Source organism: Citrus clementina, unplaced genomic scaffold (assembly GCF_000493195.1).
Source record: "Citrus clementina cultivar Clemenules unplaced genomic scaffold, Citrus_clementina_v1.0 scaffold_9, whole genome shotgun sequence".
In the NCBI taxonomy this organism is placed as follows: Eukaryota; Viridiplantae; Streptophyta; class Magnoliopsida; order Sapindales; family Rutaceae; genus Citrus; species Citrus x clementina.
This window is the reverse complement of record NW_006261964.1, coordinates 22324757-22396845: the sequence shown is the minus strand read 5'-3', so window position 1 is coordinate 22396845 and position 72089 is coordinate 22324757. Positions and strand designations below refer to the sequence as shown.

At 33.6% G+C, this 72089-nt stretch overlaps 5 protein-coding genes, 1 long non-coding RNA gene, 2 other non-coding genes and 1 pseudogene across 8 annotated transcripts in view; 4 read left to right on the top strand and 5 right to left on the bottom strand.

Annotated features, from left to right (window-relative positions):
* Positions 1–1265: 1265 nt before the first annotated feature.
* Positions 1266–2634, bottom strand: LOC18031987 (probable calcium-binding protein CML36). The gene has a single exon (XM_006421198.2). It carries the CDS (start codon positions 2106–2108, stop codon positions 1443–1445), a length of 666 nt encoding a protein of 221 aa, XP_006421261.1. The 5' UTR covers positions 2109–2634; the 3' UTR covers positions 1266–1442.
* A 12512-nt stretch (positions 2635–15146) lies between these two features.
* On the bottom strand, positions 15147–19547 carry LOC18031375 (triacylglycerol lipase SDP1). The gene is made up of 3 exons (XM_006421197.2): positions 17591–19547; positions 16805–16948; positions 15147–16496 (listed from the first exon to the last, which is right to left on the bottom strand). Exons 1-3 carry the CDS (start codon positions 19007–19009, stop codon positions 15516–15518), a joined length of 2544 nt encoding a protein of 847 aa, XP_006421260.1. The 5' UTR covers positions 19010–19547; the 3' UTR covers positions 15147–15515.
* Positions 19548–22347: 2800 nt separating this feature from the next.
* Positions 22348–23990, top strand: LOC18033451 (annotated as a pseudogene).
* LOC18033459 (phosphopantothenate--cysteine ligase 2) lies at positions 23911–28174 on the bottom strand. Its single transcript, XM_006421190.2, has 10 exons — positions 27754–28174; positions 27534–27665; positions 27039–27153; positions 26889–26933; positions 26719–26804; positions 26441–26493; positions 26240–26299; positions 25549–25650; positions 24715–24834; positions 23911–24411 (listed from the first exon to the last, which is right to left on the bottom strand). The coding sequence occupies exons 2-10, from the start codon at positions 27652–27654 to the stop codon at positions 24172–24174; spliced, it is 942 nt and encodes a 313-aa protein (XP_006421253.1). The 5' UTR covers positions 27655–27665; positions 27754–28174; the 3' UTR covers positions 23911–24171.
* Positions 28175–47775: 19601 nt separating this feature from the next.
* Positions 47776–47879, top strand: LOC112095472. The gene has a single exon (XR_002903842.1). It is a non-coding gene; the product is annotated as a small nucleolar RNA R71 (small nucleolar RNA).
* A 9701-nt stretch (positions 47880–57580) lies between these two features.
* Positions 57581–57652, bottom strand: TRNAW-CCA. Its single transcript has one exon. It is a non-coding gene; the product is annotated as a tRNA-Trp (tRNA).
* A 6719-nt stretch (positions 57653–64371) lies between these two features.
* LOC18033457 (calmodulin binding protein PICBP) lies at positions 64372–66450 on the top strand. The gene is made up of 2 exons (XM_024187442.1): positions 64372–64960; positions 65101–66450. The coding sequence occupies exons 1-2, from the start codon at positions 64673–64675 to the stop codon at positions 66448–66450; spliced, it is 1638 nt and encodes a 545-aa protein (XP_024043210.1). The 5' UTR covers positions 64372–64672.
* Positions 66451–66465: 15 nt separating this feature from the next.
* Positions 66466–69727, top strand: LOC112097233 (calmodulin binding protein PICBP-like). The gene is made up of 2 exons (XM_024182030.1): positions 66466–68978; positions 69396–69727. The coding sequence occupies exon 1, from the start codon at positions 66470–66472 to the stop codon at positions 68963–68965; it is 2496 nt and encodes an 831-aa protein (XP_024037798.1). The 5' UTR covers positions 66466–66469; the 3' UTR covers positions 68966–68978; positions 69396–69727.
* A 2050-nt stretch (positions 69728–71777) lies between these two features.
* The window catches only part of LOC112097279, a 2751-nt gene continuing 2439 nt past the window's right edge, over positions 71778–72089 (bottom strand). The window contains exons 2-3 of the long non-coding RNA XR_002904945.1: positions 72070–72089; positions 71778–71982 (exon numbers count right to left, since the gene is read on the bottom strand). The exon at positions 72070–72089 is cut by the window's right edge and continues 2068 nt beyond it. This is a non-coding gene — a long non-coding RNA (uncharacterized LOC112097279). The remainder of the gene's footprint in view (positions 71983–72069) is intronic.

Here is a 72089-nt window from a genome sequence, read left to right as displayed (position 1 = left end):
TAAAAGAAAAAAATGAAAAAGAAAAAGAACAAAATAGAAACGTCAAAAATTGAAGATAAAGTTACAGAAATAAGAGTTCTCACTGCAGTGGCTTGATAAAAAAGAAGAGCTCATGGAGAAAAAAAGTTCATATGAATCTAAAAATTATCATTTGTGCAACCAAATAACCAATATTATTGTTTGAGAAGTACAATTTAACGATCAGAGAGCTGGCAACAAAGTTGCGAAATAAAATTTTACTAAAATTTCTATGATTTTCATTTTGAGGGTGCTGGGTTGTGAGAGCCAAAGCAGTTGGGTGTGATAACGCAGCACTTCCACCAAAACGGAACTTTAATTGGGTTGTCCTCTCCTTTAAGATTGCATTAATTGAAGTTGGCCCTTACAATTTCCTCACAATGTGACATTGATACTAGGTTGGTATCGAAACAAGGTGGATCGAGATTTGCTCTTAATTATCAATAGGGACAAAAAAAATATCTTGAATCTCGTTCAGAACAGTAAATTAGGATAAAAAAATGTGTCAATTTCAATTTGATTAGAATTTTAAACTGTCTCAGATGATATGAGTTTTATGTTATTCGCAGTAGATTTGTCATAAACATATCATATAAATATAATCAACATATCATATTTATTATTTATCAAAGTGACTTATCATACAAATATAACCGTCATGTTATCGAACGAACTTGTCATACATTTTTTAAAACCCAAATTTTAGAACATTTAGGGTCTTAGTTGAAATTTCCAAACTCCCAAATCTTCGGATAGTTAATTAGGATTAATTTGAGTACCAAACCTTAATACGGATAATAAATCAAAACAATATTTTGCACCAAATCCCACTCTAAACAACCAGGAATCTAAATTCCGGTAAGAATTCAAGAAATTCTACCACCCCTCGTTGATACAAAGTTACAAATTTAATAATCACCGATTTGAGTTACCAATATTTAAAAAAAAAAATTACTTTTTATAAATCGCTGTTGTTGCCCACGATTGCTGATAACTACTTAAAGCCTTTATTTAATTCACTACAGTCAGTAAAACTAATTTCTCACAACCATTGTTAGTGCTCAACTCAATCTTATCAAACACAGTGGCGCCGGCACATCCTCCGAATCGTGCCTAAAATAAGTCCATAAAATCTTTAAAATATCATTATCATGAAAGCAACAATCACCCAATCTCTCGATGTGATCAACTGATCGCTGATCAAAATTATTCTTATGCGCCAAATAACAATAATAATAAAAATAAAAGAAAAATAAAACATTAGCAAATATATATAAATAATAATAATAATAATCAAGGAAAAAATTAACCGACTTTGGTTTTATACGATCAAGAGGAGGAAACATAATCACATGATCATCATTATCATCACGGGGTGTTTTAAAAACATATTGATTTATGTATAGATAACAATATAATCACGATCATCTCTGCAACTCCATCATCCTTGAAAAGTCCTCGAAGCAGACGAACCCATCCCCGTTTTTATCCACCAGCGCTATCATGCCCCGGCAGTCGTCTAACGTGCACAGCTCGTCCCCTAATTTGGTGAAAACACCGAACAACTCCTCGGCCGTGATCTTACCATCGTGATCCGCGTCAAAGAAGTCAAACGTCTCCTTGAGCTCCGGTTCACAAGCCGGCTCGCAGGACGAGTTCCCGACCCGGCTAATCAGCGCCTCCAAGGGTATATACCCGTCGCCCTCCCGATCCACCTCGCTCAGCATCGACTTGACCTCCTCTTGGGTCGGCGGGTCCGCTCCGAGCCGGATCAAGAGCGCCTCCAGCTCGCTTCTCAACACCACCCCGTCGTTGTCCCTGTCGAGCAACTTACACGCCTGGACGAGCTCGTAGTTCATATCTAGCGAGATATCGGCCGACATGTCGGACCAGTCACCCGATATCTCGTGTAAGACACTCGTTGGCGTCCCGACTCTGTCCGGCGCCGAACCGAGTTTGTTGTGGGTGGACGAGTCGGAGGTAGAGGACGAGCTGAACGATGATGGGTCAGAACGCGAAACGCTGGTCCGGTCCTTCTTGGACTTGGACCGGAAGAGACGTTTCGGGCTGAGCTTCTCGATGAGTTTCATTTCCGAAACGCGAAGAAAAAAAAGACGAATTCGAGTTTCTCGTGAAGGGAAAAAGAGGAAAGAGAAGGAGAAGGGGGAATGAATTGAACGGGAAGGGAGAGGGCGGTTGAGCGTTAAATGGAGGGAGTGTGGGGAGCTCCATTGCAGCTTCCAGGAAATTTCCTACACTCAGCTTTTTAATCTTCGTATTTATATTATTATTATCATTTTTAATTTATTTAGGTAGGGGTAAAAGCGTAATATTAGCAGAAAAGCACTGTTATCTCGATTCTGGGTGGCCTTTTAGCTAATTTTCTCCTTCTTTTTCCAAAAGGCGTTTTTATCGTGAAAGTCATTTGCCTTTTTTGTGTTATAGTGCGAGTGCGACTCAGGGTGACTCACCTAGCGCTAAAGGAGGGAGGCTTTTTGGTTGGGTCGGATGAACGCGTGGCGCTGTTGGATTAGTCTGTTGCGTTGATTGATCGATTCGTGTGTGCGTAGATGGGTAGTTGATGTTTTTTTGTTTCGGATTTTCTTTCCATTGATTGTTGAGATTCTACAGCTGTTTACACGGCAATTTTAGTTGCATTCTGGCTTTTTGAGCATTTTAATTTTATTTTATTTTTATATCTCTTTATTTGATAATTGTTTATAAATTTATCATTGGATAAAATTTTCTGTTTAAATTGCGTTTCGGATAAACGAGAAAGAGTGTTTATAGCTAGTAAAAAACACAAAAAAAGGAAATTCTAAAATAATTTTTAGGATATTATTCCATATTAGGATGATTCCAAAGTTAACAAAAAATCAACAGAACATGCAATCTAACGGTGAATAAGTTATGGAGTACATTACTTATTTGAGCACTGTTGTCAAACCATATTACCATTAAATATTATTTATGTTATTTGAGAGAAGAAATATTATTTTCAAATTTTATCATTTTGTTATATATATATGAGTGGTTTTTTAATCAGATTCATGGCTTTAAATAAAGTCTCAGATTAATTAAAAGATAAAAATTAATTAATTTCAATACACTACAAGACAAAATACAATGTATTAGAAAATATGTTTATTTTATTTTTTGGCTTATCCCTGACTTTAATAAAGTCAGAAATCTCTTATTGAAAAACTATTATATATATATATATAGCTATGACTAATCAGGATCTTTTAAGATATTTGTAATATAAAAAAAAATTAAATTATCATGTATTTGTCTTTCTTTTCTTTTATTTTTCTAGAAATAATATACCTTCTAATGAAAACAAATACTAATTCTACCAAGCCTTTTATTTCATTTTCTTGTAATCCCAACTTCTTGTGTAAACAAGATTTTAATTATAAAAGAAAATAAAGCTTAAAAAATATAAATTTTAGGATGTATTTTAAGTATTAATCGTTGCCACACCATAAGACGAAAAAAGTTGGTCCATTTAGACTTTAAACTTATAATGGTGTCGTTCGTAAACCGCTGAGAAATTACTCTACATTTTCTATGAAGACTTATTTTTCTGATTCGATGAATATTGAAATGTTGGCCTCAATTATTGAATATTTATATATTTGGTTTTGAGATTTGGGAAATCTGGCAAGAAAATCATAATAGGAAACGCAATATTTCAATGATAGGCAACAGGTGGTTGGTTCCTCATTTGATCAATGATTGGCAGTGGCTGACATTTTTAGGTACAATACAAGATATACCAACGACAATAATAATGTGGATTCTAATATGGTTTTATTGGGATAAATTGGTAATTTCATGTCTTATTTTTATAAGAGTAATTTAATTTTGGGGGAATGATAGTCATGGAAACCTTATTGTTTTAATAAATAATCATATAACTATTTTTTAAATAATTATGCTCAGATGAAAACAATTAGGTCACCATAGTTAAAAGATATGATTGTCTAAATAGGGGTTTAGATCATTGGATTTAGATTCAGAGTTGAGTTGTATTTTTTTTTTTTTTTGCTAATTTTTTAAAAATATACAATTAATAATTATTAGATAAGAATATAATTAGTTATATATTATTATATATACATGTGTGGCAAAAGATGACCAAGAGTTGAGCACATATTAGTTCAGCACTAGATCTAAATCCCTAGAATATTACTAAAAACAATAGAATTTTCATTATTATTTCGCCAAATCATTGGGCTGTCATCATCATTTTCCTTTAAACTAATGACAAGATTGTATCTAGTGCATAATTGAACAATTTTAGTTTGATTTGAATTAGATCACTATGGGCCTGATTAGGATTGTTTATGGGAGCACAAAATTGATTTTAAAAAGTTAAAAGTTAATTTTGATATTTGATAAATTTTTTAGAAATCACTTTTAATAAAATTATCTCACTCTACAGCATATATTGAAAAGGAGGGACTAATTTTTCAAAATCTGATTTTGATAAATTTTATACTTAATATAATTTGATATATATCCTCACATATATAATAAAAATCTAAAATTATCCTTATTAATTAGGAAATAAAATCATTAACTTTAAAAATATTATTATTACCAATTATATTGTAATAACAAAATAAAAAAATTGATAATATAAAATATTTATTTTAGTTATTAATTATTATATATACACAATAAAAAATATGTATCTATAAAAGTGTAAATAAATTTCAACAGTATGTTCCATTCAATCATTTATATTCTTACAATAGTTTAAAAGTAAGATTTACCAAATACATATGACTACTTTTAAAAGTCGCAGTATTTTTTAAAATATATTTTAACAAACGTTTGCATGCAGCTAATACCAATTATTTTAGAAGATACAATATTACCAAAATCAGTCCTACATGCAATATAAGCAATTCAAAGTATAAAACATAAAATCTCCTTTTAATTTTACATGCAAACCAACAATACTTTTTCAAACAATTAGTTATCTGTAGTTAAAGATATAATTTGAATTAGATCACAAATTGATTTGGTATAATCATATTATAAATCCGTTAGTGCTAAACAAATTATTATATTCGATAGTGTTAAATAAATTATTACATTAATAAAAATAATGGAAAATTCTAAGATACTGTGATTAAAATTACGACATCAATGTTGTAATAAACATAAATTTTGTAAATTACATATAAAATTAGTAAGTGAAAAATAAAACAAGAAAATTAATATAAGAATGGTAATTGGTGTTTTAAAATTAAAAAAAACATATATAAAATTAACAGAAAAAATTGTAGATTAATATTAAAATTTCACTAAACAAAAAAAAATCATTCAATTTAATTAACAAAAAGAAGTCACTCATCAATTAAACAAATAATTGTATTGAAAATAATTGGAATAAGTTTAATTGGACTAGTTTAACCATAAATTCTATATTTATTTTAGGATATTCATAATTTTTTTTTTCATTTTCTATCATAGTATTGTTTACTACACAAGTTAATTAAGCAAAGTTATTTTTCTTGATGTGGATCATGACAAAATAAAATAAAAAGATATTCTTTATTACTAAATATATATGATATATTAATAAAATTAAATCTAATTTTTTGTTTCATACATGCTTCATGAAGGATGAAATATCACTTGATCTTACAAATAGTTTTGAAAAATTTAAATTGAGTGATATTGTGGGTGATAAGGTTAAATTTTTTGACTAAATAGTAAAGTCAACAAAAGTTTCTTTTTTCTTTTAAACAAACAATTATCAAGTAAATTAACTTAAATTTCAAATCATCCTTACAAATTCAATTGTTTATCAAATATTGTACAACTAATCAACTATGCAGCCTAATATATCCCTTAAATTATATAATTAATCTTGGTGGGTTTTGAAATATAAGGAGAAAAATAATTAATTTAATAAAACAACCGGGGAGCGCCTATCGTTTTCTCTAAAATTCTATGGAAAGAGCGTATGTGCTTTTCATGATAAGAAAGTACTGAAAAGTTTTCCTTGTTACTAATTTTCTATGAACTTGCACGACTTCATGTTGATAAAGGGACTTTGTGTTTACAGGGATTTCTGCATAATTTTCGAGAAACCGGGAATCAAAGTTGACCACGATATATCACACTCTTAATTTGAAAATGATCACAAAAAGAATAGTGATTAGTTAAGTATATATCTAAGATCAGTTGTTTAGTTATTGCAAATTTTAGCAGACTTCAAATTGTAGTACTAGTCTTGGAACTAGCCTGTTGATGAAAATATCCTCCCTACTCTTGTGATTATTGTGAATTTCGATAAGGATTCTATTAGGAATTATTCGATTTCGTCTTTACTTTGACGGGGAATGGAATCAATATAAATAAAGAGATGAAAGAAAGAAAACAAACAAAGAATTCGAAAAAGGGTTCCTAAAAAAGAAATGAAAGAACAAAAATCGTATGAATTTACAAAAATACTGTGTTGTATAATGGATTGAAACTAAAAAAGAGATATTTAAAAAATTTTGATAGTTCAATAATAATATTATTATTGCGCCAATTGGGAGTTCTTAGTTATTTCGGCTGGGCGTATTATTATTGCGCCAATTGGGAGTTCTTAGTTATTTCGGCTGGGCGAATCCTAGTGACGGAATAATTACACCATAATTCATTGGACGATCTTATCATTAAGATGGATTTTCTCAAGATAAGTCTCAGTAGACATATGACTGCCGTGAATGAGCTTTGCGCCTCCAAGCCAGGTTTCTGGATTGAGTTTCAGGTGAAATCTATCAAGGCAAATCTCAACAGTTTTCTGATTGTAAGTTGTAACATCAAAGTTCTTTTTTCTTTTTTCTTTTTTTTCCTTTTTTTAGATTTCTATGAGTGAGAACTGCTTCGCACTTGCAATCACCCCCTTCAAATGAAATATATTACTTCTTATCATAATTTCACTCCGAACAGAACTTCAGATGAAATATCAAACAGATGTTGGGGCTACAGTGAATGAGCTTTGCCTCTTTACGTTTGCAGCGGATGAAATATATAAAAATAAGATAGTATTTATTTTTTTGTCTAAAATCTAAATGGGTCTGATTACGAAAATCTAAATGACATATTTGTTTTTCTTTTTTAAATATCTATAAGTGGCATCTTATTTTTTTTAATAACAAAAAACATCTTAAACTTGATTATTTGACATTTGTGTTCTGGTAAATTAAAACAAAAAAGAGGATTAGATTTTATAGTTTAGGAAATAAGTTATTTTACAGAGATATTTTTGGAATATAATATTTACTTGTCATTCAGACATTTTTCCATTCAAATAAAAGTCAACAAATTTTATTTTTTCTATTTAGATGTAAATATATGAAAATCAGATATAAGTTCCAAAAAACAAATAAGTAAATTTTTAAAAAAAATTTGAATTTAATAAAATTTCAAACAACATTTATCAAATAACCTCCAAGTGTCGGTAGACTTCTAATCATAATATTTTCGTAGATGACGATGAATGGATGAAATTTATCATCTCATCCAAACTGTTTTTTTTTTTAACAGAAAAGAAAGAAAAAATAATTCAAAAAGAAAATAGCTAGGCAACAAAATGAAGGGTAATTATCAGAAACCTCCCCTGAGATTTAGCGTATTCTCAGTTTGATAGATTGTATCAATGTATTCTCAACCACCTCCCCTGACGTTTGTAGGCCGTTTCGTATAAGTTGATTTGATGAGGGCAAAATGGTAATAGAATTCTTTAATATAAAAAAGTTCAAACAAAAGTGAAAATATCACATTGGAATGAGGGCAATATGGTAATGGAATTCTTTAATGATAAGAAAATTCAAACAAAAGTGAAGATATCACGTTGGGTTCTGGAATTGATGTGAAATTTTTTAATATCCATTGAGTAAATTTGGAAGCAAGAGTTTAACCAACAGACATTATCACTAAAAATTTTTTAAAAAATGAAAATGGACACCTTCTTTCTCCAACCAAAGTTACGAAAAGCAAATCCTCTTTCGTCTTCTCTGCAATGCTTAAACAGAAAAATTGTGCCACGATTTGGAGATAATGATGACAAAGCCAAAGAAGCCAACATCTGAGACAGCTGAATCACGACCGTCAGGTGTAAGGATGCCGACCAGTAGTGAGTTTCGCCGTCGACCCACTTACAACCTCAATTTGCTCGAGCTGCGAATGAGGTATGAAAATGGCTTATTACGGTGCATGTTAGTTTTATTAGATGGATAATGGATCAGTCAATTTGGTAAAATATGAATAATGAGTCTCGAAATTTTTTTGAGAGTGTTTTTGTTGCTTTGATTTTTTTTTTCTATCGATTGGTGTTAGCTGTAGATAATGGTTGTTGTCAATGTATGTTTACTTCATTTTGATTGAATATGGCTCGTGATTTTTTATGCTACCTTGTGTATGAATGAAAATGAGTATGAAAAATTTGTTAATTGTTGAAGCTACTGCCACTAATTGTTGAACAAGGATTTATGGTAATTTTTGTTAAATTATAGATGTAATTGAATATTGGAGACAACTTGTTGGGATAATTGATTTTGGTTTTTATCTTAATCATGGTATGGACATGGCTTGGGTTGAAAAAATGTCATGGATTGTTGCATTTTCTCGCACTAAAGCAGTGAGCTTAGACAATAGGGTTTGGAGTCTTGTTGTAGTTGTTTATCTTTATAATTCAATCAAAATAAGCTTCAACAATGAAGATGCTTTAAATTAAGGCTGTAATGGTTATCGAATGCGAAGAAGTAGTTTGATTAGTGGCATAGAAATTGTTTTGAGCTCATTTTTATTGTAGTTATATTAAAGATGGAATTGCATGCTGAGGATAGCTTGAAGTGTATAGTTTGTTTGCTGTCAAAGTGGCCAAATGTGAATTTTTTTTTTTTTGTTACAATCTGGAGCTTATATTAATTAATCTGTTCAGAACCTAATCTTACATGTTTTGAACATTTACCAATTCCTTCACATTGAACCATTTTTCAAACTTATTTACATGAACATTGAGGCTGTGGTTGACGAAGAAATGCTTAAAGTTGGGTATGTAATTTCTGAGCAGTACACTTTAAAGAAGTTGTGAGAGGACATTAAAGATATTTTCAATGTAATCTCTTTAATTTGGCGCCAAAACAGACCCATAATTACTTACCAACAATTCTTTAATATGTGTAAACAAAGTAATTTTTTTTTTCAGCCTAGGGGTATTTTGGTCATTTTATTAAGCAACAAACGAGCAAACAAACGGTCTACAGACGTCAGGGGAGGTGGTTGAGAATACGTTGATACAATCTATCAAACTGACAATACGCTAAATCTCAGGGGAGGTTTCTGCTAATTACCCCAAAATGAATTAGGACATGGTACGCAGCCGGCTTTAGGGTTTTTGCACCGACTGAAGAAAAATCAAACCCAAAACCAAAAGAAACAGTACAGGCTGCTAGACACATGACTTTCGCATTCAAGCTCTCTTGTTCATTCATTCATTATCATTTATCGAACACCTCAACACAACTTGATGCCCAGTGTTCACTTCACTTTACCCTACAAACAGACTTTTCCTCTAGTCGTCATCGTCACCCCATTCCCACGGCACCCACATGGAAGCCCACCGTTTCTAAGTTCTTAAGCAATCTCTTCTTTTGTTATTTTAGGCGTATGTTAAGTGTAATTATATATAGAAGCCACATTAATTGTGTGTAGTTGGATAAGATCAAAGAGCAAGTTTGTTTGCACATTTCCTTAACAAAGAGTTTGATAGTCATTTATTGATTTTGTTTGTATTACAATTGAAAATTTAATTATATTGCTAACACATACAACAAAATTAATTTCGATAGATAAGTTTTGTATACCAACTGACGTAATGATTACTTAATTTTGATAGCTATATTAAAGTAAATTACTAAATTACTATTTATTATGCTGTGTTGTCATGTTATGTTTCCATGTATATATGTCATCGCAACGATGTGATAAACATCCAAATCATGCATGTAATTATTTGTTCATAAAATCCATTATCATTGTTTTATTTAATTAGAAGGATATACCTGAAATTGCCGATGCTGTTGGATTAGTTTGATATTTTATTTTTAGAAAATTAGCAATTTTCCACCTAAGATCTTTTTCAAGTTTAAAAATATTCAAAAAATTTTAAAATTATTAATTGTCCTCATCTCATTTATTATTTTGACTTAAATGCCTATTTAATCTCTATATTTTAAAAAATCACTCAAGACACCTTTGTTGTTAACTATATTAAACACCTACCTTTTTTTTAATATAATAATACAATTACAACAATATTCTTGAGAATATCAATGAAAAGAAAAAAATATTAATTTATCAAATTAGCGTTAAAATTAAAAAAGAAGTGTAATTTTTTTGTAAATTAATTTGTTTATAAATAATAATTAGCAAGGTTATTGTAGGAGTACAGAAAATACCAGTTCTTTTAGAAAGATATTTATTAGTTAATTTGTTAATAAATAATTATTAGTTAATCTACTAATTAAATTTTTTCAACAGATAAATAAATTATTGTCAAGAATATTGTAATAAGGATATTATTGTAAAAACTAATAAAAATAAAAATAAGAGCATAACATATTTAAGAACAAGAATTTCTTAAAGTATTTTTTAAAATATACAATTTAAACAAATCCTTAAATCAAAATAGAAGGATTAAAATAACATTTATCCCAAACTCAGACTAAATCCTAAGTGTACAATTGATAAGTTTCCATTATTTTTATGAAATTTTGTTTCTAAAATATTGATTAGTGATGGTAGATATTTTGATAAGATAGATGATTAATCAATAGGTTGCTTTTGCTGTGTGCTCATACTCATGGCAAGACAGCCCATTTTTTTATGCTTGAATTCTTGAAAATTCAGCGGGCACCACCATCAATTACAATTACAACACATTCAATGGACATCATCAATAGAAAATGTTACCATGTTGTTTGACTTCTTGCTATCCACTCCTTTTTATTTGTTCTTTATTGATCCAATTTTGCTAATCCAACTGCCAAAGATGATAAAAAAAAAATTCCAATAAATTGATATGATAATGTAAACATGATTCACTTGGATGATTTTTTATTATATTAGGTCTTGTTTGAGATCGAGGTATTGTAACTTTTAAACTATATTTGCTGTGGAAAAAAAGTTGTAATTATAAAAAAAAATTAATAATATATAATAAATATAAATTTTAAATAATAATTTTAATAAAATTATTAAAAATATAATAAATTTTTCATCATACAAGTAAAAATTCATATTAATATAGTTTTCAAGTTACAACAATTAATGTTTACAAATACTTTAGTGCTATAATTTTTAAGTTACAGCTGCCTAACCTCAATTCCAAAACTCACCCTTAATTATATGAATCCACATGAGTTTGTATAAAGTGAATTATTTCATTTCCTTGAGATTACTGTTTTTCAATCCTTCGTTTTAGTGCTTGGCTTAAAGTGCGGAAGCATCACATTATTTTAATTTTTTCAAATCGAAAAGCCAATAATTGTATATTAAAAGTCCAGACACTAAAGTTTGGAATTTCTCTTATTAAATCCATGGTTGCTTTTCCATATAAATATTTTCTTTTTCATTTAGTCGGCGTTAAAAAAAAGAAAAAGAAAAAGAAAACAAGCACTAAAAGTTAAAAACCATGCAAAGGACAACCCGCTCTAAGAGATAAAGCCACAAATTGCCGGATTGTTTTTGTCCTAGTCGTCCAAATTCAGCAAGAAAGCATAAATCTAATTGGAAAGAAAGAATCTAATTAGCCGCAAATAAAGGGGTTTTTTAATTAAGGATGAGATTATTTGAATTCATGAAAATATTTTTTTATTCTTATTTTTTATATATTATTTTATTATAAAAACATCAATAACTTAAAATTACTTTTATAACCAAGCATTATAACTCTTGAACACTATTTCTCTCTCTAAAGTTATTTTTTTCTTTCACAAGTGTTTCCTCTTTTTCTCTCTGCAATTTTTTTGCAGATTTATGTTCACATTGGTGCTTATAGTTTGCTAGCTTCGCTTGGAATCAAATCTCTTTAAGAGTTCCTCTTCCCTCAAATTTTTGTTATGTGCGTATGCTCTCAATAAAATTTGGTTTCCGTCAAATGTTAATTCAATTTAGAAAATATTTATTGGCAAAGATTAGAAAGATCACAAACTTACCTTCGGTTACTTATTGGCAGTAAGATAAATAAAAGACTCACTATTAGGTCAAAATCATTTCTCTTTGAAGCTGTTCAGTACAACTCATAAATCAATTGTGTGAGATTTTTTTTTCTTTCTTAATCGATCTTATGTTCTTTTCATCATAGAATTTAGGAGTTCATTTTAAGCGAAATGAAAAAAAAAAAAAAAAAAAGAGCAAGTCACTGCAGAGGATTTGATTGCAAAACCATAACAGAGAAAGAGTTATTAGAAAGTAAATTAACAACTTCATAAAACTGAAGATCTTAACGGTATATTTGGCATATAGGTGGGTTTATAGAGTAAATAATAGTGTGAAAATTATTTAAATACCATGCATTTATTAGTTTACAAGCATACCTAAGAAATACAAGTAAAGTTTAAAATTGTCCTATTGAAGATATCAAATGCGCGCTTTTTCTCACACTCTTCTTGTAGTCAAATCATTTTTCAAGTCTCTTAACTAAATACAACTATTTATTCATACCTTTAACGCCCATATTTTTTTAGTTGAAAGAAGGTGCATTACTTATTAAGCAACACAAGAAGGTATGTTGATATTGTTGGGTCTTAATTTTACATTTCTCCTAGAAAAAATATGTGTATGGATACTTTTCCCTATATTTTAATATTCTACTTTTTAATACTGTTCCTACATATCAAAATGTATGCAATCTAAAGTTTTTAATTACTTTTTTAGCAAGATGTACATTGTGAATATATATATCTTGGTGGCAAAAATATTATGAATTACACAAAATGTCGTGTATTGATTTCAAAGTCATGTAATACATGGAATGGGGTGGCATGATGATGCAAGACGACTACATAACTTAAGTAATTAGTCTTGTAGGTTGTAAAAGTCATATAGTTAAGTAGGTCCTATATTTAATATAGTTGTATAGTCATATAAATCATCTATATATGAAATTTAATAATTTTATTTTTATTGTACCGACCAATATGGTTTTGGTGAGTGTCTCTATCCTCTTCAATGGTCAATAAAATCAAAACGATGAGTATAGGTTTAAAAGTTTTAATGCTAGAGGAATCAGAATCGACAACATATATAGAATTGATGGAGAAGATATATCAAGTTATTGATGTTGATTCTTTAGAATTTAAAATCACAATGAAGTTCAAGCCCAAGACATCTTGCCACCTATTGTAACTAAAACCAATGAAGACATTGAGTTGAAAACTTTGTTTTTCATTATGAAGACATGGAGTTGAAAACTTTGTTTTTCATTATGAAGTCATGTATTACACGATTGAAGATGGTGTGTTAGGCAACTAAGTCACAACATAAATAATTACCCCTTGAATTTCCACCCCTTTCCATTAAAAAAAAATCAAAAAGTTAAATACTTTATATTTCATGATGTTCTGAGAGACCGCAAACAAAATAAGTCATCATAATCATGTCCAAAGCAAAATAAGTTCGGTCATAAAAATCATATAACACATGTCTATTTGCGTTAAGAATAATTTAGTAACTTCATGTGCCTTTTCAAAAGTATCTATGAAAATTTTCTAAAATCTTGTTTTGTAGGTATTTGAATATTTTTGAAAATTTTATTGGATATATCTACCACAATTACCTCCAAATCGTGTCAATTACCATTAATTTGACTAGATCTAGAGTTGACAATGAGGACGCCCCCATCGAGATGGATTGGCCAATGTAATGCCAATCCATATATTTGGTCGAGACAAAAATTGCACTATATTCCATAATTGAAACAATAGAGTTACAGATCTCAATCGCTTAAATTACTGTATCATCCCAAATGTATGTAAATTAATCCAAATATAATTAATACAAAAACTTATTGTATTATAACTTGGATTAAAGATTTAATCCATTGGCATGTCACTTAGATTCCTCCAACCAATTTCTATTTTGTTTTAAGCATGCGTCTTGGATCATTTATCTCAGTTAAGAGGAGTCATTAAAAGAATAGATTTAAAATTACGATCAATTCCTTTTCTAATGATGAATGGAAGAAGAATATCACCATTTGTATTCAATAAAATATCGAAGTGGATAATTAACTCATTAATTATTCGAAATAATCGCAAAAAATCTTCCGATAAGACGGATTCCAATTTCTCAATTATATCGAAAGATCAAAGACAATTGGCCAACTTTTTCAAAGACCAAAGCCAAGGGCAAAAGATTGGAAAAAGAAAGCAAAACCATAACCATCAATGGTCCACTAAACCACCACCCCAAGTTGCTTTAAATTTCAACAAGTGTGCGTATGTGGAAACAACTGGAGACCGGCACCACACTCCACATATTTTGCATCAGAGAGAACACCTCATCTAAACGGAATCGACAAGTCGGTATAAAACAAACAAGGAAAAAGTGAATGTCCCTTTTCTCAATATTGTTTGTATACTATTTGGCAGGATATTCGCAAAAAACATAGGCTTTGTCAAAGGCCAAAACAATAGCTATAAGAAATTATAAGAATTAAAGAGTACAGTTCGAAGTTCATGAGATTGATAAATCAACAATCCATTGATAACCTACGAGTACAAAGTAAAGTCGGTGCACCACAGCACCATCTTTGAAGGATATATTTAACTAAAAGAGCAGAGTCAATTCCAACTCTAGTGGGGATACAACAACATATATGTGAGAAATATTGATCTGTCTTGCAATTTTTCAGATTTCAAACTTTCCTATCTAGAAGTAAAACACATTTGACCAAACAAAACAACAAAAATAACCAACATTTCAATCTAAAATCTATGCTCTATGAAGAAATCTAAGTTCCATGACTTATGGCAATACAATATAAATCTAATAATAACAGCTACAATCAAAAGATGTGATCTCTCATTTGGTGATCTTAGATAAGAAAATAATAAAAGTTTGCCAATAAATAGAGACAAGGAAAATCCTTTCCTTTTATTGAATTATGAGACAATGTAAACTACAAGTATGCATGTTACTGCAACACTAGTCCAGAAAGTAAATCGTGTTTTCCTTCTTGGTTTGGCAAACAAGGATTTGCTTATCCAAGCGGTATCAGAACTATAAACGTTGTATATGGGTATAATGCCGCCAACATTAAGTTTCTTGTACCTGAGATTTACAGTTGTTACACGAGTTCCAACTCGGCTGTCGAAGTTGTCGTACTCTCTCTGCGTGCTACCGCTAGGACTTTCTTCAGGTTGTCAATAACATGCAACCTTAAGAGGTTCAGAATCACATATATACATACGGTGCTCAAATTAACCATCTACAACACTCTGATCACTACGACCATCTATCCCAGAATGATCCGTGTGATTAGAATCTAGAGCAGCTTCACTTGCACAGCTAGCTGCATTGTTGATATCATCACCAAATTCAGATTCTGAACTAGCGTCCATCTCTTTTTCTGGACAATCAATCTGCACTTCAGCTACTTCACTGTCATATGAATCATGACTCCTACTTGATAGTGATAGTTCTCCTTTCTTAACAACATTAAACACAATTCCATTATGAATCCTTTCGGTCTGCAAAAGATCTCCTTCAGTAACCATAATACTAGAACCATTCACAGAGGTTCTACTGCCAAATTCCCTCTGATCAAACTCGTTTTCTGAACCTCTATCTGGTGTTGTCCTTGGGCTGTGATTATACGAGTCTCTGGCTCCTGTCTGAAAAGCATGGGAGTTAGGATGAGCCATCAAACCTCTGGCCAGATCAGTTTCCACATCCAAATTTTGGACAAAGTCAATGAACTTATTTGCAGAAGTAGTCCTCATCAAGGGACCGCCAGATCTTGTCCAAGAATTTAAATCTACATTTTCCGATTCACTATCACTTCCATCATGTGCATTCCGGTGCATCCGCAAATTCCTACCAGGCGATGGCACTCCTGAAGCTCCACTGACTCCTTGATAGAGTGAGGCAGCAGCATCTGCAAGGAGGTCATCATCAAGAGAGCCAGTTGAATTCTCACGTGCAATGCAGTTCCAAGAAGGGATTCTTCTTGAGGCACTGAATTTGGTGGGAAGGAAATGACCGTGAGAAGCTGCAGCAGCTCTCTCAGCACTCCTTTTGAGTCTACGCATGTGGTTTAGAATTGCAACACACTCATCCAGAGCAAGCTCAATACCGCAGTTTGCTTTTATAGCTGAAAGCTTCTCCCAAGTGCATCTTCTCCCTTGGTTGGCTGCCTTTTGAAGCTCCACATGAGTTGGATTTTGTATGATTTTTAAATACTGGCAATATATGAAAAACAAAGGCCGATTAGTTGGTTAAAGTGGGACAAAACTGTTTGATCCCTATACAATAGATATACTGCTAATCCATCCACATTACAAGATACAGTCTCAATACATAGGACTCTAAAACAAAGCTTCCAATGCTAAATCGCTTTCAAAAAAACATTTTACATTTCCAACATTCATAAACTAATCTCCAAGATCGGAGAGACATAGAGACAGTCAGATGTTTTAGGATTTCTCGACATTAAACCCAAGATAATAAATTGTTTTACATTGAGCCTATAACCATTAATTTCGTTTACCTGAGAAACTGTGGCAGGCATAACAACAGTAACGTCACCCTCCCAGTCCTGAGCAAAAAGTTTGGCTAGACCACCAAGTGGAAAACCAAGTTCCAATATCTGATTGCATCTATGTTTAACCTCCATCTCAGTGAGATGAGCAAGCTACAAAATTAAACAAAAAATCTTAATCAGAATAGTAACTAGAAAGGAATAGCAGACTAAATAAGCCATAAATATATCCTCTGAAAAATAGTAAATGATAAAGGCATAATAAAGATTGCTATAGTTATAAAATTTCTCAATGCTTTCGACCTATTTGTTAGACCGTCAAAGAGACCATGAAAATCAGTAATGAATATCAACAATATAGATGTTTGGATTACTTGGCTTCTATATAAATGGCCTGCAATGTACATGGATTTGTCAGTTGCTTTACAGTCTGAAGCAAACCCAAACTAGCACAATGTCCACACAATTACGTTCAAACCAGTACCATCTAGATGTTTACAACTAAAAGAATAAATTTAAAAGTTGCAACTATGTATGTTAATTCTACAGCCGTTAGAGCAACTCTATCCAGTGCTTTGAGAAAGAATAAATCAGCTGCTGAAATAGTAGGAGATGCTAGGTCAATGTCTGCTTGTTCAATATTGTCTGCTCTTACTTTAAAGAAAGCTTCAAAACAGGATCAACACAAACTAGGAGAAGAATCATAAATTCATAACGCAAAGGCAACTTCATAAAATGCAAACCAAAAAAATTAAAATCATGGAAAGTTAAAAGGTATTGTGGTTCTATACATACCTTTGCTGCAAAGTTACCTCCATAAGCTCTCACAAACTCTTTCAGTCTCAACAATGGAGAAATATGAGGATTTGCTTGACTTACAATAAAATGATTGACATTAAAGAGCTCCTTCAATTGCATCATAGGTAAATCAATCTCCAAGCTACCATCCCTCCATCGACGCACTGCTGTGCCTGAGCCCTTCTCAGGACCCAAATGGAATGGTGGATGATAAGGAACAATTTCTCCGCTTCTATCCTTGGCCATCAGTTCCTGGGCCTCAAAAAGACCAGGAAAAGCACAAGAAGCAGTAACTGCACTCCATATAACAACATGAGGTGAAGTCAAGTAGTTAAGGCACCTAGGTGGTTCGTGCTTCCTTGGGGAGCAAACAGTAATTCCCAGAATTCGTCCTGTCATGTCATAGGCTTCTTGAAATGTAAGATTGCTTGTGAGATGCCTTAGCATCCATTGCAGCTGCCGTATGTCATGAACAGCTCCTTGAGTCATTACCCTCCTCACAATCGAAAAAATCCCGCCCAACTGATCAAAAAACTGCAATGAGTGCCAAGAATCCTCAAAAAAACTCTGTAACTCAGGCCATGACCTAGTGGCTACAACAGAACATATGATTGATCCCACGCTAGACCCGGCAATAATACGGGGCATAAGTTTATTCTCAACCAGTGTCTTAACCACACCCACATGAAAGGCTCCAAGGGAAGCACCCCCACTCAAAAGCAATGCTGTTCTCCCAAAGGCATGTCTTGTTTCATGCATAAAAGCAAGCCTCTCCTCCAATGAAAGCTCCTCTGAATCTGAGTCACAAACCATTCTAAGTTGTGTCGAGACCTCATCTATATATTCCTTTATGAGTTTAGGAACTTGAAGCCTACCCTTGTGAAGCTCAGGATTGCACATATTACCAAGGTTCCTAATAAGATCAGCTCTCATACAAAAGATAATATCTCTCAGAGATCCTTCTTGGCGACGGTGGTGGAGCTCTTGAACCTTGATCCTGACTAGTTCCTCATCATAAAGGTCTGATTCATTCATCTTAGGTGTCTCCTTATCAAGCATCTTCGCGGCATGAGCCCACTCCTCATATGTCAACGCGGTTCTCATCATGTTCCTCCAAAATTTCCTTCTATAGGCCATTTCAGCCCTCAGCTTTACATTAGTACATCGTTTCAATAAAAAGGCAATAATTGTCACCATTGCTAATATCCCTTGTGGATTCCGCGGATGCAGCCATGATATCAAGGGTGTTACAAAGTCTCTAAATCTATATATAAACTCCAACAAGTCATGAAAAATATGATATTTCAATTGTGACATTGATTTGCAGAACAAGACTCTAAAAGCAATGGTCCGACCAACAAGTGTTGATGGTCCAATTGAGAATCGATCAATGCTAGCCTCATTGCTTATATCCATATCTTGGTTAAAACGAAAGCAAATGAGCAAAATCAAATGATCACAAGAACAATATTTCAGCTTATTTGGCAAAGAATCTATTAAAATCAATCAAAAGCAATACCAATTCACAAAATATGGATAAAAAGTAAATAGATTTATAACTTGAAACCCTAAAAGCTGAAATGGGTAAGCAAATCAAATACCCAAAAATCCAGAATATCTAATAAAGCAACCCAGATGGGCCTCTCCGGTCAACCTATCTCAAGATTTTCAAAATCGACCAAAGAAACCCAAGTAAAAATGCAGGGACCAAATTGCAAGATATGTAAACTAAACAGCGAGGCTAAATATAGAAAGCGAATGAAAGTAAACCGGACAGATGGGTAAACTTATGGGGGATGCATTGGGAATTGGGATGAGATAAGGATTCCGATATGGGTGTGATGACGCAGATTTGAAGCGGCGCTGATTCTCGTTGGATAAGAATTTAAATTTCAGTTACTTAATTGCAGTAAGATTCGGTTGTGGACAAAGCTATGATTTGTTAGAAGTTTCTATTTCGGGGAAAGTGGAAAATCGAAAGGAGAATGTAAATAAAAATAATAAAGAGGTTTAACAAGACGAAATGCTGATAAAATTAGTATATAAATTCGATTGGAATTATTGTGTTAGAAAATAAGATTTAGATTGAACGTTAAGTTGATAGTTTTGTTAATTTTGTAGAAATATTCGATGAGCAATGTTAGATATTTTAATATTTAAATTTTAATTTGGGTATTAACTGACGTGAAATTCATCTATTGAATGAATGATTAAATAATTTTATAAGTCATAAAATTTATCATCCAATAACTAATTAATACATGACATTAGGATTTAAGTTGAAACTCATTGATATACAATTAGTAGTTATTGTATAAGAATATAAAATTAATTAAATATTTACCGCTTATTACTATACCCGAAGGTATAATAGAAAATTAAATATAGAGTAGCTGAACATTAGATTCAAATCTTGAAAATTAAATACATAAATTTGATCGGTGTTACTTGCTATTTTTGTAATTGTTTTTTCCTGACTATTGGTGCTCAAATTTAAAATTAATTGCATTTTGAATTCTACAAAAGAACTTTTTTTTTTTTGTTGGTGAAAGAAATTGTTGTTGTTGCTTACAAGAATAGAAGAACTTTTACATGATTGATGACGACGTTTGTTTAGAATAGGTATGAGGGAGGTGGCTTAAACGTTTTACTTAGTTGTTTATGAATTAAAAAATAATAATGTCAAAATCATAGCAAATGCGGTGTCATTTATTTAATGCAATTGGAAATTTTCATAGAGCACTAATATTTTAATTGAAACTTTTGACATAATGATGATAAAAATTAACATTACACTTGTACAAATGCACACGTGTTAAAGAATACTTTAATGTGAAATGTTTTCAAATCAATTTGTACACATCATTCTAACAACGCCGAAAGAAATGTGGGCTCTCATTGTTATCATCAGGTTTCTCTCTCTCTTTGAGGTTTCATGTTGTTGTCAATTTCGCTTTGTTCAGCTTTTTGTGTTTTATTTAAAATTTGTTTATGTTTGAATTTTGGAGAAAACTATAGTGCAACAGTGGTACCATGTCACCGTTACACATAGCCGTTGGATCCTAATAGATTGATTTATCTAAGTAAATCTAACGATTGAATGCAATAGTGGCATGGTACTACCGTTGTACTGTAGCCGAACCCTTAAATTTTTTAATGGATGACTGATAATTTTACTGAAGATAATAAATATAAATAAATTAGCTTTTATATATTAGGATGACCTAAATCCTCTCTTAACCTCATTTTTTTCTTAATCTTTTGTGGTTTTCTTTCCGCATGCCAATTATAACACTATATAAAGTGGAGATTAATTAATTAATTAGTATTTTCCTTAAAAGCTAACAAAACCAACCATTTTATTTTTAAATTTCTCTAAATATAATTAAATAACATGCAATATGTGGTTTGTCCTTCTTTGCAAACCACCAATACACACCGAGGTTGTGTTTACTTTCTGAAGTAGAAGTGAAGAGTGTGGATTCCTCTCACTCTGTTATTTACTTCAATAATTTAAGGGAGGATTAAGAATCTCACTCTGTAGGCCCCATCCATTTTTGGAGTGGGGAGTGAGACTCCCATGAGGAGAGGTAAGAGTGGATTCTCACTCTCACCCTTCCATTTTCTACCCTTTTTTTAATTATATTTAATAAAATAAAATAAATAACATTCTATTTATTTGAACAATATTATTATATTTAACTAAATAATAATTTGCAATGATTTTAAGTTAAAATTACTTAAAAATAATATTATTATATTAATAGAGAATTAATAAATATTACTATATGCTATTTTCATTTGAAAATATAATTTTATTATATTTATTTTAAAAATAATAGCACTATATTTATTTAATATTAATAATAATAAATAGTTTATTTTAAGAAAATGTTAATTTTGTACTATGTTAATAGTAAAAATGTTTCATTTATATTGCCCTTATCAATAATTTTTAATTTATATAATTAAAATTAAAATTAATAAAAAAATTGTGATGTACATAATTAAGAATATTAATAATTATTATAAATTTATAAATATAATAAATAAATATTTATTCATTAAATATATTTTTTATTAACTTTGTAATTAAAAACTATAATTCTTTAAATAAGGATTAAATTATAATTTGAAACTATTTACTCCCAATCCAAGACAAAGTAAACACATAAATTAGATTCTGATCTCCATTCCATACTTCAATTCCAGTGTAAGTAAACAACATACTTCCACTCCCACTCCTACTCCACACTCTCAATCCTAAATTCCCACTCCAATCCAAAAAGTAAATGCTACATGAATTCATTTTCGTTTTAATTTCCTACAGACTCATCAAAAGAACAATTTTCTTTGAACTTTCGCTTCAAATGATCCTTCAATCAACGATTACAAACACACACAATAATAACTTGTCCAATATTATTTCCCTTTTTTCTTGTATAGGTAATTTTTTTCTCCTTTCTAATGCTCTTAATATCAAGTGCTACGGTTGAGTAATTCCAAATTTTCTTTTAAATATTTAGAAGTAATTCGGCCTATTTTGGATTTTAATTACACTAAATACATAAATTAAAGGGGAAAAAAAGAATTCCTTATCATATAACAGCAAAGAAGATATCATAAAACACTTTATGACATTAAAAAGTTGGTTGTTGAATGCAGAGAAGTTTCCATAATAGACCATAAATTGTTTGAATGTTTGTCATTAAAAACTTTATTTTTGTATATAAATAATGTATGTGCACGCGCGCTATATAAAAGATTTAGATGGATAGGGATGAGAAACCTTGACCACTAAAAACAATTCTATCAATTCTCCTTTTACTCACTCAATGAATCTTTGTGTATATCAGGTAGATGAAGACAAAGATAAGCCGACGGTGTTATAATCTGATTGGGCTAGTCATCCTTTTCGCCTTTCTTTTATACTTGACATTGCTGATTTCCTTTGATTATTCAACTTCAAGCCGTGGCAGAAACGGTGCCCTTATTCCTTCAGTCAACAACTTTGCTGAGGCCATCAATTCCAGCCAAAACTCTAAACATTATCGTAACTTCAGGGAGCTATCAAAAGAAAATCAAAATACAAGTGTTTTAGATTCATGTTTTGGTCATTACATTTATGTTCATGATCTTCCAAGGAGATTCAACGATGATGTGGTCAACAATTGCACACTCCTCTGCAAGTGGTTTGATATGTGCCCATTCATCCAAAAAATTCTCAAGGAGTATTACTATTCACATTAGAATTGATTTTCCATGAGAGGATGAAGCAATATAGGTGCTTAACCAATGATTCATCCATTGCTTCAGCAATATATGTGCCTTATTATGCTGGCCTTGATGTTGGCCGTTACCTTTGGGGTGATGACTATTCCATGAGAGACTCATTGAGTATTGATATGTGTAGTTGTCTTGTCAGTCAGCCTGAATGGAAACGAATGTGGGGTAGAGATCACTTCTTTGTTGCTGGCAGAATTCCTTGGGATTTTCATAGACAATCGGACAACCTTTTTGACTGGGGTAGCAAGCTCAATACTTTTCCGGAATTCATGAACATGACAATGCTTACCATAGAATCAATTTTCAGGAGTAATGAATTTGCTATACCCTACCCTTCAAACTTCCATCCTTCCGGTAAAGGCGAGGTGCTTGAATGGCAGAACAAAATGAGAAATAGAACAAGGCGACACTTGTTCTCTTTTGCTGGTAAACAGCGGCCTAGCATGAAAGATTCTATTTGGAGTCAGATCATCCGGCAATGTTTAGCTTCCGGGACGTTTTGCAAGTTGATCGAGTGTTTTCCGAAACCTGAAGGAACCACCTGCGACAATCCTGTTGCGGTAGTCGAGGTGTCCTAGGACTCGGTGTTCTGTTTACAGCCGCCGGGAGATTCATACACTAGGAGATCAACTTTTGATGCCATTCTAGCTCGATGCATTCCAGTGTTCTTCCATCCAAGCTCTGCTTATGATCAATATCAGCGGCATCTACCCAAGAATTCTTCTAAATATTCCGTTTTCATACCAATGGATGATATAAGAGATGGGAAAGTCTCAATCAACATGACTTTGGATCAAGTTTCAAAGGATGATATATGGGCTATGAGAGAAGAGGTAATACGACTAATTCCAAACATAGCGTATGCTAATCGGAGGTCAACAATGGAATCACTCGAAGATGCATTTTCAATTGCAGTTAAGGGAGTTCTTGAAAGAGTAGGTAATATTCGGAAGATAACTTGGGAGGGGAAGGATCCAAGCATCGCGTAACTTGCATAGAACAGCTACATATTAAATTTGTATAGGGGCTGATTGAGTGAATGGGACACATTCTGGAGGCAATCTTTATAAATTTTGAAAAAATTTATTGAATTACAATAATTTGTTGTAGATATTGATTTATATAATTGCTACAACGTGTGCAGAATGGTATATATATGGACTATGATATTTATTGTCTCCAGAGTGCAGACTCGTAGGCTTCCTAACTCCAGCTTAGTAAAAGTCCAGACACACTTATCTCATGTCAAACAGGAACTAAGAAAGTTTTAAAGCGTATTTGAGAGCTGTCTGCTATGTGTTGGAATCCTTGATGTAAACGGAATGTCTGTCCACAAGCAGTTTAGTCAGGGGCTTTTCTACATCAGAATCGGAGCTCGTCTTGTCTCGATAAACTGGAATTTTCCCATTATTTGTGACAACTACAACTTGCTCCTTGCGGGACAAGAGCTCATTAGCCACAACTGCATGCATCCCATACTTCTTCCGAGCCATATCTGCCTTCTCTAAGAGAATCTCTGCATCTGTTTCAAGCTGTGAATAAGACAAAGGAAAATGAGATCATATAATGGAAAACATATTAATAGTTTACATTTGAACCCTTATTAACTCAAAACTCAAATTTAACTAAAAGAATACATGAATATACAAAACCTAACATCTACGACAGCTAGAATAAATGCCTGAATGACTTACTCAAAATTCTTTCAATTTTTTCATAGATTTCACTGCGATGAGGCCACAGCACATGTTTCCATTTAAATAGTTCTTTTGACAAAAATATCTCTTTCATAAGCAACATAAATGTATCACCATATCAGTGGCATGTTTTCTAACCTTAAATGATATGCAGAAGGCCATGGGTGCCCATTCTTTCCTGAGAACTGAGAGCATTTTTGGCACCTGCAAAAGTTGAATGTCCAAAGGGCCAGAACCTGACTGAATCTTGTGCTCTGCCTGCAAAATAATGCAGCTTTATTAAGCCAAAAAAATTGGTTAAAGAGTTTGAAATTTTAAGAGAGCTCACATCCAGTAATCTGAGAATAGTTTGACCCAATTTAACCTTTTTGTTACCTAATTGATTTAGAAAAACTCTCCTAAAGTTTAGTTTCCAGGCTCCAATAGACCAATTCAAGTACACTTGGGGCACATTTGGTACCTAGTTAGAAAGTAACATACAAACACATCCATTGAACTCCAAAAAGAAAATTCTAAAATCTCCATCATTTTGACGCACACACCCATTGGATTATTGGCAAGTAAAGTGAAAAAATTGGTATTAATGACTGCTGCTAACAAAAGGCTGGCTTCAGGGGTACACCGTGCACACATGACTTGTAAGTGACATACAATATGATATGGGAGCACATCTGATCTGTTTCTCACTCTTTACATGACCTACTGCTATTTTCCTTGGAGAAACTTAAGGTTCCCTGCTTAACTTTCACTTATTAGAAAGGTAGTTTATTTTGTCTATTATGTGTAATTGTGATACATCAACAAAATCAAAGAGACACTCTATTTTGAGAACACGAAACTGCTTTTGCTATAAAGACAAGAAAAGTCGGACTTTCACTAGGACCTAAAAGATCTACCTTTCCCCAGCATAAAATGTAGTCTTAAAAGCACAAATGAAGAACAAGTATGCAATATGCTCTCATGAATAGTTACCATGCTTTTCCATGGGACATAGAAGTCAGAAACAGCAGCAGCAAGATAGAACATAGAACATGGTCCAAGACTCCTAGAAGATACAGCAATCATCTGTAGCATCTGATCACAATAAAAGACCAAAAAAGCAATAAATAGGACAACATTTATGGAATGGGAATTCGCAGAAGTCCATTTTGCAATCAGATTATCAGAAATAAGCTTTCGAGAAAGAAACTACGCTACATCAAGAAATACCAGTCAAGCTGACAATCTGGGAAGATATACAGGAAAGAAAAGAATGTGAAAATGAATAAAATATGTTTGATCAACAGCAGCATTCAACTTGAAAAACAAATAATAGATCAATGGTCTGTAGTCCCTGTTATAAGATCAATGAGAAAACTTTGAAAAATATATGATAATCTTACAAGAAAAGTAATACGAAACAAAAATAGGACCAAATTTTGTAACTGAATTTCAATTAAATTGACAACCCTTCCATTCGAAAAATTAGGAAGGGGAAGAAGGGAGGGGGAGGTTTAAAGAGCATGATTTCTTTGACCTATGCCAAAGATTATGAATGCATAAAAGAACATATCTTCATTTGGTGGAATAACCCTTTCCATAGATTCATACAAAAAGTTTGTTGTATCAGACATGGACTTCAAGAGGGGGAAAAGGAAATAATTAAAATTTCATTAAGTTTAACCTGAAGATACTCGAATATAGTTGTAAAGGGAAGCTTCAACAGAAGGCCTCCTGCTACTGCCTGTAATAACATTTGACAGCAAAAATGACCTATCATTCTTAGGGCATTGCAAATTGAGACAGTAAACAGCCATGACTGAGGTGAAGATTAAATCCAAAAAGAAAACACTTCAAAATAAGTAAAGATAATAATGGTCCGTACAGCATGATGATCCCTAATGGCTCTCTTCACTGCTTCGGAATAAGGTTGGCAGACTGAAATATCAGACACAACCCTATTAACCTTCTTAATGGTGAATTAAAACAACATCTCATGCAAAAATTTACAAAGCCCCCACCGGGTCAAACAAAAATGTTTTGACAAACAACTTGATACCCAATTCCAATACGTAAAACGTGAATATCACCTAAAAATCAACTAAAACTCAACTAACAAAACCAAAGTTGACAACTTGATAATAATTCAAAGAAGCTACAAACCTTGAACTGCTGACTCCTTAGTGACCTCAAAACATTCAAGAAACGCATCATCAGGGAGAGAACTGCAATATGGCTCGCAAGTTCCCCTATGCAAGAAAAGAAACAATTAAGAGAAAAACCCACACATGATCCACAAATCAGAAAACAAACAAAAGCCAACCAACACTAACCTTCGGTACAAGAAAATAACAGCATATCCCATCTTAATTAAATGCCTACAAATTCAATTTTTATTAAATACATTATTAATGCTCCAGAAGGGAAAGGAATACCAATATTAAACATTTAAAGCTTGATTGAAACATAGTCGATGTATGTACTCAGTAGAAGCAGCTCCTCTGTGGCCTGAGCTGAAATTATCAATATAACGGACACAGCGTTGCTCCAGTGGCACAGTTGTGCCGCCGGATGTCACACACGCCACTCTTCTTGTTCCTTCATAATCACATTTAAAAAACGCAACACAATTAGCAAACAAGTACATATAAGATATATACACATATTAGAGGAATGATCTAGCAACAGCGCTAACCTTATGGTGAACGAGATTGTCACATGGTACTATCCGGTTAATCAACAATTTCAATACTATTCCCAGGAGTCACATAATTGTGCACGTGTCCAGGTGCTCACTAATCATTTTTTCATATATATTTGTAGAGAGAGCGAATTGTGATAAAATTGTGAATTAACTAAACAGCACCGTGAGATAGTGTCAATTTTGACATCTCTCTGTGTGTGCGTGTGTATATATACATGTATATATGATATTGTATATTTTGCTATAATTAATAATGGTGATCTCGAGCCCTTGCCTGATTCTGACGAATTCAGTGCAATGAATTCCTTCAATTTCTCGCTGATAGCGGCGCGGTCATTGAGAGGCGGAGCCGAATCAAAAAATGATTCGATTTCTGAGTTCAGCGGCGAATCCATTTCTCGGTTGCCTGCATAAAACATATATTGGCAAATAGGAAGCCAGTTATAGCGTGGACTACAATGGATTAAAAAAACGATGTCGAATTAAGAATTTACCTTCCCGGATTGTGGGGTTACAGTTAATTTGGTTTTGATTAATAGCCCGCCACTTTCAAAAATCTAAAAAATGGTTCAAGGGCAAAATAGTCACTTGTAGATAAAGATTATCCTTTTCGATAACAGCCGCACACGTGTTATAAGCAAACGGTCATCGATCGCTTCTGTCGGCGACGCGATACAGAGAATAGAGGCGGCGGCGGGTGATAGCGACTGGGGGGACGCGATGAAATGGAGTGGAGCGATCAGAGAAAGAGACTAATAAGACATGTTTCACCTGCAGGGCGATATTTATATGGGATTTGGATTAGGTCGATTTCGAAGTGGGTGATAGTTGCAGCGGCGGTCGGGGGCTACTTAATTAGTTTAACGCCGCATTTTATGTATTATTCGTTGGTAATAATAAATAATTTGGTAGCACATCCATTTGCAAACAAATTAAGTTTTTAATTTTTTGAAAGGTGAGGCCAATAAATTTGAACAACTTAAAACGCATTTTTAGTTTTCCTCCTCTTCAGTATTGCTCTTCATTCATTTACTATATGCCACGTGATAAAAGAGTTGATTGAAATTGAATTAATATTCTCAAAATAACTTTTTCATTAAATGAAGTTTTAACTAATGTAACGGCTTACCAATAATATTATAATGATATAATTTAGATATAGAATTTGTGTTCTAATTTACGTGACATTTTATATATCACTTGCTAATTGCCTTGTATAATTAATGTATTAGATATTAAGGTAGTGTTTATTTTTTGGAGTGGGAGTATGGAGTGTGGATTCCTCTAACTCCAGTGTTTACTTACCATTTTTAAGGGGGGAGTGGGATTCTCACTTCGTGAGTCCCACTTAATTTTGGAGTGAGGAGTGAGATTCCCACTCCCATGAGGGGAGGTGAGAGTAGGAATTCACTCCCCCCTCTTTCCTTTTTACCCTCATAATTAAAATAAATAATATTATATTTATTAAAAATAATAATTATAACATATTTATTTTATTAAATTTAATAAAATAAAAATAAATAAATATTATATTTAAATTAATAATATTAAACATTAATTTTAATAAATATTAATTAATTATTTAATTAATAATAATAAATATTTTATTCTAAAAATATTAATTTTGTACTATATTATCAATAATAATGTTTCATTTGTATTGTTATTATTAATAATTTTTATTCACATAATTTAAATTTAAATTAATAAAAAATTATGATTTACATAATTAAGAATATTATTAATTTATAAATATAATAAAATATTTATTTTATTTTCTAAATATATTTTTTATTAATTTTTTAATTACAAATTATAATTCTTTACATAAGAATAAAATTGTAATTTAAAATAATTTACTCTCAATCTAAGACAAAGTAAACAAATAATTGAGATTCTGATTGATAATCCATACTTTCATTTAGTCTAAGTAAACACCATATTCTCACTCCCACTCCACAATCTTAATCCAAGGATTCTCACTCTTCAAAATTCTCACTCCAATTTAAAAAATAAACGCAGTATAACATGTTACAATCACCCTTAGCATGGATTAGATGAGAGGAGACTTGGCCATTACCATGGATTCTCAATTGAATATGGAGATGGTCACAATCACCGCCAACTTAGATTTAATACATCCCAGTTTGAGTAGAGAAGCCGGATCATAGCTTGAACCACTTCGATTGAATTTGTTCTATCGAGAGTATCGACTAGGAAAAGACGGTTAGCTAACTGTTCGGCTACTTTTCCATTTATGAACCAACTTATTTTAGCAGGTTTGACAAAGTTTCGTGTTGACTCACTAACGCAATGCGAATTCATATGATAAAATAAGAAAAATGGTTATTGGGTCAATTTTTACTGGATTGGATTATTAATGGATTAATCCATTATTTATTTCATAAGGGAATGAATTTGAGTTTAAGCATCAAAATCCATTTCACCCAAGTTACAAACACTTAATTTGTTTTTTTTTGAAAAATAATGCTTCATCATACAAAAATATTATAAGAGAATTGCAATTTCAGGAGGCCATCTTTCAGTCGTGTACAAGACTCTAATTGACCGAGAGTCATCTTAGCAACGTTGTGAGCCACTGAGTTATAAAACCTCGGTACATGTTTCACAGCAGACAAACTTCTGTTACAAATAAGAGCTCTAATGTTAGATATAATCCAATGGATCTCGAAATTGTTAATGATTCTCCCTGATATGAGACTAATGACGTTAACTGAATCAGACTCGATCACAAGTAAAGTAAGCCCTAAATCCATTGCCAATTTGATGCCTTCCAATAACGCGCTAGTTTCCGCAAATTTAATATCATCCAAAAAGGATCTTCTACAAATTGAAGCAGCCATAAACTCTCCCCTCGAGTTTCTAATAACTACTCCAAGCCCGACAAAACCTTCAGTCTCACAGGTAGTTGTATCTGAATTCAACTTAAACCAATTATTATCAGGAGGGGACCTTTTTTCTTCTTTACTTACTAGAGATGTTTCAAGGGTTTAACATAGGAATCTTCAGCATCCTTGTAAGCCTGAATTAAACTATTGACACTTACCAAAGTACTCAAAGTATCAATCCCTCCTTTTTCAAAAAGAGCAAGACTCGTTGATTTCCAAACTGACCAAGCTAGAACCGCAAAACCTTCAAATTTTTCCTTAGATAATAAAGAGTGCAGGTATTGAAAGGGTTCTTATTTAACACATCAGCTAAAGTTTGAAAGCTTCCGTACCTTTCTGGCCATCTTACAAGACAATAAGGCATGGAAACATCTTCCTTAGTTATTTGACATCTCTGACAATTGGGAGAATGAGGTATTTTTCTCCTGAATAAGTTGTCTGTTGTAGGTAGAGTATTGAACAAAGTTTGCCACATGAAAATTTTAATTTTACTGGGAAAATATAAGGACCAAAGATGCTTCCGCTAGCTTCAGATAAAAGAAGAAGCGGAAGGAAATTTTGAGTAATTAAGCATCAAGGCCACCTGATAACTGTTTTTGACAGTATAAAACCCTCTCTTTTCATAATGCCAAACCAATTGGTCTGACCTTGGCACATTAGGTAGCGGGATTCGAAGAATAACTTCAACATCTATGGGCAGAAAAGGTCTTCAAATCAGGGGCTCATTCCATGATTGATTTGAATTCATTAGCTTTGCTACCATTCTTGTTGGCAGCATAAGAGTTAAAGGCTTGAAAATTTTCGGCCTCGATATTCAATTATCTCTGTCTATTTGCACTGATCTTCCATCGCCAATATTCTATCTAGAAACTGCTTTAATTACTTCTTTACCTGAAAGTATGTTTGTCCACACACAAGAGGAATTGCTGGCCAAATCGTAGTGAAGAAAATCTACATGCCGAAAGTATCGAGTCTTTAAAACTTTCCCCAATAAAGTGTTAGGTGCTGCATAATTCTCCACTTTATCTTCCCAAGTAACGCCTGGTTAAAAAAAAATAAAATCCCTAAAGCCCATATCACCATCCTTTATCAGTTTGCACAAGACTTTCCAAGAAGTCCAATGGATCCCTCCAGATTAATTAAAGGTACCCCACTAGTAACTTATGATCTGCCTTTGTCTTCACATAGCTCTTTTGGGAGCTTAAAAACAGACATTGCATACGTTGGAATAGCCTACACAACTGCCTTAACAGAATCTCCTTGCCTCCCCACGAGAAAAGCTGTGATTGCTAACCTTTAATTTTGTTAAGCACCCTGGTTTTGATCATTGAGAAAAATTGATGCTTTCTCCTCCCCGCCATCGATGGAAGACCAAGATATTTCTCATGATGAGGAACTACATTTAACTGAAAAAGAGCCTTTAGTTCCTCTTTGGTGCGATTTTGGACACTGGGGCTCAAAAATGTGGAGGATTCGTCAAGGTTAAATAACTGCCCTGAACCCTTCATGTCCTTGTGAAACATTGCCTTAAAAAATCTACATTCCTCAGGAGAAGCTCCGGTAAATATTAAGCTATCATCTACAAAAAATAAATGAGAAATAGTTACAAGATTATAATTTAAACCCACACCATGAATAAATTTTCTTTACAAGATTATAATTGAAACCCACGCCATGAATTAATTATCTTTCTGCAGCTTCATATAGTAAAGAAGACAAAATATCAACACAAATAAAAAATAAATAAAGCGAGAGGAGGCATCCCTGTCGTAAGCCTCTCTATGGATGAATAATGCCTCTAACCGTACCATTAATTAGAAGTGAAAAAGATGATGAAGAGATTCATCGCATGATTAAAGCTACCCGTTTACAGGGAAAACCCATCTTGACCATAGCTTTTGGTAGAAAAGACCATTCTACTCTATCATAGGTTTTACTGACATCTAATTTTAATGCCATCACACCCGAATTCCCACTCGTTTATGTCTGGTTTGATGGAGGCATTCATAATCAATCACCACATTATTAGTAATCAGCCATTGCGGAATGAAAGCACTCTGGAAATTGGATATAATTTGATCAAGGAAAGGTTTTCATTCTGTTGGCCATAGCCTTAGCAATGATCTTGTATATCACATTGCAAAGGGGGTGTAAACTCTATAATCTTCTTTGTGTTATCAGCCTTAGGGATAAAAGCAATAAGCATCTGATTTAGAGTTGATAAATCCCCTTCTTTGTAAAGAAAATGAAGATAGAGTGCAAACACCTTCGCCTGTACTGAGGGCCAGTGTTTTTGTTAAAAAATTACAGAAAAACCATTAGACGTGGAGCTTTAAGTGGATTCAACTAAACTAAAGCCTCCTTTACTTCGTCCCTCATGAAATCTTTGTTTAAAACTTGGTTCATCTCCTCAGTTATCGTAGATTTGAGCCCTCTATAGCTGAGTTAATGTTTTCCTCTGAGGGGTTACTAGAAGAAAACAAGTGTCTGTAATAATTAATAAAGAGTTTTTCTATTTCATAAGAATCATCAACCCAACAACCCCCTTTACCAAGAATTCCATGAATTGAATTCCTTTTCTTCCTGGTAGAAGCTTTAGCATGAAAGAATTTAATGCTCCTGTGACTATATTTGAGCCATGTTACTCAAGAACGCTGCTGCCAATAAATCTCTTATTCTATAAGAAATCTGTCTATTTGTCTTTCCGCACTCCTAATCTCATCCATCACCATATTCTCTGTTGGGCTAGTTCTTAGCAACATCAATTTATTTTGAAGCTGCTTAAATTCAAAGCTTCGATTCTTAAATTTTAATTTACTCCACTGCCTGAGTTGGTGCTGAGACTGTTGAATCTTACAAATAAAAGATAGAACAGGATTTTGCGAAGTGCTGCACTTTCCGCCGATATTTTCTTTTCATTCTTCATACTGACTCCATAGATACTCATAGTGGAAAACTTAGAGCTCTAGAATATGGCTTATGTCTTCCTTATTGTTTGCTTCTATTAATTTCCACCACAGTAGGACAATGATCAGAGCCTACTATATTTATACGATTTACAAAAGAGTCCTTGAACAATTCTTCCCACTCCACATTATAGAAAAATCGGTCTAATCTTTCCTCAATCAACTCCACTCCAGAGCGATGATAGCGTTTTTTGACCAAGTATATTGGTAGCCATACCACCCAGCATCTATAAAATTACAAAACTCCACGACTTGCTTGAACTCAAACATAGCTTTCAGTGTTTTTCAGTTGACGGCCTCTTTTTTCTTCATCTTTTAAGATTTCATTAAAATCCCCTCCACAGAGCCATAGAAATAAATAAATAAATAGAGAGCCATTTAAGCACACTCCATGTATGCTTTTTGTGGGCTGCTTCGGAATGGCCATATAACTCCCCCTTCTATCTCTACGAGTGAATCAATATGATGCATACTAAGAGAAAAGATTCTCAGATTAATACTAGAATGCCATAAAAGAGCTATGCCCCCACATATCATGTACTACTTGTCAGAGTCTGAATTTCAGGGGGAGTATAATGAAGAGGAAATTCATACTCTTACATATCTTCCACCTGAAGAAAGTCAATCTTCCATTGAGATAGTAAACCTTCAAGATACAGGAAAAGCAAATGGTGATGATTCGCAGGCTGAGATATGTGAAGACACATTTGGGGAGCACAATAACTCAGACACAACTGCAATCGAGAATGAGTCACATGAAGAAATACCTAACCAATCGTCTGCAGAGGATGTTCCTACCACAAGTCCGATCAGAAGAATTCTTCCCCAGCGTCAAAATAGAGGTATCCCTAAACCCACATATGAGCCTGACTTCTCTAGTAAAGTCAAATACCCTATGAGTCATTTTGTGTCTAACCATCGATTTTTATTTAAGGACAATGGAAAAGTAGTTCGATGGCTTTTTGAAAGTTCACAAACATCACATTTAAAGTTACAAACATCAAATTTCAGAAACAAACTAGGAAATAATTTTTTTAAGTAACCAAATGACACATGCCCTAAACGTCTATGCCATAACCAAATTTCTGATTTTCCTTTTTTTATGGAACTATTTGCGACTAGTGCGGGGCTTAGCTTTCCAGTGTTTGTTGATGACATCTCCAAGTAGTACAAGTTGCCTCGTCTAATACCATAACCAATCGTTTGCTTCGTTTGGATGTCCTTAAACACACAATGATCAGGCCAAAAAATTACAACACATGATAAGTAAGTGGTTAATTGAGACACAGATAAAAGATTATAATCTAAAGATGGAACAATTAACACAGCGTCTAAATTTAATTCATTTGTGAGTCGTAAAGATCCTTCCCCAATAACTGAGGTTGTGGTTCCATTTGCAGTGGAAATATGTTTTTGTGAAGATGGTTTCAATTGAGAAACTTGTCGAGAATCAAAAGTCATATGATCAGTTGCCCCAGAATCAATTATCCATGTACTATTAATAACAGGTGTAAGAGTTTTAAGGGCCTTACCTGGACTGACAGAGGTTGCGATTTGCACTGAAGATTCTTTTCTAAGATCTGTAGTGGATGTGGATACTGCAGTTTTTGATCCATGCTTGGTGCTCTTCTTTCGAGTATCCCACCAGTCAGGATATCCAATGATTTCAAAACATTGTTCTTTCGTATGACCCTTCTTTCTACAATGAGTGCAATGGAGTGATGACTTGTCAACAAACTTCCTTTAAGGCTGTTGTCGTGCTATCATAGCAGACGTTTCTGAGTCGACCTTCTTGTTTAGTTTGCTTTGCCGTATATCTTCTCTTCGGATCAGAGAATAACATTCTTCTAAGTCTGGGATAATGTCTTTTCGTAGAATTTCTCCACGAACTTGGTCAAATTCTTCATCTAGCCCAGCAAGAAAAATGTGCACTCTCAATCTTTCAACAGACCTTCTGTATATTACAACATCTTCTGGATCCTTCATGACCACTTTATCTCGGTGATTAAGTTCTCGAAATATTTCGACCAATTCTCCATAGAATTTAGAGAGTGGTTGTCCATTTTGCTTGGTAGAGAATGCCTTCTGGTTTAGAGTGAAAACTTGTAATTCATCGCTTCCATCATAGAAGGCTTTTGATAATGCATCCCAGATTTCGTAGGCTGTAGGAATTCGTAAATATCGCTTCATGATCTCCGGAGACATGGATATGAGTAACCATCTTTTTACTTTTTGGTTCTCACTATACCATTTCTCATATTCCTTTAAAGATTCCTCAAATGGCTTTGTGTTGCTACGAATATATGAGAGTTTTTCTCTTTCTGCAAGATGCATCTCCATTATTTGAGACCAAACATCGTAGTTTGTCTCAGTGAGGATAATTCCAGCATTAAATACTCCATCAGATTGAACAGATTGAATGACAACAGGACTAGATTCAGTTGGAGTTTTCTCCATTTTTTTCTTTTTTTCTCTTTTTTTTCTTTTTTTTTCTTTTTTTTTTGTTTTTTTTTTGTTTTTTTTTTTTCCGTCTAGATTGAAAGAAGAAAAAAAAATAACCTTTTTAAGTAACAAAACGACAGGTCGTTTGGCCACTGCTTACCAAACCGACATGTCGGTTATGGTGGAATATAAACGACATGTCGTTTTAATCCTGCTGCGCTTCTGGATACTAAGCGTCACGTCGTTTTATCTATAATTTAAAAACGACATGTCGGTTTTAATATAAAAAAAAAACGACACGTCGTTTTTTTACTTCTGCACTTCTGAGATAAAAACGACATGTTGGCTGACGTCGTCTTCAACCTCTGGAGCGCGTGAGAGCGCGTGAATGATGACAGAGGCGCGTGGTTGACTGGCCGTGGCTTCGGGTGGCGTGTGGGAGCGCGTGGGAATGTGTTTAAATGCGAAATTTTTACAGTTTCCTCACTAAAAACTGAGAAATTTGGTGGTATTCTTGGTTTTTGAGGAACACAGTCTCGGAAAATTGATGGGATTGTTGATAAATTTGTAAACTCAAGTTTTTTACGTATGGGTGGCTTGTTTCTTGATCGGCATGGATATCTGTAATGGTAGGAATGGGTTTAAGAAAGAAAATGGTGGGAAAAATGGGTGTGGGAGGAATTTGGTTTCCTCTGTTTTTGTTACAAACAGAGCAACGGAACTTGAAGAAACTTGAGCGTATTCATGGCTCTGATACCATGAAGAAACGTGTTTTCATTTCTTAAATAAAGCATTATACATTGAGAGTTATTTATAGATGCAGCGGTTACATTTTTTCAAAGATTACATGTGTGAATACGGAAGGAAATGTGTCAATCCGTTCGGCGCGGATCTTGTCTTTGACAAGTGCAGATTCTGTCTTTGAAAGTTTCATTCAATGCCATTTTATATGATTCTCAACACTGCAAAGCAATGTTCAAACCATAGCCTCACTCTGAATCTCTGATATCTTCCATTTTTGTTAATGATTGTTTTGTTTCGCATAGAAATGATATTTGAGGATTACAAATTAGGAGAACTTTTTTGGAACTATAAACGTTAGAGGTTCCCCAGTCCCCAAATGTTCCAACTTAATAGATACACGGTGACCGACGGAGCTAGCAACTAGCCTCCTCCGATAAATCAGACTCACAAATCGTTTGAAGACAGTGGGAAATATAAGAAAATGATTCTTCAAACGTGGGGATAGCACCTGATTGAGCACCATAATTTAAAATAAGAACACCACCACCATGAGCCTTGTATTTCTTCTCATGCAAACTAATATCTTAAAGAACTTCACTCGGCCTCTTTGAGCTTACTACATATTTGCCCATCACAATTGCCTTTGCCTAGTACATATAGCTTTCCTCTTCCACCTTCTAAGATTAACATCTGGGCTCTTCTGCTCATGGCTTTCAACATTTATTGTTGGGCTCATAGTTGATGTTCATTTATTTAAGCAAGCATTCGAGCTTAAAGAAGCATTTAGGCTAGGTGGCACAAGGTTGAATAAAGTATCTTCTTTACTACTTGACAAAGGCCCAACAGCTACTCTATTATCATCCGGAGACTTCTGGTTTGCATTTGACGGAACAGCTGATTCACTTCCTACAATCGCTGCCTTGTATGTTAAAATCTGCTGTTTTGATAGACTCGCATTAATGGCAATCGAAATATCTTCTTCCATTATTTGTACATCAGAATGCTACACTATAGATGGAATACTGTGGTCTGCATTAAATCCTTTTGAATTCTCTGGAACATTCTCTGGCCTTGGATTCCTTTTAAACTGATTGTTCTTTCCAACCATTGGGGATGTCCTTAGCCATGAGCCAAATCTAAATGATTGGGATGAAGTTGGTGGAGCTGGATTTTAAATATGGGCATTCTCGAAACACATGACCAATTCTACCACGTTGAAAGCAGAAATCTGGTAGCCTTTCATAGTAGACTTCTGTTGTGCAAATTTTAATGTACTCGCAAGCGCACGAATCTATTGTAGTATAGATCTATGGTGACGAGTGTCGATCCCACGAGGAGGTGGATTTTAATTATGTGTAGAATTAATTTTGTAAATGGGTGGTTGGATTTATGGTGGAAATGGTTTGGAATATGCTAAAACTTAAATTAAAATGGCGAGAATAAATTCTAAAATTGGAATTGCAATGGCGAGAATAAATTGAAGATAATTCTATTGAAATGACGTACTTGGGTATCTAGATCCGTATCAACATGCATCATGAGCTAAATAATCCGTATTAATGCCAATTAAATCATGAGGGGGGAATCCACACCTCATGAACCACGCTCTAATCAATATGGTGCTAAGGGCTTATCGTGCCAAATAATAATAACCTTGTACTAGAGGGCCGGTGAAACCAAGGCGGTACTAGACAAGATTAGTATTATTTGTCGACGAGAAGTCAAAACATCCACAAAAACTAGAGGGGAAGAGAAAATAAATTTACCAAATTAAGCCCATGACACATGTTGAGACTTCACCTTCAACCCAAGCTTGAAAGAAAATTAGCCACTCATAATTGAACTAGGGGCAAAATGGGAATTTATTAAAATACGAAGAAAATACAAGATGGAGGAGGAATTACAGAAAATGGATCCCAAAAATGGATTCAGAGATATCCAATTAGGGGGGAGAGGCCCCCTTTTTATAGATACATGGAGTAAATCATGGCCATCGGATTAAAAACAGTTTGGACGCTTAGGATTGCGCCACGTCATCAGTCAACAGTCCACGGTTTGACCACGCGGATGAACAGTAACACGGTTTGACCCGACTTTGAACAGTAACGCGGTTTGACCCGGATGAACAGTAACGCGGTTTGGTTGAAAATAATCCTGTGTGATGCATGCACCGTACGCGAGATTTTTCGTCCACTGATATGCTGCCACGTCACCATCAACAGTACATAAGAATTTTAGTCCAACAGGATCGTGACACCTCATCAGTCAATGCCATATCATCGGTCAATGCCACGTCATCATCCGTCTATGTGAACAGTGTCGTGAACAGTAACGTATACAGTACCGTACACGTGAATAGTACCGTACACGTGAATAGTACCGTACAAGTGAACAGTGCCATTTTTCCTTTTATGCTCATCCTAAGGTTTTCGACCGTCCTGAGTTCAAAAGTGATGTCCGTTTTGCCATCTGATTTCTCGTTTATTGTGAAATGACTATGATGCCCCTAAAATACATAAAATACTTAATTAAAATAAAACACATGTAATTAAATCACAAGAAGGTTAAATACATAAAAGTAAGGGTTGTTAGTAAGACTTGAAATGTAAAATGATGGTTTTCTCCTTTATAAATATGCATTTTCTAACACTCAACACACCCCCCAACCAGCTTATTGCTAGTCCCTAGCAAATTAAGCGAAAATAAAATTCAAATTCAAAATGATTTTTTTTTTTTTTTTAAATTTAGAAACACTCGTGTTTATTCAATCAGATTAATGATAGCAATCAAATAAAAGTATAAGCATTATCTCCAGTCTAAAGTAACATCACACCCACATCAACCATCCACATGAATCAGCCCAGTAGACTTTGTTATAGCTACTTTCAAGAATGACATGTCAAACCCCAAAATCTCACTGGAAGTAGTGACACTCTCACAAAGAAATTAAACCCAATAAAAATAGTCACTCCAATGAATGGTAATTGAGAGAAAATAATGAAAAAGTGATATCACATGCTCTCACCAAGATGAAATAAATATGCCCTCAGCTTAAAAATAATACGATCTCAAGTCAAATAAAAACTATTAGTCAACCCAATTTATTTATTTATTTATTTATTTATATGCACCACTACATCTTTTTAGCCCATATAACTAGCTTCTACTTCAGATTATAGTTTCCTAAAATCAAGAAGGACTTTTATTAGGATGTAACGTAGGCTAGGGACATGGTTAACAAAGAAAGGAAATAGAGAAAACAAAGTGTATGTTTGAGAAAAATGCAGAGAATTTTTTTTTTTTTTTGGAAGTTGCAAGGTGGATTTCACATATTATTGTTATTTTTATTCTTTTGAAACAACAACTTTTGTTTTTGTTTTTGTTTTTTTTTTTTTTTTTTTTGCATAACTTTACTGAACAACATAATTATTTACATTTTCTCAAATATATATAGGTGATGGAACTTATAAGATATCGGGTAATACTCCAAATCGGAGTGGGTCAAGATGATAAGTTGACAAAGAAAAAGGTTTTTTTTTTTTTTTTTTTAAAGGCTCAAAAGGGTTAACTATGGATATTTGATAAAAGGGATGGCTAGAAAGGCTCAAACGGATCAAAGATGGCCTTTCCATCGTCTTTTAGGGCTCTAAATAATCTTCCATATCTACTAGTTAGATGGGCCTCCAAATGTAGCAACACACTTTTTTTTTCTCTTTTTTTTTTCTTTTTATTAAGGGTTAACTCAAAAGAAATCTAGAGATCGTGTATAAAATAATAAACTGCTAAGCTGTATAAAGAGTGGGCAAAAGGGTTATTCTCCAAGAAAAATAATAGGCTCAAAAACTCACTTGGTACTTATTATGACATGTTCATTCCTTCAAGCAACTCATATTTGTCTCCGACATCAACATGTAGAGTAGCAAACATAATGTAACATCACTTAAGACCAAAGATAATACAAATACTAAAATTTGAAATTAATCATGTCATCCAATGTTAAAACAAATCACACAAATTTTTTTTTTTTTTTAAACAACATTCTACCCCCCAACCTATTCTAAACATGAAAGGAAAATATGCATGCAGAAATGTGAAAATGATGCATAAAAACTAATTAGAAAAGTTACACGTAAAATGATAGAAAACGAAAATATTTTTTTATTTTTTATTTTTAAAGAAGATGCGTTTCTAGAGGAACTACACTCCATATTCAGCCATCTTCGACTCAAAAGTTGGAAAATGTATATTGATAGAGGAGAAATTAAAAAGAAGAAAAATAAACATAAACATATAATAAAGAAAAAGAAAATGTCTAAAATTTTTTTTTAGTTTTTTAATTTTTTTTTTTTTACGATGAAGATGCGTTTCTAGAGTCACTACACTCCATATTCAGCCATTTTCGACACAAAAAGTTAGCAACAGTTAGTTTCTACAACAAAAATTAGTAAAAACTTAACCAAAATTCCACAATTGTCGACTATTCCCTCCCCCCAACCAGAACGAAACATTGTCCTCAATGTTTGAAATGAAAGAAGTAGAGTTTAGAAGACATCACCTGGGTGGTGCAACACAGAAAACAATATTTACAAGCGGAGAGTTAAATCTAATTTGTACTTCTTACTGCGGCTACTGTTACCATCATTATTTGGACGCTCCAACACGAAGGTCCAGGGGTCTGGCTCCGGTCTATAAGCTTGTAACAGATCAAGTAGCTCATTAGCAGTGTGAGCACAAATAAAGAGTTTTTTCACATTAGCGGGAATGAAATAGTTTTTTATTGCATGGTTAAGAAATGCGATAAAGCCATCATAAAAGTTATTGACATTTAACAAACCGATGGGTTTTTGGTGGATGTGCAGATGGGCCCAAGATGCTAGCGTGATAAGTGCCTCTAGTGTTGCAAGATCTCCTGGAAGGAAAATAAAAGCATCAGCATGATTAAGCATTTCAGTTATTCTTTCTTGCATACCTGAGACGACTAACTCTTCTCCAGTTGATGAGTCAGACGAACTGCCCAATGGTTTTAAGACTCTTGGGATGATGCATAACACTTGACTTCCTCTGATAAAAGCTGCTTCTGAGACCATTTTTGATAACCCTCGATTACCTCCTCCATACACCAAGTGTAATTTTCTCGCTGCTATGCTTCGACCAAGATCTATGGCTGCCTCAACGAACTCTTTATGTTTGCCATATGTAAATCCAGAAAGCACACAAATGTTCTTGAATTGTCTATTGGGAGTAGCTGACATTGTGATACTTCTCAAAAACAATTTGTGAGTGCTTGACAAAAAAGAAATCACATTTAAGAGTCTCGGTGATAGTGGGTCATGGTTGTGTATGAGGTAATATGTCAGTGTCAAGTAACGCGTAAAGCACGTGGCTCGCGAGTCAAAAAGAAAACAGTAAAAAGGGAAAAGCAAACAGTAATAAGGAAAAAGCAAACAATAATAAAATTATTAAAGACAATAATGCAAACAATAAGACAATAGTGAAATAAAATAATAATAAAGTAAAAGGATATTTACATGTAGTTGCGACTGTGGCTCACATCTTCCTCTGGTTTTACGTCCAGAAACGGCTTGAACGCCCTCTATGGGTCGAGGATAGGCTTCCTATCCAGTTTTCTTATAAACTGGCAAACAGGGTCGTTTATAGTCAGATTCCCGAGACTATATCGCACATGCTCTTTCTGGAATAATGACCATAACTGGAGAATCGCTCCTTGCACATATCCACTGGGATGCGTTTCAAGAGACAAAAGGATATCATCCAATGACTCCTTATTCAAGCCATCCCTAATGAATTGAATCTTATCTTCCCTGTTATCAGACATCATTCCTAAAGAACATGGGTTTTTATTGCAACTCATTCTGGCACACTTATGACAAGCAACGGAAATTCTTCGAGCTCGTCGTTTTCTTGCATAATTTCCTTTACCACAACCAGGCATGTATGCAATAAATTTTGGAGGTAACTCACCTGCCGATCGTACTTTAGCCTCGATTAACCAACGGATGTCAGCAGGTATGTTATTCCTCATGAATAATCGCATGCGTTCGGACCGAGCTTTATAGATCGTAAGGAGGGCATTCTGAGGAAGTGAAGGGAATCGCTTGTGAAGTTTCGCTAGAATCTCGTTTCTGTCCATACCTTCGCCTCAGAATATCAGTTATTATGGGAAACTGAAGTAACCGACTTGATTGTCACGGAGTACCGTTATCCGCCACTTCACCGGGGTAACAAACTAAAGCACACAAACAGAAAAACAAATTAAAACACACAAAGAAAATTAAAATCGTCCTCTTATTGAATTTACCTCAAGCTCCAATTGGATGTCGTAAACACTTCTCTCAATGTCTCTGAGTTGGATTTCTAAACCCTCAATATAGGCTACTAACTCTGGTGGTTGTAGAGCCCAAATGCGTTGTGTTTTACAAAATTGAATCTGCCTTTTGAGATGAGTTTTGACACGTTGAAGTGGTTTAAGAATGTTCAGGAGGAACGGTCTAAGTATGAGACTCATGATTAACAATGATAAGAGAAAACTTAATGGTAAAATAAACACACTTATGCAAAAACAATTTCAATTAGCAAAAGAATAATATAAAGAAAGAAAAAAAAATCAAATCAACGAAAAGAAAGAAAAAAAAATCAATTCAAATCTGGTGGGTCACTCAAATTTATTTCGGTGTCTTCTCCACGTGGTTGGTATTCTAGATATGGCTTTAATCTTTGACCATTAACTTTAAACGTGACACCGTTCTTTGGGTCCTTAATTTCAATTGCCCCATGTGGAAAAACAGTATGAACAATAAAGGGACCAGACCAACGAGAGCGTAACTTACCTGGGAATAGGTGCAAGCGAGAATTGAATAAAAGCACTTTCTGACCTGGAGTGAACGATTTTCTCATAACGTGCTTGTCATGGAAGACTTTCATTCGTTGCTTGTAAATCTTGGCATTTTCGTATGCATCATTGCGAATTTCTTCAAGTTCTGCCAGTTGTAATCTTCTTTCTGAGTTGGCTTGCTGCATGTCAAAATTGAATTTCTTGATGGCCCAATACGCACGATGCTCGAGTTCCACAGGTAGGTGGCAAGCTTTTCCATACACTAGCCTGTAGGGTGACATCCCAATCGGGGTCTTGAAAGCCGTTCTATATGCCCATAAGGCATCATCAAGTCTTAATGACCAATCTTTTCTGTCCGGCCTCACCGTCTTTTCTAATATGTGCTTTATTTCTCGATTGGAGATCTCAACTTGGCCACTGGTTTGCGGATGATACGGGGTTGCCACTTTGTGTGTGATTGAATACTTTGTCAAAAGTGCTTTGAATGCTTTGTTACAAAAGTGGGCACCACCATCACTGATTATTGCTCGAGGGAATCCAAAGCGTGAAACAATGTTGCTCTTCAAAAATGCTATCACCACCTTGTGATCATTGGTTCTACGTGGAATTGCTTCTACCCATTTCGAGACGTAGTCAACACCAACCAATATGTATTGATGGCCAAAAGAAGGGGGAAAGGGTCCCATGAAGTCGATACCCCATACGTCAAAAATCTCAACCACTAAAATTGGATTTAGTGGCATCATGTTTCTTCGTGTAATGCTCCCCATTCGTTGACACCTATCACATGAAGAACAGAAAGTGTAAGCATCTCGAAATATAGTTGGCCAATAGAAACCACATTGTAAAACTTTTGTAGCTGTTTTCTTAGCACTGAAATGGCCTCCACACGCTTGTTCATGGCAGAATGAAAGAATATTCTGAATTTCATTTTCAGGGACACATCGTCTAACAATTTGGTCTGCACAATACTTGAACAAATATGGGTCATCCCAAAAGAAATTCTTTATTTCTGCAAAGAATTTAGCCTTATCTTGCTTGGTCCAATGCTCTGGAAGTTTACCTGTAACAAGATAATTAACTATATCAGCATACCAAGGTAATACTTCCACACTCATTAATTGTTCATCTGGAAATGACTCATTTAATATTAATGGCTCTGTAATTGTGTCAAAGTGAAGACGAGAGAGATGGTCCGCCACAACATTTTCTGGCCCTTTCTTATCTTTGAATTCCAAGTCAAATTCCTGCAAAAGTAACACCCAACGAATTAGTCTAGCTTTTGCATCTTTCTTTGTGAGAAGATATTTAAGAGCAGCATGATCTGTGAATATAATTATTTTACAACCAATGAGATAAGATCGAAATTTTTCCAATGCAAACACTACTGCTAGCATTTCTTTTTCAGTAGTTGAATAGTTCAACTGTGCATCATTCAATGTCATACTAGCATAGTAAATAACATGAGGAATTCGATCAACTCTTTGTCCTAAAACTGCTCCTACTGCATAATCAGATGCATCACACATTAGTTCAAATGGTAAACTCCAGTTTGGGGCCTGAATGATGGGTGATGATGTCAACAACTGTTTTAATTTTTCAAACGCCATAAGACATGAATCATTAAAGATAAAAGGTATATCCTTAACAAGTAAATTGCATAAGGGTCTAGAAACTTTGCTAAAATCTTTAATGAAACGTCTATAGAAACCAGCATGCCCAAGGAAAGATCTTACTTCTCTGACTGTTTTAGGTGGAGGAAGATTAAAAATGAGATCCACCTTGGCTTTGTCAACCTCAATACCTTTGCTCGAAATGATGTGACCGAGAACAATACCTTGTTTTACCATAAAATGACATTTCTCCCAATTTAAGACCAAGTTCTTCTCGATACATCTCTGCAGAACTAGTGTTAGATGATGTAAACATTGATTAAACGAGTCACCAAAGACAGAAAAATCATCCATAAAGACTTCAAGGAATCGTTCAACCATATCAGAAAAAATGCTCAACATGCATCGTTGGAATGTAGCAGGTGCATTACATAATCCAAATGGCATTCTCCTATATGCAAATGTGCCAAAAGGGCAAGTGAAAGTAGTTTTCTCTTGATCTTTTGGTGCTATGGGAATCTGATTATATCCTGAGTAGCCATCTAGAAAGCAATAAAATTCATGGCCTGCTAATCTATCAAGCATTTGATCAATAAATGGTAAAGGAAAATGGTCTTTACGTGTGACAGAATTCAATTTTCTATAATCAATGCATACACGCCATCCTGTAGTCACTCTAGTGGGTATCAATTCATTATCAGCATTGGTAACTACTGTGACTCCTGATTTTTTAGGGACAACTTGTACAGGACTGACCCATGAACTATCAGAAATTGGGTAAATGATACCTGCATCTAATAGCTTAAGGACCTCAGTTCTAACAACTTTTTTCATGTTAGGATTTAACCGACGTTGCATTTCCCTAGTAGATTTAGCATTTTCATCAAGGTGAATGTAATGCATGCAATCTGCAGGGTTTATACCTTTTATGTCTGCTATGGTCCATCCTAATGCTCTTTTATGCTCTTTTAAAACATCCAACAACTTACCTTTTTGTTCGTCATTTAGGGATGATGAGATGATTACCGGCAGAGTACTTTCTTCTCCCAAAAATGCATATTCCAATGTGTTGGGTAATGGTTTGAGCTCGAGTTTCGGTGGTGATTCTTATGATGGAATGAGTTGCTTCTCTGATGGTGCTAGTTGTTCAACTCTTGACTTCCATTTATTAGTGTCCATAGATGGTGCTGAGTCAAGTAGGGCATTGACCTCTTCGACCGATCTGTCAATATCAAAATCAAAACCAAAGTGAGTTAAGCATGTCTGTAAAGGATCATCACTAAGGTTTGAAACAAAAGTGTCATCAACTAATGCTTCTATTAAATCCACATCAACAATTCCATCATCTGCATTGTGAGGTTGTTTGGCAATGTTGAAGATGTTCAACTCCATAGTCATGTTGCCGAAGGACAATTGCATATTTCCGGTCCTACATTGAATGTGAGCATCCGCAGTTGCCAAGAAAGGTCGGCCTAGAATAATGGGGATGTGCTTCCTTGAATCCTGTATTGGTTGAGTGTCAATTACAATGAAATCAACAGGAAAATAAAACTTGTCTACCTGGATAAGCACGTCCTCCACAATACCACGAGGTATTTTCGTGGACCGATCTGCAAGTTGTAACACCACTGGAGTTGGGTGTAATTCTCCCAGTCCAAGTTTCACAAACACAGAGTAAGGCAATAAATTTACACTAGCTCCTAAATCCAACAAAGCATTCTCAATTGTGTGGTTCCCTATACTACATGAGATAGTGGGGGAGCCTGGGTCTTTGCATTTTAAAAGAATTTTATGTTGGAGTATAGAACTAACGTTTTCTGTTAAAAATGCCTTCTTTTGAACATGCATATTTCTCTTTTTAGTACAAAGGTCTTTAAGAAACTTGGCATAAGATGGAACTTGTTTAATAGCATCAAGCAAAGGGATATTAACACTTACCTGTTTGAAGATTTCGAGAATCTCACCTGTGGATTTTCCCTTCTTGCCTTTAGCTAACCTCTGGGGAAATGGAGCTTTTGGAACATATTCTCGTGGGTTGGTTTCTTCTTTCTCCTCCGGTGGTGAGTCTTCAACATTCACAGGTACAATTTGATTTTCTTTTGTCACCGGCATCTCCACTTTGTTGTCGACTTCTTTTCCTTTTCGTAAGGTCATGACTGCTTTGACCTCCCCATGCTGCTGTGGTGAACTGGTACTTGCTTCATGTACTCCTTTAGGGTTAGGCACTGGTTGACTTGAAAACTTGCCTTTCTCAACAGTCATTGCCAAGGTCTGAACTGAAGAAGCAAGTTGTCCCACCATCTTCTCGAGGCTTGAAACTGATTGAGCTTGTGAGTTAAAGCCCGCTCTCAATTCATTTCGTAATCCATCAATGGTGCGGTTCTGTTGCTCAATCGTGGAGTGAGTAACATTCCTGAAATTCTGGAATGCATCCTCTCATGGTCTAGGTTGAGAGTGGTTCTGGTTCTGATTGTATGGTCTAAATGGTGGCTGAGAGGCTTGAGGATTTTGTGGAATTGGTGGAGCTGGAGCTGCTGGTCCGTTCTGTTAGAATCCTTGAGACCATGAAAAATTGGGGTGGTCTCTCCATCCAGGGTTATATGTGTTGGAGTATGGGTTGTAATTTGATGGCTTTCTCATTACACCTATGGCATTGGCTTGATCTGAGTATGAGTCATGGTCATGTGGCTCTGTTGATTTAGCAGTCGATAATGATGCTATTTGTCGAGCAAGACCTTCAACCATCTCCTTGACTTCTTTGATTCCCGAAGTTGACTCGCCAATTTGAACCTCATTTACTCCTTTAATTCTTCTAGTATTCCTGAATGATCGACTCCGTTGTTGGGAATTATCCGCTTGTCGCTGGAAAAACTCCCAAATCTCTGATGCACTTTTTGACATTAGCTCTCCTCCACTTGTTGCCATTAGCCATTCTTGCACATTCGGCAATAATCCCTCCAAAAAGTATTGGCATTGGTGCCATTTCTCGTACCCATGATGTGGACACTTCAAGAGTAGCCCATTGAATCGCTCCCATGTTTCGAAAAATTGCTCGTCTTCTCTCTGGGTAAACTCCGAGATTTCCCTGCGAATAGCGTTGGTTTTATGCACTGGGAAATATTTATTCAAAAATTTCGTTACCATTTGTTCCCATGATGAAATGCTATTAGCAGGTAAAGTATTTAACCATGAACGAGCTCTATCCTTTAAAGAAAATGGGAATAGTCTAAGTTTAACATCATCATCTAAAAAATTCTCATATTTGAATGTTTGACAAATGGCATGAAAATCATTCAAATGATTATATGGATCCTCATTTTCTAGGCCATAAAATGTAGGGAGACAATTTAACACACTAGGTTTTAATTCAAAACTCCTAGCAGCTACATTTGGGTATCTTATACATGATGTGCTCAAATTTGCTAAAGGACTGAAATAATCTTTAAATGGCCTCTCCTGTGGTTGCAAATCCATTTTATTTTTTACTTGTTTGTGTGTGCGAAGTGTTTTCTCAAGTTCAAGGTCTATAGGTTCAAGATTGGGTAATAATGACCTTCGACCATGCATGCAAAACAAATAAAATAAAAAAATAAAGATGGGAACAAAATAAATAAAAAATAAAGAAGAGGGAGAAATTACGATACTAACCTTATTGCGCTATTAAAACCTTTCTATAAAAATACACAAAAACAAATACGTGAAATAAATTAACTAAAAATAAATTAATAAGATAAACAAAAAAAAATTACAAAGAAAAATAAATTGAAAATTAAATTACAGAATTTTAAAGAAGAGAAAGAGAAAAGAAATACTAACCTTTAAATGTAGATTCACTTTTTTTTTCTTTTTCTTTTAATAAAAAAAAATACAAGAAAAAAAATAAAAGAAATTATTCACAAAAATTAATTCTATGAATTAAAATTACTTACCTCCCGGCAACGGCGCCAAAAACTTGTTGTGCAAATTTTAATGTACTCGCAAGCGCACGAATCTATTGTAGTATAGATCTATGGTGACGAGTGTCGATCCCACGAGGAGGTGGATTTTAATTATGTGTAGAATTAATTTTGTAAATGGGTGGTTGGATTTATGGTGGAAATGGTTTGGAATATGCTAAAACTTAAATTAAAATGGCGAGAATAAATTCTAAAATTGGAATTGCAATGGCGAGAATAAATTGAAGATAATTCTATTGAAATGACGTATTTGGGTATCTAGATCCGTATCAACATGCATCATGAGCTAAATAATCCGTATTAATGCCAATTAAATCATGAGGGGGGAATCCACACCTCATGAACCATGCTCTAATCAATATGGTGCTAAGGGCTTATCGTGCCAAATAATAATAACCTTGTACTAGAGGGCCGGTGAAACCAAGGCGGTACTAGACAAGATTAGTATTATTTGTCGACGAGAAGTCAAAACATCCACAAAAACTAGAGGGGAAGAGAAAATAAATTTACCAAATTAAGCCCATGACACATGTTGAGACTTCACCTTCAACCCAAGCTTGAAAGAAAATTAGCCACTCATAATTGAACTAGGGGCAAAATGGGAATTTATTAAAATACGAAGAAAATACAAGATGGAGAAGGAATTACAGAAAATGGATCCCAAAAATGAATTCAGAGATATCCAATTAGGGGGGAGAGGCCCCCTTTTTATAGATACATGGAGTAAATCATGGCCATCGGATTAAAAACAGTTTGGACGCTTAGGATTGCGCCACGTCATCAGTCAACAGTCCACGGTTTGACCACGCGGATGAACAGTAACACGGTTTGACCCGACTTTGAACAGTAACGCGGTTTGACCCGGATGAACAGTAACGCGGTTTGGTTGAAAATAATCCTGTGTGATGCATGCACCGTACGCGAGATTTTTCGTCCACTGATATGCTGCCACGTCACCATCAACAGTACATAAGAATTTTAGTCCAACAGGATCGTGACACCTCATCAGTCAATGCCACATCATCGGTCAATGCCACGTCATCATCCGTCTATGTGAACAGTGTCGTGAACAGTAACGTATACAGTACCGTACACGTGAATAGTACCGTACAAGTGAACAGTGCCATTTTTCCTTTTATGCTCATCCTAAGGTTTTCGACCGTCCTGAGTTCAAAAGTGATGTCCGTTTTGCCATCTGATTTCTCGTTTATTGTGAAATGACTATGATGCCCCTAAAATACATAAAATACTTAATTAAAATAAAACACATGTAATTAAATCACAAGAAGGTTAAATACATAAAAGTAAGGGTTGTTAGTAAGACTTGAAATGTAAAATGATGGTTTTCTTCTTTATAAATATGCATTTTCTAACACTCAACAACTTCCACTGTGGATAAATTCTCCTCCTTCAAGTTGGACCCTGAGACCCCTCATTAATGGCCTCGTAATATTTATCTTTACTCTAATTCGCATGAACTTCTTTAAGCAAATTTGCGACTACCCCTTATCGACTTCTTCAACTTCACCAATCATACTTCCAAATAGCAACCCCACAACCTTAGTCATACTCATAAGTGGTAATTTATGGAGTTGAATCCAAAACGAACAAAAGTTGAGATTTTGCTTCGAAAAGTCACCAATACAGGTTGGCTCAGTGAGTACAAAAAGACATCTGTTAAAACTCCAAGGTCTTGTACACAATATTCTTCTTTGATCCACCTAGAAGGAGAAACAGAACATCCCAAGACTTTCCACTTTTATGTTTGCCAACTGGTTGCCAAATATGCTGAATTCCTTTACGAAAAGCTGCTATGGAAACTTGCTTGGTATCCAAGATTCTACCAACTAGACACCTGAAGGTTATATCAACTCCTTTCTTTTTAAGATCTCGTCCAATCACCATTATCTCTCCATCCTCATCCGTTAAAGATAATGTTGAGCAAAAATTAAAAATCTCATCAGCTTCCATGACACCTCCTTGGTTACTTAGGAATTGAAAAGTTATCCACAGTAAAATGGTAAATAAAGATGGATTTATACGAAAAAAAAAACTAGTAAAGATGGTTAATTAGAAGGTAATAAACACTGATAGATGAATTAGAAGGTAATAAACACTGATAGATGAAGTGTTAGTTAAAAAAATAGTTTTTCTTATAAAAACTTTTAGGATCGATCTTGTACAATATATAAGAATCTGTAATTTAGAAAACTATACATTGACAATCCGACTTTGCTTTTTCGCTAAAGTATTCTAGGATTTCAGATCACGATCCGACACCACAACTCCTGTTAAATCACGATCAGTTACCACCATAACTCTTGTTAGATCACAATCAGTTACCACCACTTCTGTTAGATCACGATCCGTCACCAAATAATCTTCTAGGCTATGACTCAAGTTTGATCAGCACTAGACGTGTGGGCATTCGTTTCACTACTTCCAAAACAATCGGCTTCTTTTGCAGTGTTTTTCTTAAAACGTGTGTTTTTGGAATCACATCTCTCTTTTTCTTGAGAAAAATACATTTATATAATATTTCATATAAAACCCTAACTATGTGTTATCCTTTTATTATACTTCAAAATAATAAATATTTTGAATTTAATATTATCTCTCCATTTATGTCAAAGTGAAAATAATGTGTAACCACTTTGGGGCCCACCTTATAAAATAACAGAATGCCCCATTTGCACATGAATATAACGCATAAGATCTTAACAAATATTATAATTAGGTTTATCACCTAATATGCCAGTTTTCTTATTTTTAGGTTCAGTAGTGGTGCAGTCAATTAAATGAGCTAGCCCAGGGATCATTTGAGAACATACAATAGTAGCTACAACAATCAAGCCTATAAATGAACAAGCCTAATTGTTTAATTCCAACTCTACTCTACTATAAGATTAAAACTGACCTCCATAATTGTATGCTCGAATAATAATTCATCTCAAGCCACATTGATCTCTTTACTGTATAATTTTTTGTACCACATCGTTAATTAAATTGATATTTTAATTGTTCAATCAATTTAATTACATCTTGTTTCTTGATACTTATTGATTTCTCTAATGATCATTTTCAACATACTAAATATGTTAACACACTCTGGCCAGAGAATTCTATGATCAAGTACCGAAAACTCATCAAGAGATGTATTGTACAAATTTTATATTTTTATTTTATAACTATAATACTCATAATTACTCCTACCAAGACACCAGGTAATCTTGACTACAAGTGTGTGTCGCGCTCATTGGTAACTCAAATGGAATAACAATTATAATCATAAAATTATAACTAATTCAAGATTAAGATTACAGTAAAATCAATGCCTATAAGATTTAATAAGTCTGACAATTATTACAAAGTTAATTAAATCTCATAAGTGATCATGTTCAATGTAGTCATATTATATCAATAAATTCATACATGATTAAGGCAAATCATTTAATGAATTTATTACAGTCTATACCTAAATAAAGTGTCCAACTTTATTTATCAACCGCGAACTTAATTTATTTAATCATAAGATAACTTATATTTATGCCTTTTATAAATCTACATGGTGATCGCATAAATACATATAATATGATTAAATAGAATTTACTCAAAATATTAATGCAACTAAGATACTTGAATAAAATACCTCATTTATTTTATTAATCATAAAAATAATTTATTACAATTAAATAAACACATATGTTTTTAAAGAGCATATTTTCCCAACATGAAGAATTTGAGATGGGCTAGATTTGGGGTGTGTAGGATTGCGGAGAAAGTTTAATTCTAGGAGAAGGAAATTCCAGGGTGGAGTAAATCACCTATAAAGATGAAAAATGAAACACAATCAGGGTAGGAAATTTTCTACACTAGAGTTTGTCAGTATTCAAACCAAATTATAGAGAAAATGAGAAAAGTTTTGATCGAAGTGAACAAGAGATTACTTTTAAATTAAATTTTTAGAATTAAATTTACTAACACTTAATATAAATAGTTCAATAAATTAAGCAACTTAAATTATATAAAAACTATATTTACTTTTTTAAATACTACACGCGAAAGATAAGTTGACTTTGTTTGGGAATGAAATAGAATGCACATTAACAAAGCGCCACGTGTCGATATCAAGAAATTGGTTTATACCAGGTACGGAGGTACCCTCGTTGATCTGGAGGGCACCTGGAGTACACCTTTTTGGGGTATAAGAGATCATAAAAGTATTCATAAAAATGTCAAGAGATAGATGAGCTCAAATCTCAAAAAGATCGACTGTTTTCCTATCAAAAAATAAGGAATCAACAAGAAAATCTGGTGCTACAAAAGAGGGAACAATTGGGACCACTAGCTTTCTCTTGCCACGCCTACAAATTTTCAAAAGCTTTAATAGAGGTATGAGGGATCACCCCACCCCACCTGACATGTATATATGCCTCAAACTTGCTCTCCATGCTTATTTTTTGAAATGTCCAAGTCGCCACACATATGAAGGATAAAAATACCTCTAACATGACAGCAAGGAGCGTCAATAAAATAACGTCAGGTGGCACGACAGTTGAAGTACACCTTATAAAATATTCAGGTTTAATTTTTATCACATCAGCCAATACATGAACCACAAGAGCTGAGGTTTCTTTCACCTCAAGCCTCCATTATTGAGAGCTTGCAAGCTCTCTAACTTGAGAAAACTCAACTTTGACTTGAGCGTCGAAGCGTGGTTGCTGGCCACCCCCAGCTCCACCTCTAACCTCTTTCTCGTTGTTTTACAAGTTTAAGACGACTTTTGGAAGTTCTCCTCATTTGAAGTCGAACTTCCCACCATATTGTTAACATGAATATGTTAATAATATTGATTTTGATGATAACAAACTTTAAATGGTTTTTGATAAAAATGTTGGAGCTATTTCTTAATAAACGAAAGCCTTAATAATCATTTCATTCATATTCATAAAAGATGGACTTTCAAATTAGAAAAAGATTCTCTGCAAAATCTGGTTTAAAATGTGATTCTGGAAATAAACGGTGAACCGTTTTCTTTTAAATGATTAACCGATTAATACCAGAGAGCAACATATTGCCTAAGCTCTAACGATTTATGAAAAACGAAAAACACAAAAGATGGGAAGGCTACTGGAATTTAACGACGAACCGTTTATTTAAACGGTTAACCGATAACCGATAACATCTAGAATTGAAGGTTGTACTCCTCTGGCACTGTTTAACAAAACCGGATAAGGCTAAATTGTTTTGCAGGTTACTGGAAACAAACGGCGAACCGTTTATTACAAACGGTTAACTGATAATATCCAAAGAAGTCACTTTATGCAAATCCTTAACCGTTTAATTTAAACGGATAACTGATGTTCATCTTGCAGGTCTCTGGAATTTAACAGCGAAAGGGTAACCCTAAACGGCACACCGTTTATTTAAAATTTGGCCCAACGGTAACTTTTGACCAGCCCAAATGGTTAACCGTTAATGGTTAATGGCGAACCGTTTTCAGACCGACAGTTTGTAACGGCTAGTTTTTCAACTCCAACTACAAATAAGCTCAACAAAATTCAAACAAAGCTGATCACAACACGACTATTGAGCTTATATTTGAGAATACAATCTTCATAGAGCTTAGAACACATTCTTGCTTCATCTATTCACATATTGGGCATCATTGTGTAATCTTATATATTGTGAGAGGCAAAACAAATTTAAAATCTTTTGTTTTGAGTGATTGTAAGTGTTGGGATACACTTGAGTTAAAGAGATTGAGATAATCTCTTGTTGTAAAGGTTATTGACACCTTGGAAGTCAAGTGTAAGCATTTGAAGCCTTGAAGGCTTGCTTAGTGGAATCCTCAAGCCCGGAAAGCTTGGAGGCATGGACGTAGGTGAGGTTGGCCGAACCACGTAAAAATCTCTGTGTTTGAATTTCTCTTCCCTTATCTTTTTATATTGTGATCAACTTAATTGTTATTGCTTTGAATTTGGATTATATTTGCTTTAAGTTTTTCTTTATAAATTGGATATTTTTTTTAATCCCAATTCACCCCCCTCTTGGGTTGCATACTTGTATTTCACATATCCACCACCCTCTCAGTCTTCCTTCACTCCATAAAAAGTCAAAACAGTCCGTACACCCCGAACAAGCTAGGCATCCTACTTTTCAATAAAAATAAATTTATTATTCTTAGCTTGGTTTTATGGTGTTCATACGTGTGCGCAAAATCTACCAAAAACATACTTTAAATTGACTAATTATATAAAGTTACCATAAACTGTAAAATCCGTAGATACTTATTTTAAAACTAGGAGCAACCATCGACTCATTGTCGATTTTTTAGGTAATACAATTTCTTTTTATAATTTAATTACTAATATTGGTACTTACAACTAAATTATTGATTATTTATGGACTATACTATTAGATCATGTTAAACATAAAGAATATTAAGATTTTCTTTTGTGTGGCATGTGTTTGAAAGTCTATTTTATAAATTGTTAACAACTTTTTGTTTGTACTATATTTTTAAAAAGCTTGTTTTGTAAATTGTTATGTGCTTTGAACTAAAAATATATAACAGTTATTTTAAATTTACTAAAAAGAGACAGCTAAATGGGTTTATTCAGGTTGATAACAATAACAAATGGTTTTGGAACTTGGGTTTTGTACTTTTTTTACCCAAATGGATTAATAGATGAGTTATAATTTAACATAACACGATAAGAGCATGACACGATATTGCTCAAACACAACCTATTGCCAGGTAGTAATGGCTAGTGTCCACCTATAATTAAGGCTCCAATTTAGGATAAGTTATTATTATTTTTTACATATTAGTTTTTGCTTTGAAAGTAAAATTTTTAAGTGAATAAGTTTTATTTCTTTTTCAATATATCATAAAGGCCAATCAGATGTCTTTTTAAACATATTTTAAAGGCCCAATAAAATTCAAAAAGTGGTTTATATCTATTTTAATATATTAAAATTTAAAAGGTAGTTTAAAATTTTCAATATTGAATCCTTCTTCAATTTCATCACCATTTATTTTATTTTAAATTCTAGAATGCTATGTATATAAATTTTTTTAAAAGTTTTTGCTATTCTATAAGTTTAATATAATATGAAATTTATTGGGATTTTAAATCCATAAACTTGTAATACAACTCATTAGCTTAAAAGTTTACTCTCCAAAATAATCGAGAAAAAAAATCCCCCATAATCTACATTTTTCAAAGTTATACACATAAAATTGAACGTACATTTTTTCCCCAAATCTTTAAACATAAACTTTAATAGTTTAACACCTAAAACAAAATAATTTTTAATCACAATATTGAAATTTTTTTCCTATGGGCCTACATTTTCTTGATCTGGCCTGTAGCTAGGGCTATATTTTAGTGATTTTAATAGTTTTACAAATTTGACCAATCCACAAACACTCAAATATAGTCCAAATTGTACTGTAATTTTGGTTTATATCCGTTCAATACCTTTTTGAAAAACGAACTCTTTTTATATAAAAATGAAAAAAAAACTATTACCCAAAAAATAATTAAAGCTCAAAATGGATTTATAGATGTTATTTCTACCTACTTTTAAGGAACAAAGTTTTTCCAATGAATCCTTGATATTTTGTGGTCACTATTTTTTTAATACGAAAGTGTAAATTTTATTCATTTAACAAAGTGAATACATTCATGATCTTTATTGAAAACGAATCCACCCAAAAAACAGTTTCAAAATTATCTAAAGGTGACATAGTTAAAAATGGATAATTGCATTACAAGATCTTGAGTATCTTACCTTAGATTTATGAAATGTTCCACAAAATCTCGTTCTTGCTATCCTTTCTATTATTAATTAAAGGAAAATTATCAATCATATACTCTTAAATGATACCAGTATCAAACGTGCTATAACACTTTTCGCTTTTATCACTCGTATACCCTAAGTTGACAAAAGAGTTCTGGCGTCCACCTTTCCGTTTACTACTGTTAAGAACTTAACAGAATTTGAGCAAAATGACTATTTTACCCTTTAAACTCAAAATGAGGTAAAAAAATAAATTTACCTTGAAAATTAATGTAAATTTTCAATACACAATTTTTTTATTTTGTTATTAACAATACATTTTTTTATTAAAAAAATATGAATTATTAATGGTACATATTATTAACAATTATCCATAAAAAAATATTCATCTTATACCATCAAAAAATATTAACAACATATTATTTACAATTATACATATTATACCATAAAAAATTCAAGTTTGAGCTTGGAGGAGTAGATCTTCAATAATTTAGGTTAAATTTTGGATGAGTAAATTCGATTGTAAAGTAAATTTTTATTTTTAGCAATTATTAACAATTATCCGATAAATGAGATGACATGTCATTTGTATCAAAATATATCATATGACATGTCGTTTTTTACTAAGTAAATGGGATGACATGTCATTTTTAAAAAAAGACTAGATTACCCTTATGATGTCAGCGCTCGCAAACAGCAGTTAACGGATTGATGGATAGTAGAAGTGTTTTGTCAACTTAGGGTATACGAGTGATACACTTAAAAAATATTGTGGCACGTTTGATACTGGTGTCATTTAAGGATATATGGCTGATAATTTCCCTTAATTAAATTAGCCATCATTTGAGAATCAATTTCAATAATTGGCCACCTATAAACCACAGCTTCCGCTTCTGCATATGCTGAGCTACATCCCAAATATTGATAGCAGCAGTACAGTGTTTCCAGTTAAATCTCTAATTATAAGCAAGCACAAGAGAGATTTAAAAAAAAAAATTAACAATGGCGGAAGGACAAAATTTTGGGAATTGAACCCGACGTGAATCGAACACGCAACCTTCTGATCTGGAGTCAGACGCGCTACCATTGCGCCACGGATCCACGGTTGGGAAGTTGATAAGATGTCTAAAACTAATATAAGTTTTCTTGTATTTCCCGCCAAAACCTCTGTCGCTAAAATTCTGTGAAATCAAATGAGGGTATTTGCAAAATTTAACTGAAAGTTTTTTTGCCGGCGGTTACCCTCTGTATTTCCACAAGAGTTCGAATGTCATGAGTGCAGAATTTCAATTTCGATCCCAGGAGCCTGATCTACGAGTTTGAATCTTAGGAAAATAAGGGGTAAAAAATTTAATTTTAGCTTTGACTGCCACACTCTTTTTTTTTTTTTTTTTTAAATGAAGTAAGGTTCCTGGCTATAATATTTTGGCTTTACACGGGATTTTTTCGTCAAATTATCAATCCCGTGTTTACGAATTGCTTTCAATCATTGACTGACCCTTTTGTTCTCTGATTCTGCTGGACGGTGAGAATTGGTACAATGAAATGTACTCTCTGCTTTTATTTTGTATGAAAATAAGTTAAAGGAGAAGGGGTTTGATGAAAACACAGAGGTGTTTGTTGAAATGTCGAAAAGAGATAGATTATTGGCTGGAAAGGAGAATTGAAACATCCATAGGCAGACTTCATCACAGCCGTTTGATAGAATCATCTTGAGGGACATCTGGATGAGGATAAATGTTGATGAGTGACGAGCCATCATGAAAATAAACTGTGTACTCTGCTTTTGTTTGGAACCTTTCTTGCGGCAGTCTTTGCCCCGAATTTTTACAGTTTACACTGGTTAAGTCCTGCTTTTCCTCTGCTTCCTCCGTTTCCCCTAAAAGTTTTTTTTTTTTTTAATGTTTCTTATCATTCATATTAATTGGACCGGTGATTAATGTTGTGAATTAGAGTAGATTAAAATCTAATTCTATCCCCAAGAAATCTCCACACACTGATCTTATTAATACAAGAATGAAATCCCAAGATTGCAATCAGAAACAAGGCAAGAGTGTTTAGACAGAAACAAAGATTAAGAGAATGAAAACTGAACACAAAGAGAATTATAGAGGTTCGGCTAGGTAGCCTACATCCTCTTGAGAAACAGAAGCCATAGCTTTTCTTTGATGCTCGACAGTTTACAAGATTCAGAGAGATTGTTACAAGGAACGTTATTAACCTAAGCTTGGACTTAGAGACCTTATATATAACTCTGGAAGGATCCAGATGTTGTTACTACTCGTCAGCTCACGCTCCCAGAAAGTTCCCGCCAAAACTAACAGCCTTTTAGTTATTGAAACAGCACTTGCAGTTGCCGTTTAATCTAAGCATGAGTTTATTCCTGATCGTGCAAGTCTCGTGCATCACTTATGCTTCTTATATGACACAAGTTGTTGTCGTATGAGCAGCTTTATCTGTCTGCCGCTTTGTCGTTCATCAGTCAATTCCAGACCCGACAAAGTCGTCTCTCCAGAAGCTCTTAATTCAGGTTCACATCCGACAATTAATCCTTTGCTCGATTGCAGTTCGCAGCCACAGTCTTTCCATTCTTGCCTCCACAGTCAATTTGCTGTTGGTTTGCTACCTTTTGTAGACAATTTTTCAGATTAAGATAATGGCTTACAGCGAATCAAGCATCTTTGGTTATAATGCCCAAAGTTCCGTCAACATTCTAAATTGGAAGCTAATTGAAAGGTATATTGATTTTAGCATATCAATATATATGATGTTCGAAGTGGAAACTAGACCATTTCTGTAATAATGACTGCAGCTAGTTTCATTTGAACTTACCTGCATTACTGGACTGTCTTTGCACGGTTATCTGTACATTTCGAGTCCATGATGCCCCATTAAAATTTAACCTCCGTCTGCATCATATGTAGCTTCTATACACACTCGAAGGTCTAATGATTAGAAAAGTGAAATGATTCATTTTGTCACAAATATAACTTGGGCAACAATCACATTAGTGCTGAAAATAATTAGTGTTCCTCAAAGTAAGTCACTATAACTGCATTCTGATTTCTTTTTCATGTGATTAATAAACTGTTAATGCTATGAAACTCCTTGCTAATACTATTCATTTGGCAATTGCAGACTATTAACTGAAGACACTTGACACTCATTGATGGCCATTCAATGCAGATGAAGCCTGAGCGATCTGTGCGACTCTTATTTTGTTGCGACTTCCGGAAAACCCTGTGGCAAAGTGAACTAATCTTGCCCATTTATCTAACATTCAATCAAATTAGCATAATAGAGTGATTTTCAGTTAATAACAAGTTTGGCAATGTTCTTGTGCATGCGCCCATGAATTCATGTCCTAACAGCCAAGATACTTGTAATCCACTTGACCCCCTTCTAAAACAGAGAATGGTCCCTCATGCAATAGCCAAAATGTAATATATTCCAAGGACAAAACTGGTGCATTATTGTAAACATTATTATTATAAATGATATTGTGAAAAGACTAACCTATAGCCCAAATCAACACTTAATCTAAATTGTTGATTTCAGATTGCTTTTGGGAGCCTCAAAAATAATTTTGAAAAGCTAATTTTAATGCTTGATAATTTTTTTTAAATCACTTTTATCAAAATCAATCCATCCTACAGCATGTTTTGAAAAGTAAAGAAGGAATAACTTTTCAAAACCTGATTTTGAAAATCAATTTTATACTTAATGCAATTTTATATATATCCTCATATATATTATAAAAATTTAAAATTATCCTCATTAATTAGGAAATAAAATCATTAACTTTGAAGAGATTATTATTATTGCCAATTATATTAAAATAAAAAATAAAATGAATAATATAAAACATTTATTTAATTATCAATTATTATAGTACATAGTAAAAAAATTTATATGCATGTTTATAGTTGTTTAAATAAGTTTATTTATACTATGTTCAATTCAGTTATTTACATTTTTTAGCAGTTAGACATTATGATTTACCAAACACATACAGCTGTCTTTAAACTCACAATACTTTTAAAGTTAAATTTTACCGAATGTTTAATTGAATTCTTTTTCACAACTGAATTATTGTGTAATGAGCTAATAACAATTTTTTTAAAAGTTATAACAGTATTAAATTGGGCCTTAAGCATGTTAAAAAATTAATAGAACTACAGGTAGGATAGAATAAGTTAATAAGGTGGGTGCAATTTTATTTACACGTAACGCCAAAAGATTAAGTTTATTACATTTGGAACAATTGTTTTCCTTTTTTCTTAAACAATCATATAATTTCATTTGCTATATTTATTTACAAAATTTGCTATTAAAAAATAAATAATACTTACACAGTGATAATGTTGCATTTATTGAAATCATGATTCTATAACGTAATTATATTAGGATACATTTGACACGTAAGATTAAATTAGACTAATTATTATTAGAATTGGATTGGATTAAGCGATATTATTTTATGTTATCTTTAGTATTGTACCGGATTAGACTATGTTCAATTATATTTAAATAATATTAAATAGCATTCAAATTGATATTTAAATATAAATATTAATTATTCATGAAATTCTATAATAATAATTATAATAAATTTAAAAATAAATTAATAAGAAAATTAAAATATATTGTAAATAATTTACTGGGTAGTCATAATATAATGAACAAATAAAAAAGAAATTAAAAAATTAGATATTTAATTAACTTTTATCAAATATTTAAAAATATTATATAAAATCAAATAATTAATGGTATTATTAATTTTCATGATTATTTAGTATTTATTAGTGATCATTAAATTTACACTCAATAATGTAGTAAATTGTTAAATGATCAATTTTATTGATAAATTAGTAAATAAACAAGTAATGAAATTTTAATCTCAAGAGTTAGTTGAATTTAGTTGAAGTAAAAGTACCAATTTAATCAAATTATAGATAATAAATAAAAAATAAGTTTTAAGTAAATCATAAATAAAAATTAATTAATTAATTAATATTAGGTATAAATAAAAAATAATGATATGAATTAAAGTCTCATAAATGGATTTTTTTTTTAATCCTATTCCAACTAAACCCATGAATAAATTAGACTAACTAATTACATTATTTTAGGATTAAATTTAAATTTAATCATCCTTAGTCCAATCCAACTAAACTTGTCAAAAATAAAATAAATATTTAATCAAAAAATTAGTTTAATCCCATACTTAATTCTACCATCTAAACATTGCCGACTATTATCAAATTGGTTATTTAAATTTATTTATTTTAATTTATCATAAAATTTATAACAATTGTTTTTTAGATCTTAAATTTATAACAAATTATTTTACTTTTGGGGTAAACTATGTTGCAACGGTTACAACATGCCACAACTTTTGTGTTTTCGTGGCTTAATTATATAGTAGTCCTTGACATTTTCATAAAATTAAAAAAAGAATTAAATGATTAAAACTTTTATATAAAGTCCCCTACTAAGGATAAAATGACTTTTGAAATAATCTTCTAATTGTTATTAACACTTGAGTCTTGAGTAATGATGGCTGAGAGGGATGCAAATGTCGCAACAATGAGCCATGAAGTATTTAATTAATTACGACAAGACATATGGTTTTTAGTGACGACCAATTACACTGGCACAAGACTGGTAGTGACGATTTCAAAATAATGAAACATAAAATTATTATAAAATCACCGTTGCGAAGAAATTTTCACGATGGATTATTAACTTTCGCCAAAAAAAAGAGAAAAAGCAACCATCTTCATTTACAAGAGTATTGAGAAACTAATAAATTTAATATCCAATCACTTTTAATCAAGAATAAGATAATATTGTAAGGATTCACAAGCCCAAATTTCTAAAAATTAAGAAAATGGATAATTTTCAAGAAATATAAAGTTTAAAAACTTTTGAATTATTTTTTTAAAAATTTTTAAACTAGCTTTCTTTTATATTATTCTTTTACTTAATCTTTCTAGATGATTTTGTTATGTCACATTTAGAAATCTAAAATGGCTCTTTTGATTTTTAATGTTAATGTTGATATTTTATAGATAACTAAAAAGTAGTATGTACAAATAAATTAACATGTCAACTAAATACTATAAAGAAAAATGTGATAGTAAAATTTTTGTAATGGTAAAATAATAAAGTGTTACAACAGAATATATATTTTTTTATATCTACTCTTTTTTATTTTCTAATTTTTTAAAACATTGAAACGTTAAAAACTCATATTTTTAATATGTATTTAATTTATTTATTCTATATTAAATGTATATTATATAAAAAAATTATTTATTGTGAGATTACACTGTGCTCTTATACCATCATTCGTTTTTATGATCAAACTTATTAACTTAGTTATTAAAAAATTTAAACAATATAACTTACGTGTGTAAATATTTTAAAACTATTAGTGTTTGTAATTTCCCATAAACATCAGAGACTGCAATGTTAACAGCTAATTAAACAAATCTCTAACCGTTGAGGATTTTTTAGATTAAATCTATTAGCTGAATTAGAAAAGGAAAAAGTTGCGGTACCTTGCAACTGTTGCAAAGTGTCTAGATCCTTTGTTTTGTATAAACGACAACTGTTAATCTGCTAAAGTTACAAAAAGGTGTCGTATAGTCCCACAATTGATAAATAAATCATAAAATCAAGAAGATTGTCATGATGGACGACAGAGGACCACACGATCACCGACAGTTACGCCTCAATTAGCTTGGCCCCACATGGAGCAAATATTTATTGGTCCCCACGTGCAACGCGGTTTTATGTTGCCTTTCCTTTAAATTTTTTTTTATTACATAAATTTCCTTTAAATTAGTTGTGGTCTGGCTGGCGGTCTTAATAAATTTACAAAATTAGAAAAATGACCCAAAAATCCCCATTTTTTACATGTAGCAACACTCCACGGTAATATAAGTTTATTTGCTACATGTAATTTATATGGTTTAATAATATATAATATCATTATATTAATATATATATTTAAAATTTCGAAATAATGATATTATATACTATTAAATAATATAACTTAATAATTTTTTAAATTTTAATAAAGTTTAAAATTTTGAATCAAATATATAAACTATCTAAATCCTCACTTGTTGATTTCTTTTCAACGATTGATAAAATGATGATTAATGGGAGTGATAGAAAGATGCAAGAGCAATGAATGATTTTGAGCATGTATCAATTGTGTCAGAAGAAAAGTTAAGTGTAACACAAAATTTCAGGGCTAATTTGGTTGGAAATCTGACCTTTAAAATTTCAAATAAGAAAAGTTTTACCGTAATCATTTTCCAAATTGAAAAAAGTTTTGAGGCCATTTTCATAATTTTTCTTCACAAATTTTGAAGATCGCTAAAATGTGAAACTCCACTAAAATTCCTCCGAAAACCCTATTAAAATTAAACGAGATTCATGAAAACCATCATTACTTTTCAAACCAAAGAGATTAGATTGTAGTTAGTTGAATAATTAGAAAATTCAGTGAGATTTACTCATTCAAATTAGCTTAGTTTTTTTAATACAAGGAAACCCAACGTAGAATGGTTACTTACATCACCAAGTAACTTGTGGTTACCATTTTCTACTTAATTGTAATGATTAAGTAGATAAAATAGCCAATCTTTCTTATCATGCAAACATGTTATGTGCGACCCACCAGATCTAATTAAAAACCTCTTCACACAAAACAATTTCCAGCCTATGAATTTATCACACAACTCTTATTTTACTAAAAAACTTTTCTCTTTATTTTAATTATCAGTGGCCATTCATACAAGTGAATGAATAAAATTTTTTACCAAACTTTGAAGTCAATTCAACAAGAACAAGTCAGTTCTCACCTCCTTGAACAAACAAGTCAAGGCTTCTAGCGTCTCCTTATCTCAACTAATGCCCAATGCAAATTAAAAGCTCAGATTTTAATATGAAGTAGACAAAACACAAACTTTGGAATCTCTTGTGTTTGTGTCATCTTTTGAAACTTTCCAAGTTTTTAACTTTCCCAGAAAACAAGAATTGCCCATCTCAAATTGATTCTGCAATTCACAAAAGGCAAAATCTCTTCTATTAGAAGAGTTAAGAATGGATTCAAGCAAGATTGAAAGAGAAGCAGATTCTGATAATTGTTCTGAACCTGAGATGCTGTCTATAAGTCACAAATATTCTGAGGATAATGAGAGAGAAAACAGAGGAGGAGGAGGAACAGAGACAAAGAACAAAATGAAATTGAGATCATTCAAGCTGTCTAGATTGCCAAGCTTAAGATCATGTGTCAGACCAATGAAATCACCCTCCAGTGAATGTCCTGGCTTGTTTTCTGGTGCAAGCTCTGAACAATCAAGTTCCTATGCAAGGAAGGAGAGCTTTCAGGCAAGTCATCGAAATTCTTATTCTTATTCTTTCTTGTTCCCTTTATTTTATTTATTTATTTATTTTGGTTTTAGCTATACTTTTTAGAAATTAGAATTCAAGTTGTTTGAAACCAAACATTGCTTGCATTTTCTGGGCAGAAATCAGTGGGTTCGAGTTTCAAGCCAATTCAAAGTCTAGCGAAAATGTCTAGCATGAAATTCAGAAGGCCTTTGATGAGGAAATCATCTGGAGGAACTGACCTGAAGAAGAAAGTGAAGAAGACAAGATCAATCAAGCCTGCAAGTTCTGGAAGATCAAGACTGTTTACAGCAGAGGAGCATGCTCAATGTGATCAGCCTTGTGAATCCTGTTATAGTAGCAATGATCAGAATGAAAAAAGTTCAGATGCTTCTGTGAGAGCTTTTAAAAGAACTGCTACTCTGAGACCTCAGAGGATTTTAACAAAAACAGCTAGTTTGAAATCCAAGAGGTCGTCTATGAAGAAAAGCTCAGAAGTTTCTGTGATATCAGGTCCAAGCATTTACAGAGCAACATGTTCTTCAACTCTCAAAGATGCTAAATTTCCTCATGGCGCGGAGCTTCAACCAGGAGGAAGTGAATCTGAAGGAATTTCAGCAATGAAAGTTTGTAGATATTCTTATTGTTCTCTTCATGGGCATCGCCATGGTCCTCATGGTGCTCTACCTCCACTGAAGCGATTTATCTCATTGAGGAGGCGATCCTTGAAGTCCCAGAAGAGCATGAAACAAGAAAGTTGCTCTGTTCCTAAGGTGAAACGTTCGAGGAGCAGAAGAAAAGGAGCTCAGACAAGTCAGATGATCTTTAATGGGGATTCCACTGATCAAGAAACAGCCCAAGCCGGAAGAGAAATATCCTCTGTTAATAAAAAGGTGTTCAAGGCTGAGTTTAAAGAAGCAGATGGTCATGGCACAGAAAATGTGAATGGTACAATGAAACCTGTTAAATCGAATCCTGAAGCCACAGAAAATGTGAATGGTACAATGAAACCTGTTAAATCGAATCCTGAAGCCAATTATGCGAAGAAGGAAGAGAAGATTGCTGCATCCAGCTATCACGATGGAGATGAGAAGCCCATTCTCATTGCTGATAATCACCAAATCATAGATTATGGTTCACCAGAGCTCAAAGATTCCATTCAATTTGATGATCCGTCCTTAAAGCATGAGGATGTCTTAAGCACCAGCCCTAAGGAAGCTCCAGTGGACACCAAAGTTCACAAAGAACTCAATGGAGATACACTTGCAAATTTGAACTTCGCAGGGTTCAAAGGTAGCTGTGAATTGAACATTGAAGTTTCAGAAGCCCGTACAGTAACCAGGGTAATCAATGAAGAAAAGCCGGAAGATTCTGAGCCAGACAATGATTTACAGGAAGGATTTCCACAATCTGGAGACTCTCTGCTGAATTGTGCTGCTGACCAATCAGAGAAATCCTATATGGGAAAGCCGAGATACGGGGGCACATAGGGCAACTCGATATCAGCACATGGCTTCAGGGGTCGCTGCAGAAGATGAAAATGAGCTGCCTCATAATGGCAAGGAAAAAGCAGAACATGATAAAGACGGATGCACGGTGGCTCAGAAGAATAACTCTGTTTCTGATCAGAGTGCTTCTGGAACTGATGAGGGCAAGGGCATGGGGGATCATAATGCAGGTGACCAGAAGTTTGAACTCTGGCAGAGTGATGCCATTAAGTTGGTACAAGAGGCATTTGATAAAATCCTCTCAGAAATTCCAGATCAGTCATCTCATGATCAATCTGTTACGACTGAAGCAACTTCAGAACAAGAACTCCTAGCAAATAATAAATGTGAAGGTGGACAACAAAGCATCTCAAGTTACGGCAACTGCACCAAAGAGAGTTCGGTACAAGATCCAGAAGAACCACAACTAGAAGCCGATAATATTAATACCTCTGAAGAAGAGAAAACAGCAATAAATGTGGGCAACAAATCTAGACAGCCAATTTCCAAGAACTGGAGCAATCTGAAGAAAGTAATTATCCTCAAGAGATTTGTGAAGGCATTGGAAAAGGTGCATAAGTTCAATCCCCGCAAGCCGCCAATTCTACCCATTGAGGCTGATCCAGAAACAGAAAAAGTTCATCTGAGACATCAAACAGTGGAAGAGAGAAAAAATGCTGATGAATGGATGCTTGATTATGCACTCCGACAAGTTATTTCTACACTAGCTCCAGCTCAGAAAAGAAAAGTAGCTCTGCTTGTACAAGCTTTTGAAACAGTCACCCCACTACCAGAAATTAGTACTCATCTGAGATCAAATGCAACAGCTTTCTCTCATTCAACTCCACTTCAAGTGTCTACTGATTTCTCCATTCAAAGAGGTGACCAAAATGAATCTGGATTGCTTCATGAACCATCATATCCTGAAATAAGTATCGAAGGTGCTATAGACCATGTCAGCAGCCTCCCTTCTGCAGAAAAGCAAATTCCACGGACATGTTCTGAGCTCCAAGAAAGAAGCTTAGGATTTAGTTGTAGTAACACAGCAGTGGGTCCATTGGCTTCAGAAACGACCCCATCAAACTTGAAGGAAGAGGAAGGGGAGACTGCAACTTTCAAAGTTGTTAAGGGAGAAAACAATTCTATTCCCCCAGATGATCAACAAGGCGTAAATGACGTATCTTTGACAAATTCTGAAGAGTCCAGATTGTCTGGTGAACCCTCCTCAAAGCCAGACAACAGCAAGAGCACCTCTAACGGCAGAAAATCCCTTCTGAAAGTCTCAGAAGAAGCACCTTTGACTTCTGACTCAGAATTCCATGATCGTGATATCAAAATCAACAGCAAGAGGCTGGAGACTGGTAATTTACTTAATGCAGCTGGTAAACAATCATGCCAGCCCAAAAGCTTAAGCCCAGAGAATTTCATGGAATCAACTGCGGTTAGCAACGTGCTCTCTTCCACTGCCTTTTCTGAACCGTTGAAGGAACCAAGGACTGTTTGCGGAGAAGAAGCTTATACCCAATACGAAGTCCTCCAAAAGTCTTCTGCACTAGAGGAATCAGAGCCTAGTGACACCATTGACATGGAGCAACAATCCAAGTTAGAAAAAAAGAAATACATGAGGCTCTGGTACTTATTATATAAACACATGGTATCAGGTAGCACTGAAGCTGGAACAGAACCAATTTCTGAAGGTTCACACAGGGAAGAACAAGGGAGCAACAACAATGCATTGCTTGGAATGAAAGATGCTGATTCATGCAGGGATTCATTGCAGATGAATCACAAACTGGTGGACAATCAAAATGCAAACTACCAAAAGATCAAATGCGACCAGATTGAAGCCATAAAAATCATTGAAGAAGCAATAGATGAAATTCCTCTTCCGGATATTCAAGATGATCCAATGGATGATCCATCAGTAACAGGCAACATGATTTCAGCGCAGAAGCTCCATGAGAAACACATTGAAGATGGGGAACTTTTCATCGCTACTTCCACTGGTTCTACTAAAGATAGCTATAGAGAATCTAACACCACCAAAGTGGAGAATGATAAAACAGTGGATCCAAGAGAAACAAGGCTCAATTCTAAGAATATCCCTGCCCCAGATGAATCAGAAGAATTTTCAAAGTCATCAAATAAATCTAAGCCACGAGTGCAGCAGAACTGGAGCAATCTGAAAAAGGTGATTCTCCTTAAGAGATTCATCAAGTCATTGGAAAAGGTGAGGAAATTCAACCCAAGGGAGCCACGATATCTGCCGTTGGAACCTGACAAAGGAGCAGAGAAAGTTCATCTCAGACATCAAAACATGGAAGACAGAAAAAATGCTGAGGAATGGATGCTTGATCATGCACTTCAGCAGGTGGTAGCTAAACTAACTCCAGCTCGGAAAAGAAAAGTAGAACTGCTCGTAGAAGCTTTTGAAACAGTCACTCCTATGTTGGAAGTTAAAGTTGGTCAAAGACACAGTCCTGCAGTATCTCCTCAGCGGAGACTCATAAATGCCTGAGATAGTCCATAAGGTAATAATAGCACACTTTTCTCAGTTTTTTTCTTCCATTCACCTGTCTGTATGAGGCAAGAATTATGTTAGTTGCAAGATAAGCTCCAAACCAACAAGGAATCCAAAAAGTCATTCTTCTTAAAGGCTTAAAGCCCTTGGATAGGAAAAACATATATCAGTGTGAAGAACAAAGTTTCATTAATAAACAAGTCATTTACTTAATGCCATCAATCTGAATTAATTATCCTCGAACAGTTGAGAGAAGCTCAACTTCAAGGTTTTTCCTCAAGCTCAGAATTAGTATAGCTTCCAAATGTAAGATTGATAGAGTATCAAATAAAAAGCAATTCATCTTTTATGTTGAGTGATACTTTGATCTCATGGTCGATTTATCTACATTGATGGGGCTTTTCTTCTATGTAAAATGAATGTGCAGGAACAGCCAAAGCAGCAACGTGTTGATGATCATTTAAGACGGCTCCACGGCTATGGGTTGAAGGGGATGTGAACCTTAGTGAAAAAACTAAGTTTTATTGAAGGCGATGTGAAATGAAAGCAGTATAGCAGATAGATATGAATCATTATTCAAACAAGAAGAATACTGAGTTATGATGTTTTGTAAATTACATAGCTTATATCATAGTATTTAGGATAATGATTAGAAATGCTACAATGTAGTTTTGAATTTTGGAAAGCAATAGATGAAGTTTTACCCTCCTTCCTGTCTCTGTATAGATTATATAGCTTCTGGCAACTTAAATACTGCTTAAGCTAAATGGACTGGATGTTGCTGCATAATGAGAACAATAGTCTTATCAGACTGAATTAGTGAGACTGAGAAGATGTTATCTAATTAGTAAAGACAAAAGTCGTACTGATGAGAAAACTGATGCTTGAGCTCCTTAAAATAATTTTAGTAAATAAAGGAAAAGTTTCAAATTCATACTTACATAACAGTATTTCTGCAAGTTAAAAGTATAATATTATAATTGGGCTATCAGCACCAAAGAAATGAAAAGTACGAATAATCAAAGCAACTTCAATTAGTTGAAGGGAAATACTCAAGCAAGATGACACTTTCTATGAATAGAACTGCAACTTCCTAGAAACTAACATGGACATCAACTCATCTATTAATTGAAACTGGTCATCTTCTGACATTACAATGCAGACCATCATGGAATGTACTATCCATTTAATCACATTGTGATAAGTCTTCACAGTATAAAACCCACCAACCATAAAAGAAATAAATGTCAGAATTAGTTTGTTCCTGACCAATAAGGGCTTCATTAATCATTGAATGATCTGCGTTTGCAATGAGCTGAACAAAATGATATACAAGATATCTAAGTTACTTTCTTTTGGCAAACAGGTTGTCATTCACTACAAAGTCACTACAAACAATGCACAAAATGTGTGCATTGTGGTTTGAACCTTCCACAAATAATACTAATTGGAAATATGGTAGAAATTAAACATCATACAAGTTAGGCTTTGTTTAGTATTGAGGTTAGACAGTTATAGCTTAAAAGCTACAACACTAGTGTTTAGTAAACACTTGGTGTTCTAGTTTCGAAGTCAAACTGATTGTAACCTACACTTGTATGTTAAAAAATTTATAATATCTTTACTATTTTATTCAAAATTATCATTTCAAAATTATATTTATTACACAATATCAATTTTTATTTCATTGTTACAGTATTTTCAACAGTACCTGTAGCTTTGAAGCCAATACTAAATAGGGCCTTAATCAAGTTCGCATATAGTAAGGAAACGAGATAAAGTCTAAGAAAACCAGAAAACCAACGTATTTTCTATTTTGTTAGCTTTCCTGACATTTAAAGTGATCATAACTCGTCTGCCCTTCAGCGTGTCTAGTCTTAGCACAATGACTGTGCCTTTTTCTTCATTTAAAATTGTGTGAGTTTTAAAATCAGTTTGTTTTGCTACATATAACCTGACATTTAAAACTGGAATATTGTAATCATGACATTATCCTTAAGATGACTTCACAGTGATCACAAACAGAAAACTGAAACCAAAAAAATTATCAGCAATCGAAGTTCTTTAATTCCACACAAGATGCTTAATCTGGTTTCTTTTTCCTTTGTTTTGGAAAAAACAGATAATATTACTAATTACCTGGACAAAGCACAGGGGAAGCATATTTAATGCAATAAAACCCCGAAAATGACTTGAAGAACTTCCTAAATTTGACCTTCTGGCACAGCAAACAAAATTTTTGACCTTCCTGACAAGAATACACAAAAGTTTCATACATATGCATGCTTATAATAATTTTGAACATACTACTACTCAAATTTGTATGGATATAATTATTAAACATCTATAGAGCTCTGACTTTGGACTTACATAACTGTGACCAAAGGAAATCTCTGACAGCAGTGCTGCATAAGATAGCATCCAGCATAACGGATACTTTTAAAGAAAGCACCTTCAAGAAATTCATTGTAAACATTTCTCATATAAAAATACTACAGATGACACTGCATAACTGCATAACTAATTTCAAATAAAACCCAACTATAGAAAGATAATTCATCACTAGCTGACACTACATTAGAAGCCATTGACATAGGAAAAATGGCTCATAATACATAAGCAGAAATGAAAGACAGGCAATATATCAAATTAAACAAGCATCAAACATCAAATATCATTAGAACATTGCATTACAGCTAAGCAGAAACTAATCATTGCTGACACGAAAAAACCAAGAACCCAACCAAAGGAACAACTTCAAAATGCAAAAGCTGAATACTAAAACTCTGATATTGAATCATAGCAGCTTTGTTCAATCATTTACAATGGCTCTCAACACATTTTCATGTTTTGAAATTGTTCTATAACAGCTTCATTTAAAATACTTCTAAATACATCTTGTTCAATATATACAACTAGGTTATCTTTTATCCACTGCTCTCCAATCTCATTCCGCAATTCAGTCTTCGAAAAATTAGTAGCTGATAATGCTCTCTCTACAGTAACAGTGACGACTGGAAGAATCAAAGCCAAAGTGACCAGTGAATAGCCAACCTTAGAATCAAAGCCAAAGTGACCAGTGAATAAACTGAGGAATATACCTTATCCTTTTCAGTCTCAA

Coding starts and splice junctions, on each gene's coding strand:
- LOC18031987 (XM_006421198.2), bottom strand. CDS start 2,108: ATGAAACTCATCGAGAAGCTCAGCCCGAAACGTCTCTTCCGGTCCAAG.
- LOC18031375 (XM_006421197.2), bottom strand. CDS start 19,009: ATGGATATAAGCAATGAGGCTAGCATTGATCGATTCTCAATTGGACCA. Junction 16,949..17,590: donor GAGGTAACTTTGCAGCAAAG/GTATGTATAGAA, acceptor TTAATTTTGTAG/CTTGCTCATCTCACTGAGAT. Junction 16,497..16,804: donor TGCCTGCCACAGTTTCTCAG/GTAAACGAAATT, acceptor ATATATTGCCAG/TATTTAAAAATCATACAAAA.
- LOC18033459 (XM_006421190.2), bottom strand. CDS start 27,654: ATGGATTCGCCGCTGAACTCAGAAATCGAATCATTTTTTGATTCGGCT. Junction 26,805..26,888: donor GTTATTTTCTTGTACCGAAG/GTTAGTGTTGGT, acceptor TTTCTTGCATAG/GGGAACTTGCGAGCCATATT. Junction 25,651..26,239: donor CTATATTCGAGTATCTTCAG/GTTAAACTTAAT, acceptor TATTGTGATCAG/ATGCTACAGATGATTGCTGT.
- LOC18033457 (XM_024187442.1), top strand. CDS start 64,673: ATGGATTCAAGCAAGATTGAAAGAGAAGCAGATTCTGATAATTGTTCT. Junction 64,961..65,100: donor CAAGGAAGGAGAGCTTTCAG/GCAAGTCATCGA, acceptor TTTTCTGGGCAG/AAATCAGTGGGTTCGAGTTT.
- LOC112097233 (XM_024182030.1), top strand. CDS start 66,470: ATGGCTTCAGGGGTCGCTGCAGAAGATGAAAATGAGCTGCCTCATAAT.